General features: G+C 34.0%; 1 protein-coding gene and 1 pseudogene across 3 annotated transcripts; both read right to left on the reverse strand.

The window, feature by feature from the left end:
- Window positions 1-16,164: 16,164 nt before the first annotated feature.
- LOC143541295 (1-deoxy-D-xylulose 5-phosphate reductoisomerase, chloroplastic-like) lies at window positions 16,165-20,046 on the reverse strand (annotated as a pseudogene). The gene is made up of 10 exons (XR_013136737.1): window positions 19,813-20,046; window positions 19,639-19,725; window positions 19,444-19,569; window positions 19,299-19,361; window positions 19,070-19,219; window positions 18,939-19,006; window positions 17,823-18,039; window positions 17,622-17,743; window positions 16,522-16,668; window positions 16,165-16,428 (listed from the first exon to the last, which is right to left on the reverse strand). The product of XR_013136737.1 is annotated as a 1-deoxy-D-xylulose 5-phosphate reductoisomerase, chloroplastic-like (transcript).
- An 8,793-nt stretch (window positions 20,047-28,839) lies between these two features.
- Window positions 28,840-34,538, reverse strand: LOC143541296 (E3 ubiquitin-protein ligase SIS3-like). 2 transcript variants are annotated; one of them, XM_077034157.1, is made up of 10 exons: window positions 34,307-34,538; window positions 34,189-34,223; window positions 33,847-33,915; window positions 33,682-33,753; window positions 32,756-32,894; window positions 31,830-31,922; window positions 31,664-31,729; window positions 31,063-31,182; window positions 29,466-29,579; window positions 28,840-29,378 (listed from the first exon to the last, which is right to left on the reverse strand). In XM_077034157.1, the coding sequence occupies exons 4-10, from the start codon at window positions 33,717-33,719 to the stop codon at window positions 29,022-29,024; spliced, it is 927 nt and encodes a 308-aa protein (XP_076890272.1). In that variant the 5' UTR covers window positions 33,720-33,753; window positions 33,847-33,915; window positions 34,189-34,223; window positions 34,307-34,538; the 3' UTR covers window positions 28,840-29,021. The 2 variants fall into 2 exon arrangements, with proteins under 2 accessions (XP_076890272.1, XP_076890271.1); XM_077034156.1 differs by having other exon boundaries at window positions 34,185-34,223.
- Window positions 34,539-72,089: the final 37,551 nt, after the last annotated feature.

Genomic DNA, 72,089 nt, shown 5'->3' on the forward strand with positions numbered 1-72,089 from the left:
TGATGATATAATCCGGATGATCTTGGTTGAAGGATCGATGATCCTTGCTGAAAAATTGAGGATCCTTGAGCTTGCTGACCCATGGACCCCTAGTGAAGGATAGGTGATCCTTGCTGAAAAACGGAGGACCCCTGAGTTTGCTGACTCACGGATCCCGGTTGGGGGATAGATGATCCTTGCGTATGTTGAGCCAAGGATCCTGGAGTGGTCAAATCCAGCATCCTAGGCATTAGAGGAGTCTGATCCTCTGCCGGCCTCTTAGTCCTCTTGAGGTATTCTATCTCCCAAAGGATCCTCTTGTTAGTCTTGTTCTGCTGCTCCATGTATGCTTTAACCTGTGAAAACATAGCAGAAACATCATTGTTAGAATTAACCACCGAAGTGGCAGCAGTAGTTTTTGAGCTCTAGAAGACTGGTAATTGTGTCTTGTTTCCAGCAGTAGTAGCCCTTGGTGCTCCCGTCAATGGAGGAGGCATCGGTGGCAAAGTTCTTGATGAGTGAGAAACGGGTGAGGGCATGGTTGATAAAGCAGAAGAATGTTGAGAGGCCATTGATGGTGATACGGGTATGGAAGATTGAATATTGATAAGGTATTTTTTGGATTATAGCACCAATTGCCCCAAATTGTTTTTGTTCAAAAATTGGCGCCAAATTGTTTTGTTCAAAAATCGGCTAAGGATCAAATAACCAAATTTTTAATGTGAGCTTTAGTGCTACGATGACAATAATGATTATATGAAAGAAATAAGAATGAACACCGTGATTTGTTGCGAGGAAAAAACCTTGATCTCGTTAAGATCAAGGGAAAAACCCCGGGTGATGACAAATCGTCTATCACCAATTTATTAATAAAAAATCGGGTTACAATTGTGGAGTTTATGATCAACGAATACAATGAAGCTAAGTGTGTGTGATTACAGAGAGTTCTCGGCTATTGTTTACGAATGTGAGCTAGTAAGTGAGTGCTAAACCTAGTTGATCACAACTCGTTATATACAAAGAAATAACAACTAACTACATCTCCTATAATTACGCCACTCTTCCCACTAGCCGTTCCATCTCTTTTGACCACGTGCAGGAGTCGTCCAGTAGCATAAAAATAGGATGACCGAGTCGTCCAGCCGTTATATCTATCAAACACAACACCACTCAAATAAAATCATTAGTAAACAGATAATACCAAGGATCCTTGATCCTTTATAACCTGGAGCATATCCCAAGGATAATTGATCCATAAATTATTCAAGGATAGAGGATCCTCAGCATAAATTTTATGCCCTAACAGTGTGCGTCAAGAAAGAAATGGAGGATATGATGTGGGGGTCGGAATTTCCAATATATGTAGTTATATTTAAAAAAATATTAAAAACATTAATTATTTTAAAATTCAAAAATAAAAAATAAAATTCACGTCGCCACTCAACGTCAACATAAAAAAAAGATAAAAAGATTTCTTATGTGAAACAAAAAAGAAAAACGCTAAAAAAACATGTTAAAACTTTTAATTTAATAAAAGGAATATTGGATTTTAATAATCCCTAATAAATGATATTGGCCGATAATAATCCATATTCATCTTATCGCCACTGGCGGTCCCAAATTCAAAAAAGTTGGCCCCCAATAGTCCCCCGTTAAAAATGACTTAACGGCGTTATAGTTTTTTCAGAATTTCAAACCAATGTTTTAAGGCTTTTGATCGTTAGGAGGATACGAGTCGATTGGTGTAAAACTTAGTTTGATATAGTGCTTCAAACTGACGAAACAATGCTTCGATTCGGGTGTTTGAACTTACAATTAACCAAAATTAAGTCGTTTGGATCATTATTTCGAGCTAAGTTTTACACCAATCGACTCGTATCCTTTTAACGATCAAAAGCCCTACAACATTGGTTTGAAATTCAGAAAAAACTATAACGTCGTTAAGTCATTTTTAACGGGGGGACCATTGGGGACCAACTTTATTGAATTTGGTACCACCAGTAGCGATAAAACGAATAGGGATTATCATCGGCCAACACCATTTATTAGGGATTATTAAAATCCAATATTCCTTTAATAAAATATGAATATTAAGTGACTTCATTGGAACATTTTTTAAAGTTGAGTGACCTAATTGAAACACTTTTAAAACTTGGTTACATTTATTAAACTTTATAATTCATAAACGAAGCATGTTGTTCGATGAATTTAAATAAAATGAAGTGTGTATGCATATATATATAATCCATTAATTTGTATAACAAGTAAATCAAACTCCTTCTATAAAACAAAATTGTAAATATTGTATTCTCATATACAAAACACGGCAATCACTTAGTAAATTTTAAACATAAAAGTTATAAGTGCTATAATTTTATCTCACTCCCCAAACTTTTCATCCGCTTTAGGCCTTCAAAATTGTTGGGCCGGTACTGATATGGTTAACTTGAAGTTTAATAAAAGTTTGGATGACATCTCGATTGTTGAGTAGATTCCACTCATTAATAAACCAAAGTAAAAATCAGTTGTGTTTTATGTGTGGACTCCAGAAGAAGAACCAACAATCCAATGATAAGAAAAACTGTGACTTAAAATCAGTTTCTAGCATTTCTAATAATCTCTTAAGTAATTAGAATCACTTTGGATTCGTTTGGTAAGATACTCAAAATCCAAATTAAGATATTCAATACTTGCCGTGGCATTTGGTAGGTTACGTTCGGAACCTGTGATTATTAATACTTGTTAGAATTCATGCTATTCATGAAGAAATCAAATAATAAGTAAAATGGTGTTCTTTGGTGGGATGTAACCTAAATTTCTTTAATTAATGGAAATCAGTTAGAAATTATAATGATGGATATGTAAGCTAATTAAAGGATTAGACATTAGTGTTTAATGAAAAACTATTAAGTTTTTATTTGTATTTTTCTTTCGTTTTATGTTTATTGTCCTTGATCATAAAAATAATATTTATTATTATCCGTGTTGATAAATTATTTTATTTATAAAACTAGATATGTGTGTGTGAGAGTAATATTAATACTGATACTATTAATATATATATATATATATATATAATATTATGAAGTAATCGATTTGATAAGTTCAGTAGAGTACATTAATAAAAATATTATGAAGTGGTATGTTTAGCAACATCCATATGAAAACAATTAACGTGTGTTAAGTTTGATGTTACTTGTTAATAAGAAAGAGTCGAGATATGTTGTCTCAGAAAACCGAGTATTTGTCTTTGTTATTGGTGTAGGGATCATCATTTCGATCCCATCAGTATTCATATCCTTAAACATACATACTTGAGGACCAATACATTCATTTTCGACATAAGGAAGAAATTGTATTACGACACAAGTTCATTAAAAACTAACATTACTAAGAGCCAAGTATTGTGTTTGAGTTTATTTATCTCGACCTCACAAAACTTTCAAATTGAGTTTGATTAGGTTTTGGATTACATTCCATTAGTGGTAGTAATGTAGAACTCTTTGACTGCCACATGTTTTTTTTATCGAATTTTATCTTCGTATGGAATTCAAAATAACATACATCAACCTATCATAACCATAAATTAAATATGGCTGATATAAATTGTTTTTTTGTGGACATTTCTAGAACGATTTACTTGATAATAACACGTGTTTGAAGATGCGGCTTTTAAATAACTTATCAACTATTGTATTTTAACTTATAATGCACTTACCACTGATAAAAGTACTATAAACAATCGGATAACTTAGATGGTATCTTGCTACTCGGATAACCGTAGTAATTCTAGAGCTAATACGTGCAATAAACCCCGACTTCTGGAAGGGATGCATTTATTAGATAAAAGGTCGACGCGGGCTTTGCCCGTTGCTGCGATGATTCATGATAACTCGACGGATCGCACGGCCCTCATGCCGGCGACGCATCATTCAAATTTCTACCCTATCAACTTTCGATGGTAGGATAGTGGCCTACTAAAGTATATCACAAGACACCCTTTGATTAACTTAACTAGTTGCAATATGCGGTAGGAACTTTGTATGTATCAAGTGGGTTTGTTATGGTATTGACATTTGTTATAGTAACTTATATGAGTAAAAGAAGACAACTTGAATAAAGTTTATATTGAAGCGTATATAAAAGTCTATATGTGTTCGACGATGGCTCAGCTATGCATACCGAAGCCTAACGTTCATTTCACTTCGTGATTAAATAATGTGATATATTTTTTTTGGGTCATATAATGACTTTATTTATCTTGGGTTTTCTTGTTTGGTTGCTATAGCAACGGTATCTTACTGATTATGTAACTAAATAACGTAATGAACCAGACAATGTTCTAAAATTTTTATTTACAATTTATATAATTAAATTACTAATAAAATTACATACTTTAAAAAAAAATAGGAAAAAAAGGAAACGAAAAAAAAAAGAAAGAACAAAGCAAAACAAATGAATAAAAACAAAAAAGAAAATATAAAACAATTCTGGACATATAACCCAAAATATGAAACTAATATTTATAAACTCAAAACACAATAATAAGTTATAGCAATGAAATGTTAGAATTATGATTGAAAACTCACTATGGTACACTTTTATAATTCTTTTTCATTCGATGTTTTAAATTCTTAATATTGATTTCGTTTTATAATTTCATAATTCTCCAGGAAACATATGAGTATTGTTTTTATGGACCCAATTTTAGTAGGTATTAAGGAAAATCTAAACACTTTGAATTGAGAAGGTTTGAGAGGTCTTGGTCTTGGATTTAAAGTTTCACAAATAATAAAAATAGAAAAAAAAAACAAAAATAATTGCCGTTTAAAAAAACTTCTGGTTTGTGACCTTCTACTAGAACTCACGTTTTTTTTTAACGGTAAATTTCATTAAACCAACACCAAACTTCTCCCAACGAGTAGCTAGCAGGGGCGGTAAAAACAACAAATTAACTATCAGAATACAAAATCGATCTATTCCAACTAGCCCAATCAATAACTAAACCTTTCGCTCTGTTTTTAATCCATAAAAACTTAACACCTTTATCTCGCTCAGAATGTTAACGATTTTTATGGTTTTTCTACTAGAACTCACGTGATAAGTAAAAAAATTATAATCGTATAATAAAGGTTTCCGAAAGTATGTTATGCTTGTATATGGTAAGTAAATATATTACACTAATTTGAGTCTCCTGCGTTACGGAGATTTATTTAGGTTTTTATTTTGATCGTTTTGTCATTTTATATTTTATAATAATTAATTTTTTATTTTAACGTAGTTATGTATTGATTTAGTACGTATCTACTAGTTTGTTAGGTTCATTATATTTTGGACTCTTTTAATTAAGATGTGTGGGTTTTTTTAGATTTTAAACGAACAAACATAAATGAATACGAAAATATGATTTTTTTTTTAAACGAACAAAGATGAATACAGATATTTGTCTTATGAAAAAGAGACGGTTGATGTAGGTGATGATGGTGGTTAATGCATGAGAGGGGAAGTTGACGATGGTGGATAGTAACGAAAGTTAGCTGATGATGGGGAGGATAGACCTGCGACGAAGAATATGTAGAGGAAAAATTAAATTAGGGTTTGATGATGAAAGTGTTTCACAAATAAATGAGTTGTTATAACTCGTTTAAGGACTATCCAAGTTTGGTGAGACCCATGACTCGCGAAAATTATTGTTTGATGATTAAGGGGTTATTTTACAAATAAATTAGATGTTATAACTCATTTAAGAGATATATGGATTTGATGAGACCCATGACCCACGAGAATTATTGTTTGATTATGTACGGGTTTCAAAAATCAATGAGATATTAAAACCCGTTTAACTGTTTAGAGACTATCAGGATTTGGTGAGACCAATACCCCAAATTCGGTTCAAATGTATGAGAAGCCTCAAATCACAAATCAGACAATCTTGTAACTTGAGAAAAAGTGAGAAGTAACCAAAGAATGACATATAGAATTTTTTGATAGGCGTAGAGAGAGAGAGATCCCACATTTTTTAAATAATTATTTATTTTAGATAAAGATGTCCATTGTGGGTCGATGTCCATACGTCTCAAAAGTCAAAGAAACTGATTCATAGGGCATGATTCGTAATTTTCTAACTTCATGACTAAAAAAGGAATTGATTGAATTATGAGGGACTAATTATGGTCAACATATAATATTCCCATGGAAATCTATATAAACCTTAAGTTTTGGAGTTCTATCTATCATATTGAAGTCTAATTTTTGGTTTCAAGAGGATAATTAACATTTAAAGTGTTTACAACAAGGGGAAGCTTTTTGGTAAGCATTCAAATCTTTTACTTTTAATAGTATGGGAGTTCTGGTCATTATATGAGTTCGGATTGAAATTACTAAAGATTGTGTGTTTTACATCAAATGAATTAGAATAATCAATCAAATGAATTAGAATAATCAACGGTGATAATGAAAAACCTTTACGAGTTATATGATGAAATCAAGAAAATGGGCATTGGGAAGAAAAAAAAAAGAAGCGGGGGTGGGTTAATGTAATTTGATCTAAAAATCCAAACTTCAGAAACTAAAAGATATGTAAAAGATATGTAAGATGCTTAATGATTGTAGGACATCACAAATGATGTTTATAACTTGCTAAAGTTTAAAAAGATGATTTTTATCATCCCACACGTCATTAATAATGATTTAAAGATTATATAATAGATATAGGTTGGGACTTAAAAAACAAATAAAAATTTGTGAATTTGAGAGAATGGTGTTTATACAATTCTTTTTTTATCCAAAACTATCAAACGATGAATTGCCGTGTTAAATGATTTAAAGTTAGTTCTAAAATATCACTTGCATCTATCTTAATGTATTCAAAGTGTAGAGTGCACATTTTTCAAATGGGTCAAACTAATAACCAAGGTGGTCACATTTTTTTATAACTATTTGATTGTAAAGGGACCCTAACTTCATAGTAAACATAATAGTGTTCAAATCTTTAAATAATGAGAACAACCCATCCTTTAATGATTACCATTATATGTATAACATTAAGCAAAACTTGTGTGCAAAATGTTTTTCATATGTAAATTGTTTATTACATTGTGTTAACTTGTGATAATATATGTAATCTTGTATATATGTAATCACGAAATTACATATGAAAAGTTGTAAATCAACTTAGCTATCCTCAAATAAATAAATAGTATTAAATATAAAAGTTATAGACTAAACAAAATGACTTGTTGAAAGTTCTATAAGTTCTAATAAATTTTAGTATTCTATAGAGAACATACCCAATATATATTCCAAATAATTCAGAGTTTAGATGGTGTCAAACCGAAATGTTTTTTCAGACCCTAAAGTAGAATATAATTTGATGTAAATAAAATTGTAGCCTTAGTTGTTCATGTGATAACTAACAATAAATTAAGAGTAAATTGTTATTTAGGCCACTAGTTTCTCTCTAATAACTCACCCAGCCTAAAATGCAAATTTTTGGTGAATTTGCCTATGATGTTTGATTTTGTTGCGATTTTGGTCATTGTAGCTATAATTTTAAAGTTTTTCTTTTATCGTTTCTTTTCTTCTTTTTTTTATTATTGTTTTTATTTTATAAACTTGGCAAAATAAAAATATTTATTAATTAGCCCACTTATTTATTTTATGAAATTGTATATCTTTTTACTTTGTTATTTAATGTTTTATTATCAACTGTTTGAATAAGTTATATATTGTTCTCACTTTTATTTGATTAAACAACTTATTTATTTTATATAAATGATTTTTTTAAAAGTGAAATCGAGTTTTAATGAGCTTTTCTTACATGAAACTCATGGTTCCCTGTTTTTTGGGTTTCCAATGAAACTCTCTCCATGCACTAGTGTATTCAAACACTTAATTATATATATATATATAGATGATGGTTCAAGAGAGAAATGATATTACTGTAAAAAATGCGATAAATAAATATGTTCCACTAGTTTTGTTTTAAGTTATAAATGCTTAAAGCTAAAGTAAAGAAAGTATTAATTATTCTTTTTCTTCAATTAATATAACTAATAAACCATAATACTTATCTACTTAATTAATATAACTAATTAAATTACTATAATTGGAAAATACTAAGAACTCATTTTTTTTATAACTTATCTTTTGTGTCTTGAATTTTTATCCTACACAAGTATAATTTATTCATACATTAAAATTTCTTTCTATGTAAAAATAATTTTTTCCAACTCAATATATTAATATCCATCAACACATACTTACATTATAATGAATAATACCAAAAAACTATTTTACATGTGTTTGCATTAGATATCAACAAAAAGCACACAACCTACAAAAAAACGTATAATCTACACTTGTTCTAAGAATCAGAAAACATATAACCTACGCACGAAAAACATATAACCTATACACAAAATTCATCATCAATAATATACACATGCACACGAAAACATATAACCTACACATGTAAAAAATATAACCTACACACGAAAATTTTATCTTACACAAATACAATTTATGCATACATTAATTTATTTTTGTTTAAAACCAATTTCTTCAAACTCATCATATCAATATCCATCAACAAGTAGTTACATTGTAATGAATAATACAAAAAACTATCTTAGACATGTTTGCATTAAGTAGCAATAAAAAAATATACAACCTACACAAAAACATATAACTTACACATGTTCTAAGTATAAGAAAACATATAACTAACACGAAAAACATATAACCTACGCATGTGTAGGATATGTGTATATTTGTGTAGTTTATATAATTGTTGATGTCGAATTACATATGTAAGTTGTATGCTTTTTGTATGTTGTACGTTTTTATTGCTCAAAACATGTGTAGGTTATATAACTTTGTGTATTTTGTATATTTATTGTTTACATTTAATAGACACATTTGTATGATATTTTTTTATTATTATTTATGACAATAATTTTTATAGGCATACCAATTGAAAAATAAATATTATGTTTTAATATTCAGTGTTAAAAAACACGTTGATATATGCTAATAAATTGAGTGGTTATGTTGTATAAAATGAAGAATGTGTAAATAAAAAAATAAAACTAAAGTAGTGTTTTTATCATTTTAATTATTATAGTTAAATTAGTTAGATATATTAATTAGAGAGAGATTTATTATGGTTATATTAGTTGTATTGGTTGGAGAGAGGGTGCATTTATTGTTGCATTTACATCATTTTTATTTATTTTTAAATATTTAAAACCTAAAATAAAACTAGTAGCTCATATTCATTTCTCGTACTAATATCATTTCTCTCTTGAACTTAAACCTATATATATATATATATATATAGGGGTGAGTTCATTAGAGAACTCCAAAAAAGTGAAGATCAAGGAAACACATGTCCCAGCCCTTAATCATTTCCTCACATCCTTATGTTACAATCTCAATCACCTACATCACATCGTTTTTGTAAGGAGAAAAAGCCCCTAAGAAATCAAAAAAATAATTAAAAACATTATAAGAAACGAGAAAATAAAAAAATAAAAAAACCAAAAGGTTTATCTAGCATCCCCCGTTAAAAAAAAATCTTTGTTTAGCTTTCAAGTTTAGTTTATCTTTTATGGGTAGGTTTTTAGGTGGGGTTAGGCTTTCTGGTTGGGGGTTAGATTTTTTAGGTGGGGGTGAGGGCATTACTTGTACATGTGACGTTGGAAATACAACATGAAAAGAAAAATGCATAAATATATTATAACCGTCACATTGAAACTAGCATTGTCTTATACATGCGTAAAAACAGTGCTAACGTTCATGAACACTAAATTCCGTGAGATAACCATAGGTTGGTTTTAAAGTGTTTTTAATTTATATATATATATATATATATATATATATATATATATATATATATATAAGGGTTCAAATAAAAATAAGGAGTTTCCTACGAATGGTAAGAACCAATAGATTTTTGACATGTGGCATTACAACATATGGTGAAAGAACAAATCTAGGAAACTATGTTGATTATAATGATGAAAGAGTAATTTCAGGAAACTATAACGGTTTTTGGTGATTTTAAATCTCAATAATTAATTAACATGATTCAATAACTATGATTTATTCCTAGTTTTCATAGGAAACTACTTGTTTTAGGATAACCCTCATATATATATATATATAGGGAGAGGATCAAGAGAGAACTTCATTTTATGGAGAGAACTAGAGAACTAATAATGAAGTATTTTTTATTTAATTAAAAAAATATTTTTAAAATCTTTTTTCTTTCATCCTTCTTATTTGTTGTTATTCTTCACCACAAAAAAATAAAACTAAAAAAAATAAAAAAAATTAACGAGTAATGCATATATGCAATACACCGACTTTTTTTATAATGCATATGTTCAATAGTGTGTATTTTGATATTTGAAATAGTGTTGAATAGCATATATATAGTTGTTTGTGTTGTTTATTTGCAATAGTGTCATATTATATACAAAAATTAAAAAAAATTGATATAGTGCATATGTGCATTAGTGTTGTATTACATATATGCGATAATTTGTTTTGCATACAATTATTAGTGTCGTATTTGCATATATTCAATAGTGTGTATTGGATAATGCAATTGTGTTGTATTATATGCAACAAAACACTATTATATATATGCAATAGGCATTAGTGCACATATGCACTACAGTACTACACCGACAAGTTTTCTTTTTCTTTTTTTTTAGGGTCAATATCATCTTATTAGAATGAGGAAAGAAAAAAATCACAAAATATTTTTTTTTAAAATAATTAAAAATAATTCTTTACTAGTTCTCTAGTTCTCTCTTTAAGAGGAGTTCGCTCTAGATCCCACCCCTACATATATATAGGGTAGGTATCATTACGGAACTGCTAAATTATTTAAGAACTTGAAGGAACCCTTGAAAATTAACGTTTTGTTATAAAATTATTTTATGTTAATGTTACTTAAGTATAGCTTTATCATTTTTTATATCTATATTTACGATTACAATTTTTAAAATTAGTTTTTATACATATATATGTTTAGTTTTACACTTATGTAAATTTGTTAACACATATGTAAACTTGTGATTAATATATGTAATCAACAATTTTTATGTAAAATATGATATGAATACTCTTAAATAATGTTAATATAAAAAAAATTAAAAAAAAGTTTGGTTGTTTAGAGTTCCTAAGAGTTCTTAACTTTTTTAGGGTTCTTAAAAGATACTAACCCTATATATATATATATATATATATATATATATATATTTATTGAATTTGCATTAAAATTATAACGAAACATGTTATTTTGCGTGTAAAATGTTAATGAAAAGTGTTAGTTTACATGTAAAATCTTAACGAACCATTGTTTTACATGTAAAATAATAATGAAATTTGTTATTTTACGTGTTATATGTCAATGAAAAGTGCTATCCCCCCCCCCCTTCCCCGGCTAAAAAAATCCTAAATCCCCTAAAAGCTAAACTAAACTCGAAGGCTAAACCAATATTTTTTTAAAATTTATTTGGAACGGAGGATGCTAGGTAAACATTTTGATGTTTTTATTTTTTTTAGTTACTTTTTTGATTTTTATGGGCTTTTTTTCTCTTACAAAAATGATATGATGTATGTGATTTAGGGCATACCATAAGAATGCGGGGAAATGATCAAAGGTGGGAAATGATGTTCTCCAGTTCCCCACTTTTTTGGAGTTTTCTTTTGAACCTAAGTTTCTCTCTCTCTCTCATATATATATATATATATATATATAGAGAGAGAGAGAGAGAGAGAGAGAGAGAAATATTCAAATAAACAACAATTGTTTTGTGAGAAGTGTGAGAAAACTTTAAAATAAAGTACACCATCTAAATAGGACACTATAACATGTAAATAGGAAACTATACAACTTTTAGAAACTACCAATCTCAACCAATAGATCTTAGATCCAATTGTGTACATCTATTCTTATGTTTCTCACAAAATTATTGTTTTTTACATTAACCCTACCCTATATATAGAGGAGGGTTATACTTAAAAGTAGTTTCCTAGGAAGACTGGGAATAATCATAGCCATTGGATCATGTTAATCAATGGTCAATGGTTGAGATTTAAAATTACCAATAACCGACATAGTTTCCGATAATTACTCTTTCACCACTATAATCGACATAGTTTCTTAGAATTGTTCTTTCACCATATGTTGTAATGTCATTTGTCAAAAATCTATTAGTTCTTACCATTCTTAGGAAACTCTTTCTTTTTATTTGAACCTTTATATATATATATATATATATATATATATATATATATATATATATATGAGAGGGTTAACCTAAAAGCAAGTGGTTTTCTAGGAAGATTAAGAATAAATCATAGCCATTGGATCATATCAATCAATGGTTGAGATTTAAAATTACCAAAAACCGTCATAGTTTCCTAGAATTACTCTTTCATCATTATAACCGACATAGTTTCCTAGAATTATTCTTTCACCATAGGTTTTAATGCCAAATGTCAAAATTTTATTGGTTCTTATCATTCTTAGGAAACTACTTCTTTTTATTTGAACCATTTTCTATATGTGTGTGTGTGTGTGATTATGTATGATGAGGTTATAATAAGAAGTGGAGTGTGTCTAGAAAGTGTAAGAAGTAATCTGGTGCGTTAGATCTGTTGATCTGGAAGTGGATATGAAAATTATGTTTATTGTGCGATGTGTTTTATTAGATCTAACGGTGAAAACACAGTTCCTACATTTTTTAGAAAAAATCAACTTCTTATTATAACATTTCTCTATATATATGTGTGTGTGTGAAATAGATAAGGTGTAAACAAATATATTTTAATAAAAAACATATAAGTTGCTTAATAAAATAAAATTTCGAAAAATATATAACTTAGTCATATGTTTGATAATAGCTAAATTAAATAACAAAGTATACAAAATATACATGTTTATAAAATAAACAAGTTGGTTAATTAATTATTCTTTCTGTCAAATTTATAATAAAAAAAAGTAATAAAAAGAAAAAAGGAAAAACAAAATAAAAGAAACTAAACATTATAGCCACATTGGCCAAAATAGCAACCAAAATTTTGATGTTGGGAAATTTGTATATCGGGATGAATTAATGAACTATATTTTAAAAATCACAGTAGCTAAAATTGCAATTCACTCAAAATTGAAGGACATGATTTGTATATTCTAATTTAGGTGTGTTGGAGCGTGTAGCATATTTACAAGCTTGAAGCTTGAAGATGTGATTGCATTTAGGACTTTATTCACAGGATACGACCTTGAGAACTTACTTCTTACAAAATTTGTGATAAGATAAGTAGATAACCGATAATCACACAACCAAATCTCAGTTACATATTTGTTCAAATTTATCTATTAACTCACTTTCATCAATACATTCATGTTAGGCATAACTCAACTTGATTACATAATTGAGTAATTATGTATATATCCACATACATATAGGATAAAATTATATTTTTACACAAATCTTAATAAAAACTATTTTAACGGTTTTAAGAGCCGAGTTTTTAAAAACTAAATTGATTTTGAGTAGGCCCCAACTAACAAGTGTAGATATGTCCACATGTTTTGTTTATTTATTTATTTATTTTCTTTCATGGAAGTGAAAATAGCTAGCATGCCTATCTTAAATCAACCTATCATAACCATAAATTAAATACGGCTGATATAAGTTGCTTTAACTTTCGGAGAAATTTCTAGATAGATGAAGAATATCATTTGATAACAACATGTGTGGTGCTTGAATCAGCGGATTATAAAACAATAATCACATAATAAGTATAATAAATGATAAGATATTTTATGGTTTATTACAAAACATTACCCTCTGGTAAACATATATCTCTGAAACTTGTTATATATCTTAAACATTAATTAAAAGCCAACTATTATGTCGTTTGTTGGTTTTGATGTATTTGTCACAAACACGTAATCTTAAAACAGAAACCAAAACTTAGATTAACACAATGATCTTACAAAACAAACGTACGCATTAAAAATCACAAAACTAGACCAAAGGTGATTCAGAAACAAGATGAGATTTATGATACAAGATGAACTATTCTGATGTTAGAGACGATTTAAGGTTCTCATCGTACAATTCTTCCTCTTTTTACCCATGACGAGTTTGAAATCAAGTCCACGAGAGCCCATAAGCGCAACTTCCAGCCCATCACCAACTTATGTTTGGTCCAGATTAATCTTGGCAACATCCAACGTACAAAACAAATACAATTATATTAGAACTAATATTATTATTATATTAACAACTAAACTAAAAATAGAACTGATAACCTCATTGATAAAATTCAATCTTTTGTGCTATTGAATTGTAATATCCATGCATTTCAACTGTATTTTTCAATATTTTCTGTTGTGCGGTTGCTCCCTCCGGCCTTTGTGGATGGGGCAGATGTTGTTGTGTGAATTAGACTACATCATTCCTTACTTGTCATACACATACGTCCCCCTGTAAAATCAAATATATTATTTGATTACACTCGAATTCCATCCTTTAGTGTTTTTGTTATTTCTTTTATTATTTATATATATGTTATTTTGTTTGTCACTGGGCTCGAAGGGATTTTTGTGTTTATTGCATGTGGCAACACCATTATCGAACTTAAATGAGGAATTTTACAAGTTAGTCCTTGAGAGCTTGCTAATAAATCAAAATATACGTATTTTTTTCTCAAGATTGCTCTGCTTATATAAAATAATTACCCAGTTAGTATTCAGTTCTTTTAGAAAAAAATTTGTGTTATAAAACTAATCTATTTAATGTATCTGAACATGAGAATTATAAAAAATAATTTATATTGTATTAATATATGTAAGTGATGGAACTAACTGATGTTAGACACGTTAATTTAAAAATAATAATATTAATGATAAAACTATTTTTTAAATAGTAATATAAAATGATAATAAAAAACAAAATAATAAAATTGACATACAAAGGATATATTAAATTAAAAAAAAAAAGTTGGAGGTAATGATAAAAAAAAGTAAAAAAAACAAGAGATCTAATAAGTTGAAGGAGGGTATACCCCAAGTAAAAATAAGGATGAGTATGTTTAATAACACCGTTTTTTATCACTTATAATAACCATTGTCTTACCTTCAACTCATGCTCTTTTTCTGAAACTAAATCCTCTAGCCAACTCAACTCTGGGCTCTTACAATCTTGTCTACAAGAAAATTGAGAACTTCTTTTTTTCAAAGTTGATTATAAATGTTGTCCCGGGACCCACCGAGGTGGCGTTGCCCCTTGGATCCCATACTACTTAAGGGCGTCTCTAAAAACCAATGACGTTCTAATACCGAATTTTATAATAGTCAAACAAGCTTCAACCTCTAACTTGTTTGATAAATATTATGATTAACAAATTAATCGAGTTACATTTTAATATCTAGTTAAATATCTAGTATTAATTGCATAACATGATGTTATCAATGCATACATGTATATTTCATCGTTGTAAGGCCCTTCATGATAAAATATGTTAAAAGTTATTCGAGTCACTTGTATATAAAGATGGGTTTATTAGGAAAGAAAAAAAGAAATTAAAAAGAGCATAACACATTTCAATCATCTATTTAGAATTCATCCATTAATGACTATAACTTAAAAAGACTTTCGAAGCTCGTACTTGATTCACCACAATTTACTCGAACAAATCCCTAACTTGTAAAATTTTGAAAAACGTTATACTTTGTAAAATTAAAAATATCTTGATCATACATCATAAGTCAAACAAATAACACCACTAAAACAATTGTTTATTGTCCAAAAGTAGACATCTCACTTGAAATACTTTTGTTAAATGTTTTCTTACCTTCATATAATTAATAATGCGTAGGTGGGTATACATCAAAAGGCCAAAGCCTCAAAGCCCAACTGTCACGTTACGTTCATACATTTAATGCTTAAATGTTTGAATGCTTCATCAAGTCATGACATCTTCTCTTCCTAATATGACAACAGTGCATCACAAAAAGGAGGCCATTTATTGTCCAGCCCTTACAAAGTGTTGAAAATTTCATGTTATGAAACTACTAAACTTGTAATACGATCACACTTTAATTGTTCTTTTGAGCCCATAATTTTGATTTTTATACTATAGGCACTAAAGACCGGTTGTATAAAATGAACAATTGCGGTTATTGTATCATAGTTTTGCGTCCAGAAATTTCACAAACAGTTGGTGTTACTATATTGTGTATTTCATATTTGCATTTGGTTTACTCATACAACGGCTAACGACGATTTCAAGCGAGCCGCATATTCTCGGGCCCACAGGTCATAATGTACAATTTCTTCGAGTGAAGGTGATGTCACCTATTCGGATTGATGCTTCTCACATGTTAGCTCAACGACTTTAAATATGTCCAAGTACTTAATCCTGGATTAACATAGTTTAAACTTTAAACGTTAGCAGTAATTAAGGATTTGTGAACTTGAAGGAAATGATTTATGTGTTATTGAAAAAACATACTTTTCATCTATGAACATCTCAACTGCTTTCTCGTTAGCAGCACTAAGAACTCCCGTCATCGTGCCGCCAGCTCGCCCCGCAGCATAAGCCAAATCCATTGATGGGTATTTCACGTTATCAGGTTCTTTGAACGTTAACGAACCCAGCCTGCATCACATTTGTTAAGAAGCACATTCAGTTCTTGTGAAGTCTAGTGGTTTATAGGGGTGACAATTTCCAATACGCCATGAATATAATCAAGTTTTAGGATGTCAAACCTAATCTTTTAATAAAAAGGTCATGGTTCAAATTGAAATATTTTAATTAAACAAGTCGTGTTCGTGTTGACCTATTTAAACTTGGGGTGTAAATTTGCAGAACCAAGCCAAACATAAGCTTGGCTCATTTTACTTATGAGGGCCCGAGCTCAAGCTCTAAATCTAAAGCTCAAGCTTGAGCTAGTGCCTAATTTTCAAGCTCGACTCATTTATTATTTATTTAAAAAAATATTAATTTCTTAGTATACATTTACCATTACAAATTTTATCATTGAAAAAATAAATTATTTAGTTGTTTTTATTATAACTCTATATATAATAATAAATATTATATAAATATATATTTAATATAATAAACACAATTATACAAATAATCACGAGCTCCATGAGCTCAGTAAGTGAAGCTCAGACTCTGGCTCGTCTATAAAACAAGCTTATTTTTAGGCTTGAACTCTGGCTCAGGCTCGTTTAGGCTCGGCTCAATCGAGCTTTCAGCAGACCGATCTCAAATAGCTCACGAGAGGCTTGGCTCGTTTACACCCATAGTTTAATTAAGCAGGTTGATTCGCTAACCTATTCATCACCCACTTAACCCATATTTTACAACTCATCAAACTGATTTACACATTTACAACTTGATCACCGCCCGTGAACCCGTGTGACACATTTAGATAAACAAGCTAAACGGGCCGTGTTCAGGTTACATGATTTTAAGTGTGTCCAGATTATGGACTCTGTCTTTCACATGAATAAATAAATGGAGCATGTTTAGCTTAAACAACTCAACCCGACATGATCGACACACGTAATTTCTTTGTTATAAAGCATTCATAAATTACATACTTGCAAAGATCAAGACGAGGCCATGTAAGTTCAGAGCACAGTACCCTATCGGGCCAAGATAAAGTGTATAGAATTGGCAAACGCATATCGGGCCAACCTAACTGGGCCAGAACCGAAGAGTCCTGCCAGAAAACAGAAATGATTTATCTAACGGGCCAACGGTTATGACACGTAAGCAAAAGGGTGAGACGGGAAGCGAACCTGTGTTTCAACCATGGAGTGTACGATCGATTGTGGGTGAATAACAATTTCAATATTATCATAATTTGACCCGTAAAGATAATGGGCTTCAATAACTTCAAGACCCTTGTTGAATAGTGTAGCTGAATCCACAGTGATCTTTTTCCCCATGCTCCAGTTTGGATGTTTTAACGCATCGGCTACTTTAACGTCTTTCAGTTTTTCAACTGGTAAATCTCTTTTGTAACAAAGAAAAACGCAAAATTTATTTAATATATAATTTGCAAATATACATCAATGAGCAGTTAAACTAGTAACTAAATGCCCAACCCCTTGAAGGTTATCTGCCCAATGTATGTTGCAGGTTGTATGTTAGCACAAGAAATAACTGACACCTAACCGAAATAACTGAATTGAAATAACCAAACCCAACCCAAAAGCAATGCGGGTTTAGTTTTATGTTCCTTAAAAATATGATTTTTTTTTTCTGTTATGCATATGTTCAAAACCGAACAAACCATGTCGGACTGTATAAAACTGCATCAAATCCGTAAAAACCAAAAACTACCGACTTTTGTTATTGAATATATGAATTATAATTTTTATTTTTGGAGTGCTGAGTAATTTATAAATAATAAATAAACAGTGCAACCCAAAAACTTTAGGCCAAAAGTGTATTAATTAATTAAAAAAAACTTTAAGCCCAAAGTTCCATACTCAAATTCATTACTTTGGGCCATCTTTTCAGCCAAGAAAATGCAAGCCCAAATGACAAAACCGAAAACCAAAACCGAACACATGTGAAAATTGAAAAAACCAACTTTTGTTATTGAATTTATGGATTATAATTATTATCGTTGAAAGTTGAGCACTTCATAAATATTAAATAAACAGTGTCACCCAAAATTTTTGGCCAAGCGTGTAATAGTTAATTAACAAAACAAACTTTAGGCCCAAAATTTCAGACTAAAAATCATTATTTTTGGTTACTCTTTTCGGCCCAGAAAATATAAATAACGAAACCGAACAATTTTCAAAAATCCGTTTGAGCCCGATACCGACCCAAACAGAATTTCCAGCTATATTTCTTAATGGATTTTCATGATAACAAAACAGGTAACTAAAAGATCAAAATACCTAAAAGCACCTCCAGACGCGGTTAATATTATACACCTTAAAGCCCCTTCGGGAAAGCCTTGAATACACTGTAAAAAAAACACTATTATTATTATTATATCTTATAATTTTGTTTTATATTCTTGTATTACCTGGAATATAGCCGAATGTTCCGAATCAGCCGGAAGAATCTTTACGTTATGTTTATGTGCAAGCGGAAGCACAAACGGGCCACCAGCAATAAGGGTTTCTTTATTAGCTAAGGCTATGTTTTTCCCTGCTTCAATTGCAGCCACTGTAGGCTATAAAAACAATCTTAAACTTCAATAATCATACTTAAAATTTTCAGACTAAATGATCAAGAATGCAACAATAATATACCTTCAAACCAGCACAACCAACTATGCCAGTGACCACAGTGACACAATCCGGGTGGCGGGCAACCTTAAAACACAACAAATTAATCAGTTAATTGCATAACGGTTAAACCTGAACCACAAGGAACTGACGATACCGAATTACTGACCTCGATGACGCGTTGCTCACCGGGAATGATTTCGGGTGTGTAATCAGCATCAGCTAATGCTTCTTTAAGTTCAGTGATTAAAGATTCGTTTCTAATGGAAACTAGTTCCGGTTTGAATGTTTTTACCTGCATATAAAGCAAAGAAACTGTTCAAACATTTCATCGAACACCTGGCGTGCATTATACAAAACTCACCTGTTCAGCTAAAAGATTCACATTTGAACCAGCAGCAAGTGCCACAACTCGAAACTTATCAGGGTTTTCAGCAACAATATCAAGTGTCTGCAACTCAAAAGCTAAAAAGATCAAACTAAACCCAAAAAGATCACTAATTTATTTAATGCACGCCAAGTGTTTGATGAAATGCACCTGAGTCCCAATTGAACCAGTAGAGCCAACAACTTAAATGGGTTTCGGGCCAACCAAATTCTTAGTCCCGGAGTCGACTAACGCCGTCCCGGGCCACGCGGGTGGTGGCGGTATCTCGGAACACTGAATTCTTGAAGGCTGGAGCTTGAAATGGTGGGTTGGGAATTTGCAGGTGTTGGAGAAACTGATGAGCTTGGTTTGTGTTGGAGATGAGAAATTTAATGACAAATTTGTTTAAATTTCAATAGCAAAATATATTGATCTTAATTGATTTTGTTGGACGGTTGAAAGATTGATCAAATGTGTGGGTTGATACATACAAAGAGAAAACAGAGGAAGCACATAATATAAACGCCTTTCTGATGTTGACTTTTCAATTTTATAATAATTAAAATTGAATTTAAATTATTGTTTTCTATGTTTAGACTAATAATATTTGGGGAAAATTACCATAATAGCCCATTTAAAAATTTGTTTTCAAAATTATCCTCAATAATTCAAGTTTTCAACTTTGTTCCTTTGTTATCTCGTCGCTGACGACATGATAGCTGTAACATCAAGAAAATTTCGAGTTCAAATTATAAACTTTCCAAAGTTAAGGGACCAAATTTGCCAAATTTCCAAACCTTAGGGTTTAAAAACGAAAATTCTGTTTTCTTGTCCTATCGTGATACGCGACGGGACAAAGGACAAGCCCATCGCGTATTGCGATGAGGCTTGGTCAAAAGTTCTAGATGGAGTCAACAGCGATACGTGATCACTGTTGAGCTAACGTCATCGCGTATCGCGATGACGTGGCCTGACACCTCTGGCACAAGAGCTGCCAAGTGGCACACCGTCTGCCACGTGTCCGGACACGGGGCCACACGTGGCATGCCGTCCGCCACGTGTCCACACGTGGCACACCGTCTGCCACGTGGCGACGCGTGACAGACCTAAGTTGTGACTGGCCAGGGCTACGTCGCGTACGCGACGGGTGCCCAGGAGGCCGTCGCGTACCGCGATGGGACTCCAGGTTTTGTCTATAAATAGCAGGTCCGGGAGCTCATTCCCAACACACCAAAATCAGCCTTCATTTCTCTCTCTAACATCTCTCTAGAATATCCCAACCATATTAACGATCCACCTCGATAAACGTGCCATAATACCTCGATTTCCTTGTCTCGATTCCTCGATTTGTGTGCCAACGTCTCCTCGAATTTTGTGCCACCCTCCCCATACCAAGAAGTCGTTTGTCATAAGATGGCGAAAGGGCTTAAAAGACGTGACGACAAGTGTTGACGTCGGGTGTTTATTCTTTTGGCGTATCAAAAGAAAGGTGACGCTATCAAGAAGTCAAAAGAGATCAAGTGGCATTGGAGTGCTGCTCAAATCGTTAGAATTTATAATGCCAAACAAAGGTAGGTTTACTAGCCAAATGAATATAATAATGAAATATTATAAGGCTTAAACCTTAAGTCGAGGTTATACTCGATATCTCGATAAAAGAAAAGAAAACATAACAAAGAAAGAATAAAAGATATGTTGTGATAGATAAATATATATGTGTGTGCAAGTATATATATTCTTTGTTATAAAAATATTATTTAAGTAATAATGAGTATTCTTAAATAATAAAAGAAAAGAATACGTTTCTTTGAGAAGAAGAAACGTCGGGTTTTATAAATAAACTAAAGGTTTATAATTACTTTTAAACTAAAGGTTTTCAAGTAAAAGAGATCTATGAACTAAAGGTTCATCGAGGTAGAGTTATAAAATAAGACTAAAGGTCTTAAGTCGGATTATATATCCGACTAACAAATGGTTATACTCGTACTATAGGTGCGAAATAGCAAGGGAAAGACTCTCGGACGGTGTTGAAGCCGATCCCAAAGTGATAAGGTGAATACGCCCCCAAACTTTTAAACTTGTTTTCAAATGAGTCAAACATGTTATATGAAAAAGATTATAAGGAACTACGTGTCCCTAAAACCATTATAAATGAAAGTATAAACCTAGCCCTCAGGCTGTGGTATACGTGTGTCTGGATCCTTACATAAGTGGTAGTACGCGATGGGCACATCGCACCACCCTGATCGTAGGACGCTCTCCCGCGGGAAGTACGATCATAAATCATTATGTATACTTACGGGTACTTAACTAAGTCGAACGTTGCGTTGTTTGCTGAGGTGACCTAGAGTAGAGACTTGAATTCATAAATGTGTTATTTAACTTTGTTATTCCTAAGCCACGATGGGCCGAGGCAGGCGTAGTCTCGAGGGGTAATTAAGTAAAAGAAAATATTTTAGTGTCAGCGTGTTCACCAGCATTCGTTGCTGACGTATTTAATTTACATTTTGCAGGTGACCAAGATTAGCGCTTGGAGTGTCGAAATGCTACTTATATATCCGATGGCTCGGATTTGTTTTGTATAAACTTGAATATATAAATGGTGGTATGTAATGATAAAACAAGTAATCTTTTGAACTTAAACGGGAATCTTTTATAATCACGTCTTTTGTAATTTTACAACTTAAATCAACAAGTTTTACAAGTCTTCCGCTAATATAATGTAACTCTGATTTATTTACACTTGTGGTACTAACTATTGGTCGCACTCCTAGGCCTTAGATGGGGGTGTGACAATAGCGAACACCGACGATGTGTTACTGAAACAAATAGGATAACGACATGTGGCCAGAATCTGGCCGGAATAGGTCGTCGATGATGCGTTAGTGTATAACGCATCGCTGCTACCCTACGTTACGTTAGCAACATAACGCATTGCTGCTACCCTACGTTACGTATAACATAGGGTTGACGATGCGTTATGTTGCTAACGTAGGGTAGCGGCGATGCGTTATGTTGCTGCTACCTTGTTATGACAACACAAGGGTTCCACGATGCGTTAGTGATAACGCATCGCTGCTACCATACGTTAGCAACACAACGCATCGCCGCTACCCTACGTTAGCAACATAACGCATCGTCAACACAGATTCCGGCCACGTGTCGTTATCCTATTTGTTTCAGTAACGCATCGTCGGTGTTCGCTATCATGTCGTCGGCGACGAGATGCCAAAGGGACAAAGTTGGAAACTTGAATTAGTAGGGATAAACTTGGAAACACATTCTATGAATGGGTCATTTTGGGAATTTTCCGGAAAATTCCTAAAATAGCCCATTTATAGTTAGTGTTTCCAAGTTTACCCCCCATAATTCAAGTTTCCAGTTTTAGCTCTTTGTTATCTCGTCGCCGACGACATGATAGCAACATAACGCATCGTCAACCCTATGTTATACCTAACAAGTCGCCGGCGATGTGAGTCGTAGACTTCGTTAACAAGTACACATCGTCTGGGCCGAAGAACACATCGCGACGACGAGATAACAAGAACACATGTGAGTCGTTGAACACGTGTCGTTATCTTATTTGTTTCGGTAACGCATCGTCGGTGTTCGCTATCATGTCGTCGGCAACGAGATAGCAAAGGGCTAAAATTGGAAACTTGAATTATGGGGGATAAACTTGGAAACACTAACTATAAATGAGCTATTTTGGGAATTTTCCCAATAATATTTAGGGGCTGTTTGGCCTAGCTTTTATTTTTAGCCTATGCTTATATTTTAAAGTAGCTTATAGCTTATTTTCTATTATTTGATAAGCTCTTTTTAATTGTTTGGATTAGCTTATATTCTACAAGTTGATTATACTTCTTAATAAGTTGTTAAATTCATCATCTTTAATTTGTTTTAGTAATAAGTTGCTTCAATATAATAATCCATCACCATTTGAAGACAAAAGAGTAATTTATCCCCTTAAACAAATAAGCTTCTTCAAATAAGCTAAAAACCCATTTTCAAATAAGCTTCTTCAAATTAGCTTATATAAGCTTATAAGTATAAGCTAAAAAAGCTAAACCAAACACTAAATTAAATTTATTTTGTAAAAAAAGGTATAAGCTTCACTTAAAAAAGCTAGGCCAAACACCCCCTTAGTTTTATGTCAGTGATACAAGAGGATGTACCAGGGTCGAATTACGATGTCTGCTAAGAATTTTATAGGAACCTCTTCTGAGGGTTTTGGTTCGATTCTAACAAGTGTACGTCACTACTAGGGGGAAATATAAAGTCAGGTAAAATGAGTTACTGAGTTGTATACAGATAATAAGTCTTTCATAATCTTCCGACAACCAAATGTACTGAATAGATTTTGTTCTCTCTTGATTTTCTTTAGAATATAAAATTAAGGTGCTCGGTTAGGAAGTGTTTTGAGTTCTTTTAACATAGATTTCAAGTCCAAATTTGACTTGGTCTCGTTTTTAACGTTTAAAACGTAAACTGTGTTTTATGTGATCGTATAATTTACAATATATTGTCAAGTCATGTGAGTTTTCTGATAACGAAATTATATCAATCAAAAATAGGTAAAATTTTGTTTCTAAAAAGGCTGAGTTGAATTAACTTTAAATTATCTTAACAGTTTATAAATTTTATTATGTGATTTTTAATTTATAATACGTAAAGTTTTAAGTGATTTCTTAAAATCCATATATTCAAACACCCACTCATGTTTTGTTTCATGTTATTGATGGTGATGATAATATATAATTATATATCTTAAACTAAAGTGGTGGATATAATAAATTTTTTAGTAAAGAAGCCCACTATGTTGATTTAAAATAAATGATGGATAATTTCACTTTCATAAATAAACCGACAATTTATATATACACGATAATGGCCCACTAAAATGGATATATCTACACTTGTTAGGTCAGGGTGACGGGTGTAATCTAGTTAGAGCTATGAGCTCTGAAGGGGTATGCACCCGCCTTAATATCGAGCGGGGCGGGTCAACCCACAAGATATAGACAAGAGGTTTGAAATTAGGATGTCATGAAGACACAAAGCCAAAACCTATGCGCGTGGCGCATATCACATATGCTCACGCATCACATATGCTCACGCATATCACATCTGCGCGTGGCGCATATCATATATGCTCACGGATATTACATATGCTTACGCATATCACATAATCACACATATCACATCTGCGCATGAAACATCTGTGCGTGAGAATAAAGAGAAGACCTTGCGCATCCACGGGATAGGCGCATAAAGGACAACACAACAAATGAGACAATAGTCTAATCCAAATCAGGATAAGGACAACCATGATTGTACTCATTAGACAACCTTCCAGAATGTATCTTTTAAGGAATAAAGAATATGCTGATGTTGACTGCTGCCAATGAAGGGTGGACAACTCGGCAAAACCCATGTGCCACCACGTGATGGCACATGGGTCAGGTAAAGTACCTTGGTCAGAGAATAATCAATGAAAAAGCACCAGGTGTCCTAAGTACACGTGGCGCGAAGCAATAGGAGGAGGCCAAAAAGGCCCTAATTGGGTCTGGGCCCAATCATTGGAAACCCTAATACTATAAATACCACACCACCTCCACAGTTGGGAAAAAAGAAGAAATATATTCTGAATCCTTTACTCATTTTCGCATTCTTATCTTCTCCTGCAATATCTTATTCTCACACCGGAGGGTTACCCCAAAGAGGACCCCTCTGTCCCTTTCTGAGGGGTAAGCTCACGGTGCTGTTCGTTTTGTAGGTGGAAGAACTCGTATCTCGGAAAACCATCGGTGACATAGCACACTCATACCCGAGGAACATAGATCGAATACAAATAAGTCGATCCACGCTTCTTCAAGCTCCTCAAAATTAGTTTTAAAAATACTTAAAATTCTTCTTTTTATATCAAGTCAAATAGATTGAGAGGGGTCAATGGCAATAAAAGGTGATGGGATAAGATAACGATTAAGGGCAATGGAGTTTTCAGTCAACAGTTAAAAGGGTTAAGGTGGTGGTGATAGGAGATTGGTGGCTTTTTACTTTTTAGGTAGTAATATATTAAACGTAGTGTGAATATGTAGATTAATTTGTATATACACGCTCTTTAAAAAACATAGTTTAATTTCTTAATTAAAAGACATTTGACGGATAATATATGATAATAGAAGACAGGGATTAAATATTATGAACGTGAGAGGTTTATTGCACGCAATATTTTAAATCCTTTTGGAAAAACAAAGGGTGAGATTATTATTAAGTTGTAGAAAAGAAGAAGAACATGTTTACAAAGCTAGACGGTGAATGAAGTGAAGTCATTGAACCGAAGAATTTGTAAAAGTCACCAATGTGTTGTCAGAGAAAAATACGACATCAAATTTGAAGGTTTGAGGTGGATGTGGTGAATCAAAGTTATTGGAGACGGCAAAACAGAATTGACGTGTAGGTGTGGTGGTGTCATGGTGATGTGTTGTGCCTACAAAGTATAAACATAAGGCTGAGTGTAGTGGGGCGGTAATTTGGGCGAAAAGGGGCGACAAATTGGAGGAACACCGTACCCCGGCGATATTGGGGCGAAAAGGGGCGGGGGCGGTAACTATTTCTCGCCCTGCATGTTTGTTGTGTTGTGTTGTTTTTATTATTATTATTATATATATTTGTGTGTAAGAGATATATATGTATATATATATATTATTATATTACTATTGTAGCCCCTACACCATTACACCCTAAAAACAAATTCTCACCCCTTGCTGACTGGGCACCACATGACGCAAAACGCCCCAATTTATAGCCCCTCCACTACGCATAGATGGACATTTAAAAAAAATACGGTTAAATGGGTAGATGAAATACGGTTTTGGAGTGAGGGAGTGAGATTTAAATTTATTATAATTATAAATTGTTTTTATTATTACCGGTTAAATGGACATTTAAAAAAAATAAAACATTTGATAGAAAAACTTATGTCGGTGTCAACTGTCATGGAACAAAAGTGTCACATTGATTGAATAATGAGTGCTAAACCTGTAATTTTTCTAATAGTTGAGACCAAAATCTATACTTATCATAGAAATTCTCCGTATTTAATTTACTTATTGGTTTAAAAATCTCTCTCTTTCCTGATTATCTTGCACTTGTGAATCACGTGATTTTCACAATTCTATGTTTGAAAAAAAAATGCATTGATACCAATTTTGATTCATAAAGGTTACAAAATGGGTATTATTAAAATTTAAAAAGTGTAACAGGTAACTAAATATTAGGCTGAGAGTAATGGGGTGAACGGGGGCGCGGCCGCTAATGTGGCTCGCGAACACCGCTTCACCTCTCAGGTGAGCCGGGGCGCGGTTGGCCCCCGTGGCTGGGACCGCGGGGCTTATAGCCGTTGATGTGTGGGGAAAATAAAAAAAAGCCGTTGAAAGGCCAAATAAAGTGTGATTTTGAGAGATGGTTGGTCGTCGGAGGAGGAATCACGGAGGCGGTGGTCTGGTGATCGGTAGTAGTGGTGTGATCGGTGGTTGGTCGTCGGGGGAGGAACCACGGCGGAGGACGGTGGTCAGTGGCGGACCCAGGATTTTTTGTCAATGAGGTCCCAATTTTTTCGGTTTACAAAATTTTTCGGGTCGGTCGTTATTCGGGTCGGGTCGAGGCGAGGAACATAATAAAACACGGAACTATGGTGTCATTGGAAACGAGTAAGTAGAAAGAATCTAAATTATAAACTAGATGAAACATACACTTTAATTCATACCCGAAAAACATGAATGTAATCTATATATATGGTCTTACATAATTGACCAAAACATGAAAAAATAACTCTAACACAAATAAATGATTAATTATAATATACATACACAAGGTAAATAATAAAAGAATATGCAAAATCCATGTTAACATTATATATGTTGCATGGTGATAATGACTATATGAGAGAAACTAACAAAAAGCACAAATACCCTAACTGAATAACTAAGACTAGGATATTAAAAAAACAACAAAAAAGGAGCATGATGGGGCTTGAACCTACAACCTCTCACAAGTAAAACAAGGGACTTTCCACTGTACCAGTTCAATCTTAATAGTATGGGTTCCAAGTATTAATTTTTATGAGGTCCTTACAAAATTTAATATACCATCTCTAAGTAATTTTTAAAAAACATCGGTGTCCCGGGACCCCGATCGGACCTATGTGGGTCCGCCCCTGACAGTGGTGGGTTTGTAAGAGGAGGATGGTGGCGGAAGGCGGTGATGGCTACGGTGGCGGAAGGCGGTGATTGTGTTATGTTTTGTGTGTGTTGTATATATGCAGCTATAAAAGAGAAGGATTTAAGATGGTCAAGGTTGAGTAGATTGGGGTGTATTATTTGTTAATAAAAAAACTGGATCAAGCCCCGGATCACCTGGACCATTACACCCTCCGGGGCTTGGTTGAGGGGCTTGATCCAGTGTCAATCAAGCCCCATTACCCTTAGCCTTAACATTATAAATTAAGGATTATCCAAAAACGAAAATTATAGCTAAAACTCTTTGTTAAACAAATTTTCAGTATTTAAACGTCTAAAGAAGAGAAATAGCATATTTGTGAAAGGAGACAGGCCAGATGCTCATCTTGGAGTATTATGGAAAGACAAAACTAACACCAGTTAAAAAAAAGCCGTCTCATAATTTAATAACATTAAAACTTGTTGCTTTTTGATAAACCTTTATAAATAGCATCAAGATGGCTTTTGGGTAATGACCTAGTGGTATTGTGTTTATTACTTTTTGGGTTTAGATCCATGCGAGTGGAAGGTTAGATTGGTTTCAGGCAGTGTTGTATATTTGGCCTGGACGGCCGATTAAATCAGCGCCTAGACGCCAATCTTGACGCTTTGATTTTGACAAAACTAGGGCTCTAGACGCTAGTCGGACAAAAGTGATACTAGTCAGACAAATTCTATTCCAGCCGCCCAACTCTGCCCAATATGTTCAGAAGTTTTATAGTAAAATTTAGCCCAACAAAATCAATCTAAATTCACTATTTAAACACCTAGATGACTAGAATTTTTATTTTTTTCGCTTTTTAATCTTTCTTTCTTGATTAGAGATCATTTGTCAAGCAGTTACCCCTTTAACAAAACATCCATCTTGAAATCAAAATATTAACACCCAGACTAACACAATAACACATTATCCACAACTTACAAACAGCTTCATCACATCCTTAATAACACATCATAACCTTAATTAATAAATCTATTTTACCCCAACAAAACAAGCAAAACACGGTTTAGTTTCCGCAGATTCATACAGTTAGCCGTCACGTTAACCTAAGATCACGCACTCGCGCACCAAAAAATGCACACACGAGCCCAAAAACATCACTGTACAGAGTCTATACTTCTTTCAAAGTTACGGGTTTGCCCCTGCCCTTCGTTTTCTGCAACTTCCAAAACAATGTCGGAATTAGAGCTCAAGGTGGATCCCACATTTACGGTTCGGATTGGACGGAGGAAACCTTGCATCCTCAATAGGTAACTTTGACTAGACGGTTGACTTGTCATGTACCGAGTTGTTGAAACGGTCAATCGGTCAGGGTCAGCAGGAATGGTTTGTAGAGCACTAAGATCAAGATTTGGGAAAACCGAGCATCGGCATCTCGGGCATTTAACGTTTAACCGAAGCCATTCATCGATGCATGCCACGTGAAAGTTATGAGCACATGGAAGACCTCGGACCTGGTTTTTATTTGACCACAAAAACAGTTATAATCCAGGACTCGTTATACCATGACGGTCTTTTTTTTTAATTATAATAAACAGCACCTCATTCCCGACATGAAATTCTTCCAAACAAATTGGGCACTCGCTACAATCGGTTGGAACAGCTTTCAGCATGAATTTTGGAAGTTCTTGAATAAGTGCTTCCACTGCTTCTCTCTAAATGTCAATTAGAATTTCATCACTATATATATATTTACATACACATCATCATCATCATCGTACTCAGTATATCCCACCAATAGCAAAGCTGTGGTAGGGTCTGAGGAAGGTAAGATGTAGGCAGCCTTACCTCTACCCCATAGGGATAGAGAGGCTGCTTCCGGTGAGACCCCCGGCTCGATAGTAGTTTTGCATCAAGCCTTGGACATAAGGCACATAGCACTCAATCATCGGGACACCGGCTGATCGGTGCATGTACCCTTATCTTTCAGCTATCAACGCCACTACATGATGCCTGATTAACCGTCCGTCACTTTTAACGTTATTTTCACGAGATTAGTAAAATAACGTCAAAATTAGTGCAATTTCACTTTTGCCCACCCGAGGGTTCACACATATATACATCATATGTGCGCACCGCAAGCAGGGCTAATATATTTACATACACATGTGCAAATAATATATTGGGAAGGTTTTATGAGAAAATCAATATTGACTATTGATCAATGGTTCTAAACTTCTAATCATTCAATGGCATTTTGTAATAAACAAGAAATTTTGAGGATCGATTAAATCGGGCAAAGGGTAGAATGGGAAATCAATTTGAAAATCAATCCCCTAAGATTTCTTAGGGGTTAACTTATTTTCAAAATGAATTCCCATTCTACCCTTTACCCATTTAAATCAATCCTCAAACTTCCCTTTTTGTTTACAATAATATCATTAAATCATTAGAACCATTTATCAAACATAATCAATAGTTGGTATTGGTTTTCTCAGAAAAGTGAGTTCTCATATATTATGGGAGGGTTTTTAGACAAAACATAGTTTTTTTGCGAGAACACAAGGAACAGAGAAAATCATTAATTTTTCCAATATTATTATTTTTTTTAAATATAAGAAAATGGTTGAAATGCAATGTGTTGTCATCTATTCTGAAATTCATAAAATATATATGAACAAATTTTGTTACTTACAAAAACCCTACACATGTGTAGGTAAACAATTTAAAAAAAAAATTAAAACATATAGACAAATTAGTTTGATGGTTTTTTTTATGTATATAACCTGCACATTTGTAATTAAAACGTACAAAATTGAAAATATAAGAACCATTGATCAAAACATTAAACGATTTAGGTCTGTTCTTTATTCTCACAATAGTTAGCGCTTTGTAATGAACCGCACCCTATACACACACACACACATATATAGGTATTAATATTCACCATTGATCAGTGGTGTATTTAGTAAAAAAAAACACCTATTTGTTAGAGGCAACAACATTGAACGAATCACATGTAAACATGAAAACTGAGTGTGTCTCATGTGTGAAAGTCAAACGAGTCAACCAGATCAAAAGTCAACGAAAGTGAAATTCAAATGCATAAAATCATCACCATATTCAAGAACAAAAAGGTGTTTCAGATCAACCAGATTCGACCCATTTTGCCACCTTTAGCGATGCCATTAGTATTACCTGGGGTTCAGTCAAGTAAAGCCCTGGATGATACGCAGTATCTTGACCCATGCCTCTCATCTCTTGACCCGCAGCCGTTTCAAAAGCCCAATCGGGTACTCGAACCATATCAACCAACACCTAAAACACATAATATTTTAAAAAAGATAAATTAATTAATATACCAGTATTAGAGGCGTGAACTTCTAACAACACAAACCTAACATGAAATTCACTGGGTTGGTATAAAGGGGTTCGGGTCAAATCCACGAACCCATTTAACCAAACGAGTCAAAGGTTGACCTGTATAACCAATTTATTTTTTGTTTTTTTTTTCTTTTTAAATTTATATTTATCAAATTAAATTGGGTATCTTATTACAAAATTAAAATTTGCAAAAATGTAAATTTAAACTATTAGATTGTCAAAACAATAAAAAACAAAATACTTTCGGGTCAAACAGGTCGTGTCCATGTCAACCCGTGAATTGCCGTGTTCAGATTGCCTAACACAATTTTCATGTTCAGGTCCGGGTTAAACCCACCAACACGCAAACAGAGCCCGTTTAGCACCTTATTCATTTTGTGCTTAAAATGAGTAAAAAATCGTTTATGTGACGTACCCCGTATTCGGAAATAGGAATTCCCTGTTGAGCACGTAGTGAATGAGCTTGCCTTCTTGTTAGCCACTGCATAATTAATTAACATATAAACAATAAACATTTAACAAAAAAAAAAACAAGAAACAGGTTTTCAACAAGATTTTGAAATATGGTTAATATTGCGCACCTTTTTCATACATGTGCCCGCAATGCATACAAGCCCGCTATAGCTAAAAAGCAACCATAGAAGAAAACCACATTTTTGGCCTTCTTCGGGCAGCTGAAAAAATATCAAAAAAAGTTAGAAAAAAAACATGATTAATCCCATCTGGATTATGTGTGACTGAAAGAGGCGATTTCAACCTGTTTTCTACAAATGAGTGAATTCGAGGAGTTGTATCTCTAACGGGTCAAAAGCCTTACAATAATAATATTTTTTAACAATCATATTTACCAGTAGTTAGTTAGATATAAAAAAAACATTTTTAGCAAAGAAAGTGTTCGGGTCAACCCAATCCAACCTGACCCGTTTGGCCTGTATAAGTTCCCCTTTTCAAACCGTTACCCAACTCTAGGGATTAAATGAAACCAGAAAAACTGATCCGTAACAGAAAAAAACAAAACAAAATAATCAAACCCAAACAAAAACCAACTAGTTTAATGTTTTCGTAAAAATAAAACCAAAATAACCGAACCCGAACAAAAACCAACGGTTTAGTTTTATGTTTTCAGAAACACCGAACTTTCTGTTCAGTTTCGGTTTTTAATGTAATTAAATCCAAAAAACTGAATCAAATTCATGGATTAACATTTTTTATTTTGAACTTATATATAACAGCTTAATAAATAGTGTTACCCAAAATATTTTAGCCCAATTTCCTAAATGTAAAATAATCAATTAATTACTAACTAACAAAAAGATTTACACCCAAAACTCATTATTTTGGGCCAAATATTTCGACCCAAAAACTTCAACCCCAAATGGTAAAACCGAAACCGAACGGTTTTTAAGATCTCAAAGAACGAATTTTCAGTTTTGGTTCGGTTTAAGCAGAGAACCCAACTTGCCGCATGAACAAATATATAATTAAAGAAAGCAAATAATAAGCTTACACAGTCTTTTGCACTGCTAAACCATAGGGAGCCAATAATAGTCCAAGCCCAAAGAAGCGGGTAGAGAAATACTGAAAGAACGGTTAATACCGCCACTTGACCACAAAAACGAGCTTGTCTCTGTTGCGGGCCAAAATCCCTATTTCATTTTAATACATTTTTAGATATAAAATTGTATCAAAAAAATAAATAAATATAAAAAACCCAGAATCCAACTAAGCATACTTATGGATCGTAAATGTTTCATTTCTAAATTAGGCTTGTAAACGAACAAAGACAGAGCATGTCCGTGTGCGTTCGTCAAACTATAACTGAACAAACAATCAAAGACGACCAATTAAACCGATAAGGTTTTCTTGTTCCATGTTCGTTGTTTAAAAAAATGAACATGTTCGTGTTTGTTTATGTTCCTTCGTTAACAGTATAAACTAACAGTTCATGAACGTAAATGAACAAACATAACCGAACATACAAACTAAAATTAATATGAAGAACAATGTGATGGACCTAAAAAGTTATTAAAACTAGACTAAATTGTAATGAGCCAAAAAAAATTTAATGGATATATTAACGAACATAAATCACCGAACTTAAACATAAACTGACGAACATAAATGGATGTAAAAGAACAAAGATTAACAAAGTTAGAAGAAAAAACAAAAACAATTAAACAAACATTCACGAACATAAATGAACGACAGAGGCATGTGTTCATGTTCATGTTCGTTCGTGTATTAAATAAATGAATATAAACTAACTTACTGCCGAACGGTTTACAAAATGTTCCGTAAACCAACAATAATCTACTAATTCGCTAACTTTTTATTTTTATATTTCAAATCTCCTTGGGTGATAAAAATATTTTAGAATTATGATAGTACAAAATGTATAATCACAATGAAATAATAAGAACATAAATGACTTACAATCGCATTCCAGCAGCAAGCCCATTATCCACAAACATCAACAGCCGAAAAATAAAAACAGTAGTATAATCAAACCTAAAACAGACCAACCCAAAACATAAAAAAGTTACCCAAATCAAAAATTATAATCAAGATCCAAAATTTTCCATAATTTCCTAATTACCCACCACAATCCATATATGCAAAGGGTGTGTGCAGAGATGATAATGCTTCCAATTAATCGCAACTATTATTCTATTATCATAACCAATCGTCAAGAACCAACAAAACTTCACCAAAATTAATAACAAACAAACAAATAATAATAATAGGTTTGGATCAAATACAAATTAAATTAACGTGCTAACTGTAAAAATCAAGTAGTGTAATTATACATAACATAAATTAATTATAGTTAGTGTAATTACACTAGTTGATTCTCACAGTTAGCATAGCATGTTAATTTAACTTGTACATTAAGTTTCCCTATAATAATAAATTTATAATAATCTTCAAAAGGATACATACTAGTCGCAAGCATCGACAAGAAAAACCCATCGTACCTGCAAAACCCAGAATTCAAATCCCATGAAATTGCAAAAAGCAACTGAATTTCATATTAAAACTGTGAATAAAGAACACCCACCACTTGAAATCTACGCCTCTGACAGCCATATGGAAGATATAAGTGTCGTGTAAAACCCTAATTTTCACGAAATTGGGGGAAATGGTTATAACTTAAAATTGGATGAAGAAAGATGAGAATTGGGTGGGTTGGATCTGGAATGTGTTGAGATGTGTATGTGAAAAAGTGAAGAAATTTGGTTGGATTTGATGGGAGACTGGTGAGCTGAAATGGAGTGGTGATTGAGAAGAAAGAAGATGACAGGGGTTTTGATATTGGTTCGAATGTATCAGGCCATCAGTATCACAGATTCACAGCGGCCACCGTCTCTAAACAAGTACCACCGTCTCCCGTCTCACAACATCACATCACCTGTCGCCGTCCATCCAACATCCATTCAGCCACCCGTCCATCATCTTCAACTCATCCACCATCACAGGTCCACCGTCTCCATCCATTTATTGTTAGATTGTTAACTAATTGTTACTTTGTTAACTTATTAATTGTAACTTTGTTAGTTGGATTTAGAAGCTTGTTATTTGATGGTTGTATGTTTGATTTGTTGGTTTGGAAACTTGAAAAGATTATGTATGAATTTTATTTGAAAAGCAATTTTTTTTTAGTTTCCGGATATTTGGATATTCGGTTTCGGATATCCGAAAATTTCGGATTTCGGATATCCGAAATTTCAGATTCGGACAGTGATTTTCACTATCCGAAAGGTTCGGATATTCGGTTTCAGATATCCGAAATTTCGAATATCCGGTTTTGAACAGCCCTACATATATATGTAGTTGTTACTTTATGTATGTACTCTTTTACACTGTCTTTCGAGTTTCATTTAAGGAGAGAAAATAAAAGGAGAAGAATTAAAAGAGAAAAGAAAGAGGGGAGGAAAATGTGTCACTTTATTTCGTGTTCCCGAGTTTAACGAAAATGGAAGGAAAGGGAAAGAAAATGTAGGAGTTAATAGACAATTAATGATACAAACACATTTTCCCTCTTAATCTCTCCAATTTGGAAAGATGATTACACTTAAATTTTCTAGTCTTTTCTCTCCCTTCTCCTCCCATCCCACCCTTAAAAAATCTCTGGAACATGATTTATTCACATTTTCTTCTTCTTTCCTTCCCCTCCCCTCTTTAAATAAGACTCGAAAATACAGCGTTAATGTGTCGCACACAAATTTTATTTTATTTTTTTATATTCAATATATGTTGTTGTGAATATAAAGTTTTTTTTTTCTTTTACTTTGATAAATCATGTGAACTTTTTGTGGCATGACAAGAAAATTTTGTATACTAGAAAATGAAGGGAAAAAGAATAGAAGAGGGTTTTGTTGGTTATAAAAGCGATCTTAGCTCGTGTCTATAATTATATGAGTAAGTTTTGTAAATTATTTGGTATCATTATAAATATATGAGAAAAAAAATGTTATACGAAAAAGTTAAATTTGGGGTTTCACTGGTCACATTGTATATTTTTTTAATATTTTTTAAAAGTAGTTGTGATTAGAGGAGAGAAAAAATATAATGATAAAGGTATAAAAATGTTATATTTAATTGAAACTGAAAGAAAAAATAGTGATTTTTAAAGTAATTTGTAGATATGGATAGGAAATAGATTGGGATGCTATAATGTTATTACAAATGTGGGCCAAGGCTTTAATTTAAGGGCTTCGTCTAAAGATTTGATGTAGATGTTGGGTGGTTGGTCGGATTGGAGATAGTAGATATGGTCGGAGATAACCTGGTTAATAATTCAAGCTTTGTACGTGGGGGGGATATGGTTAAACTAATGGTGAAGCTGATTAAAAATATAAATTTGTTTATCATGTTTGACAACAGCGATTTAAACAATCATCGATTTAGTATTGAAATTTTATGATAACGAGTTACTAAATCTCAAATCCACTCAATAGCAATAAAAACGTGACCAACTTTTTAAATATCAGTTGATACAACTTATGTTGTGTTTGTTTTTGTTTATAAGGTCTACAAGGAGTCTATTTCTGTGGGCGCTCAGACATAAACTCTTGAATACTGTTTGTTAAAAAAAAAGATCTGAAAACTGTTTTTATGGTCTTAAAAAATAAGCTAATATCACCATCTTCACACTTCTTAACATCATACGAACACCCAATGTCCAACACCACCATCACCCACCGTCCGCCACCACCACCACCATCCACTGTCCGCCGCCCCACCACCGTCCACCATCACCACCACCCGTCGTCCGTCGCCACATCACTCACCACCACCACCACCCACCGTCCGCCACCACCACCGTCAACCACTCACCACCACCACCGTCAACCACCCACCACCACCATCGTCCATCACCACCACCACCCCCGTCGGCCACAACCACCGTCCACTACCACCACTGCCCACCGTTGTAAGGCCCCATTACCGGTGCCTCACATCTAACGTTGGATGTACTCATATACACAGTTCTAAATATCATAGTTAATTAAAACTTTCAGGGAATAATAAACTTCAAACCAATATATTACATACCCATCATTTCTTGTCTTTAACGAACATTCAAATCATTTAAACTTAAAACATTGTCTTTTAAAAACATCATAACATAACACTTCATTGAGATGCCAGTGTCTTTAAATCCATGCCATGTTCCTCCCCTCAAGCAAGTTGCCTCATTCTACTCACCTGCGTGCATACTAAAAGTCAGATACGCTGAGTGAGTTCTAGTTAATCATACAACATTCAATACATTCATAACTACGTATTTTCCATACGTACTTCATACTGTCGTAATTCGTTCATAATATACGTATTTGCCTTCGTACTTTATTCTAAACTCTACTTTACATTATCCTACGCTGCCTCGGATATTATTAGGGTCCGGTCCCTTTTTCTGCCTCGGATATTATTAGGGTCCGGTCCCTTTTCTGCCTTGAGTATTATTAGGGCTCAGTCCCTTTCTGCCTCGAGATTTATAAAGGGCTCGGTCCCTTTTCTGCCTCGGATATTATTAGGGTCCGGTCCCTGTCTACCTTGAGTATTATTAGGGCTCAGTCCCTTTCCTCTGTACCTGACTATCTCTTACATTCATTCATAATATGCATACATATCATTCGTACATTATACATAACATTATACCTTGACAGTACGTGCGTTCACCGTTAATTGTTATTCCTTTCCTTAGCTGTGCACGACTAACTGTATAACAATTACACGTATCAATTAACAATTACTACCCATATCGCGTTTCTAGTCTAATTATAACCCTCAACGAACGGGGGTCCGGGGGCAGCGCCCCTGGCAACGGGGTTCTAGGGGCGGCAGCCCATAGCGGGGTCCAAGGGGCAGAGCCCTTGGCTGGGGTTAAGCTGCCAAGTCAGCTTGGAAAAATTTTATTTCTATTAACTGTCTTAACACATTTTCCATTAGAATTTTGAATCATTATTAAATTTGCTAACTTAAAAAGTCCAAGGGCTTCTTTGTAATTAAACCATTCTTTTATAAGTCTAGGGACTGTTCTGTCATTTCATAAAACTTCTAGTTCGTTACTTGGTTCTTTAACGAATTGGTTCGTTATAATGAACTAGTCCCTGTAACGAATTGAACCCTCTAAAGAACTGGTCCTTTGACGAATCAGTCCATATAACGAACCAGTCCATATAATGAATCAGTCCATGTAACGAATTGGACCTTCTAATTTGTTATCTTTGTTAATGAATGACTATAACGAATCAAGGGTAATTCGTTATCTTTGTTAACGAATGATTATAAAGAATCAAGGGTAATTCGTTATCTTTTTCCCTTAACGAATTGGATACGAACTAAAGCTAGTTCGTTAATCTTTCCTTAGCGAATCAGCTGACGAATTGCCTCTAGTTCGTTAATCCTCCGTTAACGAACTAGGGTTAGGTCAGAGAATGTCAGAACATTTTTGATATTCCCTTAACCTCGTATCTTTTCCGGCGCCGTCGCCGGAAAAACGCGGGTTTCGCCGGAAAAACGAGTTTTGACTCGTTTTTCATCATTTTTCGCCCCGTTCGATCCAGATATGAGCTAGGGTGATCCCTAAGCCCATCTTAGGTTCGGTTTATACCCGATTCCATCCGGATCTCGTGACTTAAACTGTTTAACGGTGTCGGCTCGTCGTTTCATGACCATATCTAACGGGTTTGGGTTTATACAATATCATACTATCATTACCTCGGTTTCCTTCTTGGTTTCGGCTTAGGTAAGGAGAGGACTAGAGAGAAAGCTTAAGTGTGTGTTTTGGGTGGTGTAAGGGATATGTGTAAATGAGGGATTAAATGGTGATTATGGTTTATATATTTAGGGATCATCGGCTTAAGCCCTTGGTCTTTGCTTATTTCTTTCATAACCCAAGTCCATAACCCATATCCATTTAACCCAACACTAGCCCAACTCATATTCTATTTATCTAAACCGATAACGACCCACTATAAAATAGACGAAATTTATTTTATTATTATAACTAAAAGTCGGATGTTACAACCGTCCGTCGCCACCACCATCAACCACCACCCGCTACTGCCACCACCCATCATCTGCCGCCACCACCATCCACCACCACCCACCGTCCGCCGCCACCACCACCCGCCACAACCATCCACCACAACCATAGTCCACCACCCACCACCACCGTTCATCACCACCACCACCCATTGTCGGACACCATCACCGTCCACCACCCACCGTTCATCGCCTACCACAATCGTCTACCACCACCCACCTCCATAGTTCGTACACCACTACCAATTATTTTAGCAGTCTACAAACGTTAAATGACTTTTATATACTGTAATATATATGATATGTAACTAATTTTCAGTTTATGCAGACGATATCCAGTTTATAAAACAAACAATATTATATTTCAGATTGCAGACCTTCAGACCACATCTTCAGTTGCTGACATTAAATCAGATGAAATCAGATTACTTGCAATTTTTGTCTTAAAAAACAAACATCACCTTAGCAATTTGAGTTGTATTGCATGTGTTATGGTTCACATTGGTCATGGTCATGCAATTGCATGTTGTGTTCCTATAAGCATATTTATTATATTCTGTTTATCAATAGTTAATGGTGGTGAATTGGATGGGAACAAGTGTGTTGGAACCTTAATTGTGTCACCAGTGGACATGCAGAGTTTTTCGGTTGAGATATAGTAAACATGTATGCGTTTTTAGGATACTTGTATCTGTTTGTCCAATTACCTAAAATTATGTTGTCTGACTATTTGGTTCTTATTATTGTGGTTAAGTTAACCGTGACTACTATGTGCTAAAGAGTTTTTGGTAGTATATATGATAAAGACTATCTAATAGCTAGTTACAACTAAAAGTAGCAAGTGTGATAACTTTGAGAATTAGATGAATAGATTCTCACTATAAAGTGTATATGAGGACTTGATTTACACAATTGGTGCCATGATTTTTATAAAGTGTGGTAATCAGTACTTGATTATTGCATGTGGTTGTCACACCCCAAACTATGGCCTAGGCGTGTGACTCATATGTTGGTACCACATTTGTAAATAAATCAGAGTTACGTTTGAAAGCGGAAGTCTTTATAAACATGTGGATTTATAATATAATATTTACATACAAAAGACGGGATTTAAAAGTTTCCCGTTTAATGTTAAAAGATTACTTGTTTTATGTTTACAAAACCACCATTCGTTTTATAATAAGTTTGAACAAAAAGATCTAAGTCCATCGGATATCTTGAGCACTTCGCTACTCCAAGCCCTAGCCTTGTTCACCTGAAAAATGTTAACGGGCCATCGTGGCTTAGGAATAATCAAGTTAAAACAACACAATTCATAAACTCAAGTCTCTACACTCGGATCCCACAGCAAACACCGCAGCGTTCGACTAGTTGAGTGCCTATACGTATACACAAGGTCATACTCCCCGCAGGCAGCGTAATTGTGACCAGGTGTGATGTGCCCATCACATATGTAAGGATCTAGACAAACGTACACGATAGCCTGAGGCTATGTTTATACCCTTTTTTATAAATATTTTAGAGACACTTAGTCTCATGTAAACCTTTTTCATTTAACACGTTGACTTGTTTGAAAACAAGTTTGTAAAGTTGGGGCGTATTCACCTTTTCAATTTGGATCGGTTTCAAACACCGTCCGAGGGTCTTTCCCGTTGTTATATCGCACCTATAGTACGAGTATAACCTTTTGTTAGTTGGATATACAATCCGGCTTAAGACTTTTAGTCTTATTTTATTAACTTTACCTCGATGAACTTTTAGTTCAAAATTGTGGCAACCGCCAAAAATTAGACTAATCTGGTAATTATCTTAACCGTAATCGCGTATTAATTAGTAAGGTAAATATATAAGAATAATATTTTTACCTAAAGTCTTTGATTTTAGTTGAGTTTTAAATTATAGAACCCGAAAAAGTTAAATTTTGTCGTGTAGCAAGCATGGTACAGATTGACACCGGGTAACGACTCAAAACAAATAAATTCATAAACGTGTCAAGATGATCTCAAAAAATTAAATTTTATATTAGGATATTAGAGATAGTATATAAACTTAATTTTAGAAGGTCCGAATCGCAAAAATTAGAAAATAAGTAACCGAAAGCCAGTAGAGGACACCGTAAGGACCCGACATCAAGTTTCTCAGAAAATTATGTTTTTAGGCAGACATTGACTGTAATTTAATTTCGCTCGAAGTCTGATAAAAATTAATTAGAAACGGATGTCGTTTGGCTAGATAAATTACGAGATACGTTAAACCTTAGCACCTAGATAATACCACATGTTATTATTTTAAAACCAACTTTCCCACTCCCTTACCCCTCTCTCGGCCGCCAACTTACACACAAACCCACCCACTTGCAATATAATATTAATAATATACATACATGTAATGATTAGAAGGTTACTTGTAAATATGAAACCTTGCGAACACAACCTATACCATCCTAATCATCAACCCTATACACTCTCTTTCTCTCAATAAGATCCAGTCACCACCACCACTTCACCATCTCACCATTTCAAAATCACCATACCCACCATTATTGAAGATTAAGAGTTCTTGATGGAAGCTTAAGCAAAATAGGAGCTTAGGAAGGTAAAGAAGGAACCATAAGCTAACTTAAGACCACATTATCGCCTCCTTAGACACCAAATCCGAAAATCCAAGGTAACCCACTTCAAGATTTGTGTATATTAGTTGTTATTTGATGTTTAAAGCTTGATTTTGGTATGTTTGATAATGTGCATGCAAGTATAATATGGATGTATGCATGCATGTATGTGACCCATGAGTTTGCATGTGAATGTATAAGATGGGTTTTGTTGATTATAGGACTTATATTGGATGCATATTAGCTTGTATAGATTGTCCATATTGATGTTACTTGAGCTTGTTTAACAAATGGGTTAAGTATTGTTATAATAATGAAAATGGTCAAAAGATTGGAAATGCATTATGGGTGAAAACACCCCTTAGAGCCGTGGGTTTTGGTTTGGGTGTTGGATTAAAGTTGTAAGCTTGTTAAATGGTAAAATGGTTAAAGAAAGAATGATAATTTTGAAAACCCACATAGTTGATTTCTTGAAAAAGGTTGTAAGTAACAATAATAATGGTTTTGAAAAGGTAAATAAGATCTTGGAAAAGGGTTGACAAAAGTGTAGAGATTTGATTATTTTGAAAAGTTACTTACACATGCAAGTAATACAAAAATTTGATTTTGATAATCAAGTTCATACTTGTCTTATATTGATTTTGATATGGATTGAAAATGACAAATTAAGTGATGGAATAAGACATGTGAAAAGGAATAAAATCTACTAGAAGAACTAGGATGCATGAAACATGGTGACTTAGATAAACAAGAACTTGGTTAGACATACTAATAAAAGAAACTTTGTAAATTGTACAAAATGTTTTGTAAGTTGGTTTGATGAGTGAACATAATTTTGTATAAGTAATTAAAGACTTGTTAATAGGATTACTTTGGTAAACTCTATTATGAAAATTGTTGAATAGTGAAAAGATTGTTAAAAATACTAATTACTACTAATAGTAACTTTATTAATGGGTAAATGGGAAAATCTAGAAACAAGTGTTTAATAAATTGTTAAGAGCCTTCTATCAAACTAGTTGAATGAGCTAGAAATAAGTTATACCTAATCATACTTGAAAGCTTGAACTGAATGAAAGTTGTTAAAATGACCGATTTGCTAAATATATAAACTTTGTTGTTAAAGAACCAAGAATGTTTTTGTTTAAAGGATGATGATGGGATGGATTAAGACTATATTATGGGTTGTTAAGATCTGGAAATTTTGATACATAAACACCTTGTAGAGATTATAGAAATAACATGTTCATTGTGTAGTTGAAAGCTTAAGCTAAGGCTTGAGCATGTGTGGTAAAAATTAGTTCTTTTGTGCATACTTGGTGCTAGATGACTAAATATGAATATGATAATATACTACTTGTTATTAGATGTATATTTGTTGTACAAGATGGTTTGGTTTTGACATTATGACTTAATTAGCTTGTCGGTAACATTAACGGTCGGAAAGTTCGACTTTTAACGTGAACCGACATGAGTTTTTGGAACTAAATTAAAATAGCTCCTAAAGTCATAATATTCTTATATTTAACATAAGTTATTAAAGTATAAGAAAATTCAAAAAAGCAAAACTTGAACCAACCTGGTTCGTGTAGCGAAAACCGACACGAAAACGATAAAATTGACATTTTTAAGAAATTGCTAACAAAATGAAAACCATATCATTTTTATTGAAAAACTAATGAAACTTGATTAAAAACTATATAAAAAGTGTTTTTGATAATTTAAAACTAAAAGTCTTCACAAAATGACAACCGGTTCATTTTTAAGTTCAAAACCGATGAAATCGGCAAAACTGACAAAACCGACTAAAATGGAGTCAAAATTCTAAATGAAATAAAAACTTATATTTTCCAAAATACTCCAGCAACTAAAGGTAATAATTTTTATAAATTTTAATATTTAATTCAAACTATAAAATAGAACAATTATTGGTTGGTGATTACTTGTTTATGTTTTAAGTGTATATATTTATAGAATTATAAGTTAGTAATTTTATGTGTTGTGTGCTTGTGTGAATTTTAGACTAAGGTTGTATATATATATGTGTGTATATATATATGTATATAGTTAACCAATTATTGGTCAAACACGAACTTAAAATTAACGAACGTGTGCTAATATAGGACACGAGCATTATACAAACACTGGATTCAAAGGTGAGTTCTTCCTCCGAAAAGCATATTGTATATCTATATTCGTATTTATATATATGTTTTGAAAGCGCATTATACTTTACAAATTTTCGTTATTGTGGGATGAATCAATTTGGTTAAATAACTGTTAATCGAATTGAGGGCACAGAAATGTTGGTAGATCTATCGGGGTGACGCCCCCCATTCCATTCGCGTTGGGTTAAAAGTGGGAATATTTCGAGTATGGTACGTTCAGAGTTATCAAATTGGTAGTCATACACGCGTTGTACTCTTAGCTAGTTTACAACTAACGCTTTTTGTGCTCAAAGGTAAAATGCGGGTTTCGTTATGGTGTTGTATCGTGTATAGATCAGTACTATTGGGAGTATAATAGTCATACACTATTATATTCATGTGTTGTTTATATATTAATTGTCTATATTTATATAATAAGTTTTTCTCAGGAATAACTCACCAACATTCGTGTTGACCCAAATATTATTTAAAAATGTTTTACAGGTAAATGATGGTTTTGCATGGAGGCGTGGAGCGAGGCATCGGTGTTTGAATAAGAGAATTGTATGGGACCATTATGTTAGTTTTTAATAATAAAAAATATGTAAACTCTGACGTTTATTAAATATGTTTTAATGGCCATTTTCGTCCCTGTGGTTTGCTACTTTCGCCACTTCAGTCCAAAATTTGTATTTTTGTCAATTTAGTCCTCATAGTTTTAAATATTAGCCAATTACGTCCTATCCGTCTAACGGCATCCAGCTATGCCGTTAGTTTAAGGGTATTTTTGTCTTTCTCCTTTTTATTTTGAGTTATTGGTCATTTTCGTCCCTGTGGTTTGATACTTTTGCCAATTCAGTCCAAAGTTTGAATTTTTTTCAATTTAAGTCAGTTTTTTTTCTATAACCCTAGAGAGCATTATCCATGTCCAAAACAAGTCTGCATTTACTCTGTCGACAACAGTAATCATACCCCCTCCTCTCGTATTTAGTTTCTAGACGGTTCCTAAACTCTCCCCCATGGTGGAATTCAATGGTAAAGTGGTCAAAGCAATTCCGTGAAACCGAATTGTACGCAAAAACTAAAAATCCTTTCTTTGAAGAATGCATAATATTTAGGGTTTAGATATTAACATATCATAACGAAAATCTGGGTCGTAATCAACTATTATACATTAATCAACAAAACAATTTTTAGTTTTTTCCGTATAATTCGGTTTCAGGGAATTACCTTGACCACTTTACCATTGAATTCCACCATGGAGAAGATTTTAGGAAATGTCTAGAAACTAAATATAAGGGGGGGGGGTATGATTACTGTTGTCAAAAGAGTAAATGCATACCAGTATTTGAGGTTGCTCGATGGTTTTGGGCTTGAATTATGCTCTTCAGGGTTATAAACAGAAAAACATAAAAAATAAAAAAAACTGAATTAAACTGAACATTAAATTGACAAATTTTTAAAACTTTGGACTGAATTGGCAAAGATATCAAACCACAGGGACTAAAATGACCATTAACTCAAAATTAAAAGGAGAAAGACAAAAATACCCTTAAACTAACGGCATAGTTGGATGCCGTTAGACGGATGAGGACTAAATTGACAAAATTAAAAATTTTGGACTGAAGTGGCGAAAGTAGCAAATCACAGGGACGAAAATGGCCATTAACTCTATTATATATTAAACGTTGTGTTATTATGTTTGGCTATCGGTTAACAACAACTGTCACCACCCGAAAATATGTTTAGTTGTAAAGACTTCCGCTGAAATTATTATTATGAGGTTTTCGGGGTGTGACAAAAATCTCTTTTACTTTAAAACCTTTAGTTAAAAAATAATATTATAAACCTTTAGTTTATTTTCATAAAACCCTACATTTCTCTTCTCTAAGAAACGTATTATTTTCTTTTCTTTATTATTTAAGAATAGTTATTATTACTTAAATAATATTTACGTAACAAAGAATTACACACACACACACCAAGGTTGCAAAAGTCGCTAGGCGGACCCTAGGCGGCCGACTAGAGAGTTTGGAGTACTCAGCCTTAGTCGGAGAGTACTCGGGGATGGCTCACCGAGAATTCGGCCTAGGCGAGGATTACTCGGGGACTACTCGTTGAGTACTCGGTGCCTAGGCGCGAGTTTTACAACCATGACTGATATGGTTTAAAATATACATTTTATTATATAAATATTCCCTACAATTTTTTAGTATTTTGAGCAGTTTTTTATTAAATATATTTCTATTTGGCTCATAATTGGATTTTAAAGATTAAATTTTTAAATGAGCTAAAATAAAGTATTTATGCTAAAGTTGAGACCACAATGGCATCAAAGTAATAATTGGTGGAATAAATGGCCACATATTTTATGGAGTTTCATGTTCACATGCTTAATAAAAGATAAAATTTCACGTTAACCATGCTCCAATTACTTATGATTTCTATTTTTTTTACAAAGTGCAGGAGAGCTCGTTGAATTATTTTAAATGAACTCCAAGGCTAAGAAAGTAAACAAAAAGAGAAAAAAAATTGGGCCTATGAAATTAAACTTGTTGGTGGAGTTTGGAGTGGGGCTCAAGTTTTGTTAATTATAGAGAATTATTAAAAACCCTAATATATTAATATAAAGGGTCTTACGCCTAAAGTCAAGAGAGAGCCGGCTAGGGGGATCGAAGAAGAAAGGATAATATATATATTTTGGTGAGGTGGGCTGTTGTGGAATTTTTGTGGTGTACAGCGCACGAAGGGTGAAGAGATTTTTCTTAAACATCAATATTTTTGTCTAACAAGAATCATAGCAAAAGGGAAAGCTAAGGAAGACATAGTATTTGTGTTAGTGGCTATTGTGTGCGCAGAGAGGTCAGACGGAAAACAAAATATAATATATAGTATAATTTGGATGTTGGCTAGTGGGAGACAGAAGGTAAAAAAAAAGAAAATATATTATAACTTGGAAGCAAGAAAACGTGAAGTCAAGAAGAGGTTCGAAATTATTATTCTTGTTAGTTATATATTTTCTTTATTTTATATTCTTGTTGTCATGAACTCTTTTACTTTTGTTTCATAATTGATTATGAGTAGCTAAATCTTTATGCTACATAGGTTTTGGTTGAGTATTAGTTTAAATTAATGGTTTGACGAACTATTATTTGATGTTGGTTGATTTAGTATTATAGTAAAGTTTTTAATTGGTTTGGTCATGATATGGTTGCGTAATAGAATCTAGTTTATTGCTTTAATATTTATTCCACTTGTGTTTAATAATTTTTGGTGATTTTTAGACGCATGATTAAGTTGTTTACTTTGTGTTTTCAACTTGTTTGCAGTTTATGGTCGAAATAACCGTAGGAATTATTTATAAAAGTTTACTAGATTTTTATTATTCTTTCACTAGAGATGCCGGGAGGTAATTTAGTGTTGTGTCATCTTTGTCTTTTGCGGGTTTGGGTAATAATTGCACGGGAGTGGGTTAGCCTAGGTCCCTAAGATTATTGTGATACAAGTTGTGTTCAAGTTAATTAAAAATACCCTCTTTATATTAATATATATTGTATCCGAAGAGACCGGGAGGTGATTTGGATTTTGGGGTACCATAGTATTATTAGGTAAGGTGAGACTGGGAGGTGATCCAACCCTTTAACAATTAAGCTTCACATGTCATTAGAGTTCTAGGGTGTCGTTGGTGAGGCCGGGAGGCGATCTAGCGTATTTTAGTGGTCTTTAATGTCATATTTTTTAGATATTGTTTTTCAACCAAGTCAAGTTTGTTAGCTATTAATTTAACTAGTAGGATTCAATTACCTAGGTAGTCGTTTCTCATATTTATTTTAAAACCAAATTTTTATAAACTTTTATTTTTAGTTAATTTTTAATTAGTTAAGTTTTATTAGTTTAATTAATATAAAAAAATTCTACAAAATCAAAAGAAAGTCTAGGTTAGTAATCTTTTAGGTTTAATAATTAGAGTTTACCCATAGTGTCCTAGGTTCGATATCCGTTCTTACTTGCAAACTACATTGCGACCGGTACGCTTGCCGATTGTGTTTTTTTTAGGTGAATTCGGTAAAACTTGGTTTTTAATATTATATACGTTTTTACACATCAATGACACACACACACACACATATATATATATTCACACATATATAATGTTCATAATTTCTATCTTTAACTTTTGTTTGTTATATTTTATTTTTACTTTATCGAGGTATCGAGTATAACATCGACTTAAGGTTTAAGCCTTTTATAATATTTTATTATTATTTTATTCGGGCATTATGTCTACCTTTGCTTGGCTTACACAACCCTAAACACTTGAGCAGCACCTCAACACCGTTTCACCTTCTTTATCTTCTTGCTCAAACTTCTCTTCTCGTCACTTGTCCTTGGCACGCAAAACGATTAACACCAATATTTCACCACTCATCGGCACACTTTATGAGACCAATCATCATGACGTCGGGAATGGAAAACTCCTTCTTGGTTGATACGTTGGTGGAAAGTGGCACAAACTACGAGGGAACGTTGGCACGAGAAACGAGGTAACGATCGAGAGTTGGCACGAACTTCGAGGTTTGATATATATAAAGCTAGAGGGATGTTTTAGTGAGAGAGAGCAGCTGATTTGGGATGGATTGGAATGAGGGCTCATGCCCGATATATATAGGCAAAATTCAGGGTCCCATCGCGATACGTGATGGCTCTTTGGCTAAGCCCATCGCGTATCGCGATGTAGGCTCGACCAGCCACCCCGTAGACCTGCCACGTGGCGACACGTGGCAGGCGTTTCTCCACGTGGCGGACGTGCGGCCACGGCGGAGGTTGTGCCACATGTTGACACGTGGCACGACACGTGCCTCAGTGTCAGACAACCCATCGCGATACGCGATGGGTCTCTTATTCTGATCCATCGCGTATCGCGATAGGTCAGGAAAACAGAATTTTCATTTTAAACCCTAAGGTTTGGAATTTGACGTTTTTGGTCCCTTGAATTAGGAACCTTGACATTTTGAACTGAAACTTTCACGATGTTACATCCTCCCCACCTTGAAATAAATCCCGTCCTCGAGATTGCTTCTTTATAATAGATGGGGGTATTTCTTTCTCCTTTCGGATTCAAGTTCCCATGTATACTCGGGTCCTCTTCGTGAGTCCCATTTGACCTTTACGATTTTCAACGTTCGTCTTTTTAATTTCTTTTTTTTCGAATCTTCTATTTGAATTGGTTTTTCAACAAATTTTAAGTTTTCATTTATTTCAACATCTTTTAGTGGCATAGATATTCGCCAGTTAAACATTTTCGCATATTTGAGACATGGAATACATCATGTATCCCTTGCATTTCCTCAGGTAGTCGCAAGCGGTATGCAACAATACTAATTCGTTAGAGTACCTCAAAGGGTCCAACGAGTCAAGGACTTAGCTTTCCTTTATTTCCGAAGCAAACGACGCCTCTCCATGGCGATACTTTCAAAAGAACTTTGTCACCAACTTAAATTCCAACGGCTTACGACGGACATCGGTGTAACTCTTTTGGCGATCACGTGCCGTCTTAAGTTGTTCTCGGATTTGGAGAATCTTGTTGGTGGGTTGTTGGACTATTTCGGGTCCAGATAATTGATTATCTCCGGTTTCAGACCAACACACAGGCGTTCTACATTTACGATCATATAATGCCTCGAATTGTGCAGCTTGAATTCTTGTGTGATAGCTATTGTTATACGAGAATTCCATTAGGGGTAATTGGTCATCCCAACTTCCACCTATGTCAAAACGTTTGAATTGTCCTTTCGCTTTGCCCATCAGTTTGTGGATGATAGGCGGTGCTAAGGTTTAGCCTTGTGCCTAACGCTTGTTGGAAGCTTTTCCAAAAATGAGATGTAAAACGACTATCTCGATCAGATATTATAGACAACAGTACTCCATGCAAAGCAACGATGTTTTTCACATAGATACGCGCTAATCTATCCATTGAATACGATTCATTGATGGGTATGAAACGTGCATATTTTGTTAACCTATCCACGATAACCCAAATAGCATTATGTTGTCGAGTCGTTTTCAGGAGTTTAATGATGAAATCCATTGTTATTAACTCCTACTTCCATACGGGAAGTTCGGGTTGCTGAAGCAATCCCGAAGGCTTTTGGTGTTCAGCCTTGACCTTCAAACAAGTTAAACATTTCGCCACATGCGAAGCGATGTCCTTTTCATCCCATTCCACCAGTAGTTTGGTTTGAGATTTTGGTACATTTTGTCACTACCGGGGTGCATCATGTACTTGGACTTTTGGGCTTCATTCATTATTTTCTCACGCAAGTCCCCAACGATTGGTACCCAAATCCTATTACCGAGTCTAAGGATACCATCGTCACCCTTGACTAGCGAGTCAATGGTGACGTTACGTTTTTCATCAGAGATTTGGTTTTCATTGATCGCTTGGAGTTGAGCAGATTTGATTTGTTCGAAAAGATCGACTTTAAGTTCTAACCTTAATGCTCAGACTCTTTTTGGCTTTTCATGTTCTTCACGACTCAAGGCATCAACCACAATGTTGGCTTTGCCTTCGTGATAGACGATTTCGCAGTCATAGTCGTTTAGAGTTTCCATCCATCGTCGTTGATGCATGTTAAGCTCTTTTTGGTCGAAGATATGCTTTAAGCTTTTATGATCAGTGTACACGATAAATCTTACTCCATAGAGATAGTGCCTCCATATCTTTAATGCAAATATTATGACGCCTAACTCTAGATCGTGAGTTGTGTAGTTCTTTTCGTGCACCTTGAGTTGACGAGAGGCGTAAGCGATCACTTTCTTACGTAGCATTAGTACACATCCCAAGCCGGAATGAGATGCGTCACTAAAGAAAACAAAATCTTCGGTACCTTCTGGCAAGGCCAGTATAGGTGCTTTGGTAAGCTTTTGTTTGAGTATATCGAACGCCTCTTGTTGTTTTGTTTCACATTCGTGCTTGATGTTTTTGCGAGTTAGAGAAGTTAGGGGAACGACTATACGAGAAAAGTTTTCAATGAACCTTCGATAATAGCCAGCCAAACCCAAGAAACTTCGAATCTCGGTTGGCGACTTTGGAATTTCCCACTTTGAGATGGCTTCGATTTTAGCGGGATCCACTTGAATACCATTGACATTTATAACATGCCCAAGAAATTGCACTTCGTGCAACCAGAACATGCATTTTGAGAACTTGGCGTACAACTTCTCGATTCTAAGTATTTCAAGTAAGGTTAGAAGGTAATTTTCATGATCATCCTTAGACTTAGAATAAATAAGTATGTCGTCGATGAATACGATAACAAATTTATCCAAGTAAGGTTTGCAGATTCGATTCATCATATCCATAAACGCGGCTGGCGCATTAGTAAGTCCAACTGACATAACAGTGAACTCATAGTGGCCAAACCTTGTTCGGAATGCGGTTTTCGGAATATCCACAGATTGGACTTTGAGTTGATGATAACGAGAACGAAGATCAATTTTAGAAAAGAAACTTGCACCTTGGAGTTGGTCAAAAAGATCATCGATTCGAGGGAGTGGATAACGGTTTTTGATTGTGACTTTATTGAGAGCTCGGTAGTCGATACACATACGCATAGATCCATCCTTCTTTTTGACGAAAAGTATCGGCGCTACCCATGGTGATGAACTCGGTCGAATGAAGTCTTTCTCAAGAAGTTCGTCGAGTTGTTTCTTTAGTTCCTTCATCCCAGTCGGAGCAAGACGATATGGTGCCTTTGCGATCGAAGCAGTACCGGGGATAAGATCGATCCTAAACTCTACTTCACGATTAGGAGGGATTCCAGGAAGTTTATCAGGAAAGACATCAGAAAAGACGGAGACTATAGGTACGTCCTTTATCTCATTCGGTTTGGATTCTTTAGTGATGTAGGACATGAATGCTAAGCATCCTTGATTCAAACACTTGTTAGCCCTAATCATGGAAATTATGCTAACTTGGCCAGCGTATTTGTCCCCTTCAATTCGAATGGTTCATTTATCAGGGGCTTGAAGTTCGACGGTTTTGCTATTGCAAATGATATGAGCATTGTTGTTGGATAGCCAATCCACACCAAGTACAATATCAAAACCAGCAAGAGTCATTGGTAAAAGTTGAATAGGTAGAATATAACCAACTAAGAGAATTTTTCCGTTTTCAAGGGCTTCGGAGATTTTGATTATTTCGCCGCTAGCAGTCTCGACGCTAAGAATTTTATTTAGTTTTGATAAAGGTTCGTTTAATAGACTACAAAAGCTATAATCTATAAAACTTAAATTGGCACCCGAATCAAACAAAATTCTAGCATAGGTGTCGTTGACTAGAAACGTACCGGTGATGGTTTCCTGCATGTCAGCGGCCTTTTTCGTGTCGAGTACGAAGACTCTTGCGTTTCCTTTGACCACTTCCACCCGCACCACCAGTCGCGGGTTTGTTCTGGGGACACTCGAAACTTAGATGCCCCATCTCCTTGCAATTATAACATGTCATTTTCTTCTTCCAGCAATCAGCAGTTGCGTGGCCAGGTCTTTGACAGGATTCACAGACGGTTGTTGAAGAAGATGAAACGTCACTTGTCACTTGGCACGCAAATCGATTAACACCAATATTTCACCACTCGTTGGCACACTTTATGAGTCCAATCACCATGACGTCGGGAATGGCAAACTCCTTCTTGGTTGATACGTCGGTGGAAAGTGGCACAAACTACGAGGAAACGTTGGCATGGGAAACAATGATCGAGAGTTGGAACGAACTTCGAGGTATGATATATATAAAGCTAGAGAGATGTTTTAGTGAGAGAGAGAGTAGCTGATTTGGGATGGATTGGAATGAGGGCTCATGCCCGATATTTATAGGCAAAATTCAGGGTCCCATCGCGATACGCGATGACCCTTTGGCTAAGCCCATCGCGTATCGCGATGTAGGCTCGGCCAGTCACCCCGTAGACCTGCCACGTGGCGACACGTGGCAGGCGTTGCGCCACGTGGCGGAGGTTGTGCCACGTGTTGACACGTGCCTCAGTGTCAGACAACCCATCGCGATATGCAATGGGTCTCTTATTCTGATCCATCGCGTATCGTGATGGGTCAGGAAAACAAAATTTTCATTTTAAACCCTAAGGTTTGGAATTTGACGTTTTTGGTCCCTTGAATTAGGAAACTTGACATTTTGTACCCGAAACTTTCACGATGTTACAGTGGTTGTTTTAAATCTTAGGTAGTGTTTGATATGAAGTAATGATAAGCGAAATGAAATGGATTATTCCAAATGAATGAAATAAAGTATGTTTGGTTGTCATTCTTTAATGGAATGAATCATTCCTAGGGAATGCAATTCCTTCCATATGTATCATTTTTAATTTCTTAGTAAAATGTGGTTTTTCTTTCATTCATTCTAGGAATGAAACGGAAAATGATCAATAATAATAATAATAATAATAATAATAATTACTACCACGATCATGACCACCACCACCACCACCACCACCACCACCACCACCACGATCACGACGACGACCACCACCACCACGACCACGACCACGACCATGACCACGACCACTACTGTTATTATTGTTATTTTATCATCATCATCATTATTTATTATAGTATAGATATTATTAAATTATAATTGTTATTATATTTTTATTACTATATCGCATTATCTTATTACCGTTATATTAATTGGCAAAAAAAATATCTTGATTGAATAGTTTACTATTTAATAAAAAAATAAAGTAAAGTGATGATTCATTTCATTCATATATGGTAACCAAACAAGACAATGGAATAGTAATGATTCATTTCATTCATTTATTCATTTCATTTCTTTGCTCATTTCATTCACTCGTTCATTCTATTACTTCATACCAAACAGACACTTAGTGTGTCCGTGAGAACTAGATTATCACAAATGGGTGATTTGAACAAGATTAAAAGTGACGGTGATAACAATTAGGATTCTTGCATAATTGTGCGTGAACATAATTTACACATATAAGTTAATTGTGACTAATATGTAGTAAGTAGCTAGCTTCCTAGTTCACTTTACATACATATGATAAAGACTATGCGATAGATTACGACTAAAACTTTCAAGTGTGTGGTAGCTTTAAGAATTGGATTCTCACTAGAAAGTGTATTTGTGGACTTGATTACACAATTTTTGTAATGATCTTTATAAAGTGTGGCCATGAGATCTTGATTATCACATATGGGGTGTGAGAATTAGGATTCTTGCATATTTGGTGTGTGGACATTGATTCACACATAATAATGTTTAAAGTAGTGAATTATCAAGATTTGTATTAGTGGTAACCACACGTTCATAAAGTAGGTTATGCAAGTAAACTTCTTTCACGATGCAAAATTTTATGATTTTATTGGTCCTTATGGATGATTATATAATCTCACATATGTAATTGGCCGTGAAGTAATTATTATTTTTTATTTAAATACCTAAAAATCACTCAAATACTAAGAAATTCCCCCTTGACATAGGTTTGCGGAAATAATAATTTCAAGATATGTTCTATGGTTGCGTGTGGCATCAACGCTAGAAATATAAGCTTACAATGGCAAGACCATAACCTTTGGCAACTTTATTGTGCTTTAATGGAAAAATTAGTTTTTCAGGTACCGTAGCCTTGTGTTAAGGGACATGATTATATTTTCTAGCTTTGTTTTATTGTGTTATGAAAATTGTTTTTTTTTTATTACAAATGATCTATATTTATTCAACTTTGCTATTAAGTGTTTTATGTACCTACACATATAGCCAAATAGGCTAGGCAATTCATACAAGTAACCTGAAGTTGAAAAAATAGGACCTTGTGTGTGATTAAACATGAGATCACTATACTTCGAATAAGATTGAGCTACTTCAAAACAATGTTTGGTTTGAAACATGTGTAAAGTTCGTGATATAAAGTTATAAACTCCTTAAATTTAAACTTCGCTACATGACATTTTGTTTTAAAATGTGACCATTCCACAAGAAGATGTTTAAATAACATATAAAAAGGTTCATAGAATAAGAGTGTTAAGACGATTTTTGTTTTGGTTTGTGGGTTCAAAATTTATGGTATTTGGTTTTTCTTTAGGGACGATAACTAGTTTAATTTCAAAAAATTTTTGAGCGCATTTTAAGCCTTTAAGGTTTGTTTTCGTAACTTTCTTGATTATTATTTTGCATATTAGGTTCTTATGCTTCTAACGCGAAAACCACCCCACATTTTTGTGAACAAAGGGGTTGCAATGTTGTTTGCTCAAGGTTACCACAAAACATTGTAAGACCGTAGTATTTGGCTTTTGATAGTCAAACTAACAACTATGCAACTTAAATAAAATATAAATATTCTACTTTTGTTCTTAGTTTGGACATAAAAGGCATGCAAATGGCAGGCATATATTTGTGACAGTGTTGTACTGTTTGGTTTGGTTTGGTTTGGTTTGGTTTGGTTTGATTCACTGTGTGGTTGTGGGGTGAATTTTGGATTGCATGAATTGGAGGGTTTAAATTTAAAACTTGGATAGAGTTTTGGCGGTTGTAGATATAGATAGGGCCATGGCAAGTGAGGAACTCATTGATGAATTTTTTTTTAGAAACTATAAATTTATGGCAAACGTGTTTGTACATCAAACCGGGTTGAAAGGTGCACCTATTTTGTGAACAATTTAACAGTCAGTATTAGAGCTCGAGCTTGTGTTTGGATTTGGGTTTGAGCTCGGATCCATAGTTATGGAAATTTGGAAATATTATAGTATAATTTGAAAGTTGTTTAAGTAAAAATTAAAAATATGGTTTGAATTTATATAGAAAATAATTAAATTTAAATTTTTTATTATAACGATAATATATATACCCGTTGAGAGAGAGGGACCCACCTCCTTTGCAGCCCATCCGCGCCCATCCCCCGGAAGCCCCACTCCCCGTCGCAAAAGCAACCTCATCCGCACCCATAATGGCCGGTCTAACTTAAGTTTAATGTATGAGGAACCATGTGTTAACTAAACAATTTAATAGAAGATCAAGTTCATAATATTCGTAATTTATGAAAAAAAGTATATATTTATTTTATTTAGTACCTTTTCCACATATTAACTACTTTATATATCTATCTATAATATATATAAACGAAGACATAAAAATCCTACGTGTCGCGATGTGGTCGCTCCCCCTTTTTTTGGAGTCACCAGATTTGCTTGATTTTTAAATGAAGGCTTCTCATGCATTTGACCCGAATTCATGAGTATGAGTCTTACCAAACACATATATTCCTTAAACGGGTTATAACATCTCATTAAATTAAAAATTATTCTCACCAAATTATTGATTTAAAAATCCTATAAAATAGGATATAATAAAAATTAATATCTTATTTATTTTAAAAAAGATATATATATATTATTTAAATTAGAAAATCAAGTTGATAGTAAAAAAAGTAAACGAGTCTTGGGTCTCATCAAACCATAAGTATATTATTAACTTTCATAAATATTATTTATAATTAAAAAACCAATTTTATAGTAAAAAAAATAAACGGGTCTTGGGTCTCATTAAAACCATATAGCTTTTTAACCGGGTTATAATATCTCATTTATTTGTGAAAAAATTTATTATCAAACCATAAGTACATTATTAACTTTTATACAATAAAAATATAAATTTAAAAAATAAATAAATATTAGAACAAACAATATAAAACAACCCCCGTAGTACGGAGGATAAAAACTAATTTGTTATATATTACTACATGATAATCAAATTTATACAACATATAACTTAGTTGAAATACATTATTAACTTAACTGATTTCTAAATACTTTAAGTAGTATTTGATTTATAAAAATAAATACAACATCTAACAAAAAGAGTTTGATATTAGAAATTTAGGTATGCTACTTATATTAAAACTTAAAAAGACAGTACAGATAATTAAATAATATTGACATGCTATTTAGTTTTGATGTTAACTGATTCAGGTCGGTACGCGTTACATAATCAGTCTAATTTAAAATTCTTGAATTGTTTTACACTAACAGCTGGTTACTTGCCCGATAAGTTGAATAAGGAAACAGGAACGATCGATTGACCGGATACTTTAAATATTTATATATAGTTTTTATTCAAAATCTCATTTGTTAATTTATGTTTACTTCAACATTCATGTTTTTCTTTATATTTTAAACTTACAATAACAGATAAATTATTTATAACCCTATCCAATTTTCTAAATAAGCTCTACACATAGTTAAGTAAGATGATTGATTCAACAACAATCGATCCATTTATGAAAACATAAGCATAAGTTTTAAATAACCTACATATTAATATATAAAATAATTCGTAATAAGAGTTGGTAATAAAGAACAAATTCTTTTATTTTATATTTTATCCCGTTAGAGAATTCACTAGTTTTGGCATTTTAAAAATTTTAGTTTTGAATATAGAGGAAGTAGAATTTGTCATCCAAAGTATATTAAAAGGGAAAGAGGCCACTATGGCACTATTGCTATAAGATATACGTAAGCTCAGTGTCTTTGCCTCGCTGGAACGCAGCAGGCACGAGCAGTATACCTAACATAATTACACGATACGCCAATACTTTCTTTCACTCCATTACATTACACTTACATTTATGTTTGATATCTTTGTCATACTCGAATTGGACTCCCTTATTTTATTTTTGATTTTGATTGGGTATTATATTTAGTGGTGGTTATTTAACAAAATTCAGTACATTCGAAAAATAAATTTACTTATTATTTACTTATGTTTCCGTGGCTAGATGTCAAGACACAAAATTTCAACCACAATTCTTTCACTCAAGAACGATACAAGAACAAGGTAATATATACCTGTACGAAAGAACAATACAAATCAGTCCTTTAATTCAATGAATTGACAATCAAACAAATACACACGAATACGAGACTTGAGACGAAAACTAAAAAAGGTTCGGAGACAAATATGAGCATCTATAGACGAAATATCTGATGTAGATTCAATAATTGTTGTTAAGGATTTGTGAGCCGACGATGACTAGTCATGACGGTAATCGTGATGAAAATTGATCGAGGTGGTGAAGACTTATTTAGATATTTAACTTTTTTTTTTCCTTCTCTCGTATATATGAGACAGGATCTAGAAGCCCAACAGGAAATTTTTAGGGGGTGTAATCGTGTTGGGTTGGTGGATTGGCGTGGTGAGATTCTTCAACCATAACCCAACCCATATATATATTAGTGTCGGGCCGTGTCGACCCATTTAAATTCATGTCGTGTTCAGGTTTTGTATCAGGTCAACCTGTTTTACATTTATTTACTAATATGAGTAATACCTAGGGACTTAGTATGTAAGGCCCCGGTCCCGATGCCCTACTTTGGACGTTGTATTTACTCATAAACACAGTTCTAAATATCAGAGTGAATTAAAGCTTTTCGCGAATATAAAACCTCATCTTATATTACATAATCATTCCATCTTTTCGTAACAATAAAACCTTTGTCTTTAAACATAATATAAAAAGTCATATTAAAACATCACAACATTCTTCTAAAGATGCCAGCCTCCAGTCCAATGTCGAGGTGGTGAAGACTTATTTAGATATTTAACTTTTTTTTTTCCTTCTCTCGTATATATGAGACAGGATCTAGAAGCCCAACAGGAAATTTTTAGGGGGTGTAATCGTGTTGGGTTGGTGGATTGGCGTGGTGAGATTCTTCAACCATAACCCAACCCATATATATATTAGTGTCGGGCCGTGTCGACCCATTTAAATTCATGTCGTGTTCAGGTTTTGTATCAGGTCAACCTGTTTTACATTTATTTACTAATATGAGTAATACCTAGGGACTTAGTATGTAAGGCCCCGGTCCCGATGCCCTACTTTGGACGTTGTATTTACTCATAAACACAGTTCTAAATATCAGAGTGAATTAAAGCTTTTCGCGAATATAAAACCTCATCTTATATTACATAATCATTCCATCTTTTCGTAACAATAAAACCTTTGTCTTTAAACATAATATAAAAAGTCATATTAAAACATCACAACATTCTTCTAAAGATGCCAGCCTCCAGTCCAATGTCATGTGACTTCGCTCAAGCAAGTTGCCTTAGCCTATTTACCCGCGTACATGCTAAAAGTTAGTTACGCTGAATGAGTTCTAGTTAATCCGATAACGTACTTTACATTCACATATATGTGCCCGAAGGTACGTATTACATACTTAACATGTTTATCATTCTTCCATATATACATACTTTCATTCTTTCATACTTTCTTTCTTTAACATACACAATACATTCATAACTATTCTTACATTATAAAGAGCATTTCGCTCTACATACCTCGGATATTATTAGGGTCTGGTGCACTTTATCTGTAACACCCCGCAACCGCAGCGGAAACGTGAACGGGGTGCGACAGACTCGTCTGATATCAACCACATTGTTTATAAAGAAAACTGAATATATTAATATACTTCAAATTACATTATTTGTATTTCATTACCGTCTAGGTGATACACACTTCATACAATACGATACACAATTCTATTTGTTATAATGTATCCTAACATCCTGCACGCAAATCTTACACACATCAAGCACTTAGCACGTAAGCAATCACTTCATCTTAGTTGTACCTGAAAAGCATGTGAGAAAACGGGTCAACTACGAATAGTTGGTGAGTTTCACAATTTGAGTAAACCATGATAAATCCATATCAAAATATAATTATCTGGGGACACTGTTAACCCAGTACCGTACTCATTCCGGGGGCAATGTTAACCCAGAAACACTTCCAAAGATATATGGGGACACAGTTAACCCAGTAACACTTCCAAAGACATCTGGGGACACAGTTAACCCAGTAACACTTCCAAAGACATCTGGGGACACAGTTAACCCGGGTAACACTTCCAAAGACATCTGGGGACACAGTTAACCCGGGTAACACTTCCAAAGACATCTGGGGACACAGTTAACCCAGTAATGTACCCATTCCATACGATTCCCGTACAATCAAATATTTATAAATACACGCAAATCCATGCGTTCAGTATGTATTTAATCATTTCATTAGTAACATGCTTTACGCCCCGGGAAAATATTTGAAAACTATTCAGAAAAAGGGGCTCGTGAAACTCACCTTAGCACATGCAAGCAGGTAACAACAATCATTATCAGTTAACACGTCCAATCTGTAATATGATCCCTACGATCGTTACTATACACTCATTATTAATATCACTTTAACCAAGTTAACCGGTACATTTGGGGACACTGTTAACCCAGCACTGTACCCGTTCTGGGGGCAAGGTTAACCCAGAAACACTTCTCCGGACTCAGATTGTGATGTCGTTTAGAGTTCTATGGTCACAACTACTATTAGTCGTTTCTCTCGTTTTGCGTGCCTAGCACGGTTATCCGTTTTTATGTTTCAAAAATGAGTTTGGTCACACACGACCCGAAAATAGTGGTTGACTGATAATTTAATTAAAGATGTGAAATTATAGCTCGGCTTAGACGTCCCGATTGGCCGCGGGACCCGTTTCCGTCTTTAGCGTACCGGAAACTGTTAAATCGGACAAAAATTACTCAAATCATCCGAATTATTTTCGGATGATTCATTTTTACTTGTTTAACTCATTTATATGAAAATAGTCCTTTTTTCTTAGGGTTTTTATACACCAGTCAGCTCGCTTAAGCGAACTTTACCGGTTCACTCGTTTTAAGCTTTAAAAGTTTGTTTTTGCACAAATAATTATCCGTTTAATCTCGGATCTTGAAATTTTGGACAAAAGACTTTTTGACAGTGGAGAATTTTATAAAAATATTTCCAGAATTAATTTTTATATTTAAAATTTATTTCTCTATTTTTAAACACCATTTAAACACTAAATATGTCGTAAATACCAAACGATCTTAGAAAAATCCCAAATTTCTCCTGGATGTCCCCTGCCATTCAAATAGTCCCCTGTAATTGTTTCAGAACCAAAATCTCTTTTTACATGCCACTTTCACCAAAACCGAGCTAGAAAACCCTAGAACTCGTTTAACCGAAAAGCCTACTTAGACCTCTCCAACTGACCTCAAATTTTGTGTGTGACTTATACATGATATAAAAAGTTTATCTGAAATTTTCCAGAATTTTTCATAATATTTAACTATTTTTCACCATTTTTGGCCAAAACCGAGCATTAAATTCACCAAATATTCATCCTTTATCCAAAAATTACCAAAAATTCACAGAACTCTTATTTTCATGTGTAGAACATCCATATAAAATTTCATGACCTAACTCTAAACGACCAACAATCTGTCCAAAAACTTCAAAACCGAACATAACCGAATATACCTTTCGTTTTACGCCACTACAAGCTACAAACTCGTCTTTCCGCCTTATCTACCACTAAATACAGAACCTAAAACCAACATACCACAATACCAAGCAAGTTACACTCACGATCAAGCCTCTTACACTATAGTTTCGGTTATGATTCAAAAACAAAGATTTAAACCGTAAAAATTCGTTTTTGGTTCGTTTAACTCCTTTCTTGGACCAAGATCCCTTGTATAACCCGTATACATCACTCGATCACACAAGAATCGGTTTTCATCTTTGAAACCTCATTTTCTTGCAAATAAACTCAAGAAACGAAGATGAAAACGTAAATAACTCGACTTTTACCTCGGTTTTCTTGCTAAAAACTCGGGTTTTTAGATGATGAAGTAGAGAGAATTGATGAATATGGATGAGTTTGATTCAAAAAAAGAAATAAGGAATGGGTATAACCCCATAGTTCCGATCGGTCTATGATGGGGGGTGGGGTGGGACCCACCTCTTCATTCTAGGCCACATGTTTGGATTTCGGATATCCGGATAATGTTTTGGATAATCTGGTTCAGTTCGTTTTTTCGGTTAAATGTTTAATTTGGCTTAAAACGAGGCTAAAACGGTCGTTTTTCGGCTTAAAAATAAAATTTATATAAAACCGATTTAAAAACTTTAAAAACCTAACCATGACATTTATTAACTTAAAACGTCATATCATTAATTATTGCGCATCTTTTTCGGCTTGATCGATCATCTCTTGCTCGGTTTGGTATTAAAGGTTTCGTTTAATGTACCGACGTACCATTAAATCAAAGTTCTTTTTCTGTGCTTAATTCACTTATCCCGAGGCTTTAATACTTCGTAAACATCACTAAATATCATAGATATCGTCTATAATTGAACCCTCGATTCGTTCGGGTTTCAATAACTATCGATCGATTAATCGCGTATTCAATACGATGAATTATATATTCATGTACAATCAATACAGTGAACCATGTATTCTCGTATAATTACTATGGTCACTCATGTATCCGACATTAAATATGACGTAACTATTGTCTTCCGGTTAGGGTATACCGGGTTTCGTCGGAATCGTTACATTATCCTCGGATATTATTAGGGTCCGGTGCCCTCCATCCTTTGATATTATAATGGTCCGGTGTAATAACTCGAGTTTTCAAACTTTTAATCTTACCCGACTCGGTTCTATGTTCGGGTTATTTTTAAATACAATTGGCGTTTATCAAGCAAAATTGATTATTTTATTAACATATAATTATTTATAATTAAACCTTAAAGTTTGTACACTTTTAGCCCTTAATGCTTCCATATCCAAACTAGAAGGGCCTCTTTGCAAATCTGGTCAATTGAAGTGATATAACCCGTTTACCTGCAAACCCAAACCCATAATCAGCACCAAACCCGTATATGATTGGGTTTTCTTGGACCCAAATCCAAATCAGTTAACTTGGACCTCAATAATCGCATTAAACTTGGGAATTGATCTCGTAGTTAGTTTGTTTATCTTATTTTCGTCTTGACCGACAATCTTAATATCTTAATTGATTCAATTGTGATTCGTCTTTCCTTTTAAACTAGCTGACCCTATAACAAACTGATTATACATGAAATCGTTGATATAAATTCAATTAAACTTTCATATAGAACCTATAAGCCGTCGCAAACATAAACCCCATAACTAATTTCATCATCGGAGCCTGCTGATACGGGTCTTGAATCGCGTGTTGGCCGTCGGGTTCCGCTGCCTCGTTCACCATCATCTGATCAACGTTTACGGTAATATTTATATACTTAATGTTCATTTTTGATCTGTAAACAAAAGCCCCAAATCAATTTATTCAATCATTTAACGGCTTAAATCGATTAGTCAATCTAGGGTTATAAGCTAATTGGGTACAACTGGTCTTCTTTATATATTTGTTTGTCTGCGTCTGCTTACCAAAAAAAAAACACTGCAACCCAGCTGGTGGTGTGAGTGTTGTTGAGATCAGAGAACCGGCCAGGGGTGCGGGTTCGAGCCCTCCTGGACGCGGTTTGTTTTCCTTTTGTTTTCTTTATGGTTTTAAATGGTTAAACATATATTAAATGATTATAACTAATTTTAAATACCAAAATAAATATTATTTTACCAAACCGACATAATTAAGTCGTCGTTTCTTGTCGTTCAACGTTTTCATGAATTTCTTATTTTTAAATATTATATATAATAGTTGTTAAAAATTGTTAAATGATTTATGACCGCAATAAGGTTTTAATTTAAAATGCATAATATAATCTCGTAAATTAACATAATAAAAATATATATTATCAAGTAATTTGTATGGGGTGTTATTTTATAAATTGTCTAGTATCTATTAATCAGTTATTTACAATATTTACTTAACAAGAAATCTTTATTAATAACAATGCAAATGTATTTTTAAATATTATACAACTTTAAATAAAACTTATATTCTTAAAGAAAAGGATTTATTTTATCTAAATAATCTTTATAAAATAAAACGGTTAAATAAATTAGTTAAACTCTCGTTTCCTCGTCTTAAATATTCTTTATTAGACCATTTGTTAACTCGTAGCATCTCTCGACTATTATTACTTAGGACATTCAGTTGATTCATCTCGACGAGCGTGACGTCTATTATACCATCATTCTTATCGCCTACTTTTAGTCTTGCTTATTTGCTAAGGTGAGTACCACATTCCCCTATTTTACCGCTTTCAATGTTTTGGGGACATATGCGTAAATACTATTTCTTATATATACTCATACTCAAACTGCAACTTTGTCTTATGTGTTAACAACTTATACCTTACTTGTTTATGTGCTTATTTGCTTTGTATGCTTCCGCATTCGGAGAGGTCCAACATAATCTCAGTCTAGTATGATCATACGCCAGTCGTTATAGCCTTGTGCTTCTCGACATCTCAGTTATACTTGCTCATTTGGTTATTTTGTTATTCTCATATGACTTATTGCAGCTACATATTTTTGTTATATATACTATATGTACACTTAAACTGGTGTGTTGCTCACTCAACATGTGTTGTTGACAAAATTTTATTTTATACGCATATGCAGGTTGGTGAAGACTTAGTGAAGAATTTAGCTAGAAGAATATTTTAATCAAGAATATAAAAAATTTGTATTCTTGTATGAATTATATACTTGTTTGTATTTGATTTATTTAATAATTGAATTCAATTAATAGATATTGTCATTTAAATATTGTGCATGATAGTAACCTTGAGAGCTGTGACAATCAGTTCGCACACCGGCATTTCCGCCGTAGGTTGGGGTGTGACATCCGGTGCCCTCCATCCTTAGATATTATTAGAGTTGTGTGTCTTTCTATCCATGCAACCATACCATTATACATTCATTTCATTACTTTCATATTTATGTAATTTCATACATACTCTTAGCATTTCCTAAATCATTCATAGATCATTCATACCACATTCATACATCATTCATAAATCATTCATAACACATTCATATATCATACACTTACCACTTCAGGTAAATGTATTAATTAATCACATTGAATATGCACACAGCCCCGGAAATATAACAAGAAATTGGGGCTACAGACTCACCTGGGTCCGATTCTTTTCAGAGTTAACAGTAATCCATTTCCTTAATTGTGCACGGCTAACTGTTAAACACACACACACACACACACATATATATATTAGTTAAGTAATCATGTAATTAATTAAGTTGGTATTTTAGTTAACCAAAGTACTTGCTAAGTTAGGCTCGTTCGTTTAGTTTGTACTGATGGGCTACCTTTGTTTTAATTAGGATATAGGCTTAGTAAGCTCGTGGGCCTAGTTAGATCAGGCCCAACTAGGGGTGTTAAAAATATCCGAATCCAAAACCGAATCTGAATTATCCAATAATCCGTATCCTAACTATCCAAAATTTCGGATATCCGAACGCCGGGTATCCGAAAATTCGGATTAAGATTCGGATATCGATTTAGGAATTTTTGGATAGTTCGGATATCCGAACTATCCGAAGTTATAATTTTAATATTTTTTTAATTTTAATATATATACACCATATACACCAAACTCCTAATCTAACCCAAAATTTTCTAAGCGCCGCTATCAATCGGCATTCAGGCAGTCACCACCCCACCACGACACTGTCACATCTGTAACCGTCCGCCACTGCACAATTTGTTATTACTGTTACCGTCCACCGGTGTCCGCTGGGTAACCGTCGGCCCTTCAGTCGTTTGAACAGTTCTCATATCATGCTTGTGTTCGATTCGATATGGTTTTTTTATATTTCTATTATTGTTCATTTGATGATAATGGATAGGGCTGTGCAAAGTGAAAAACCCGACCCGACCCATTAGAGGACCGACCCGACCCAGTAACCGATATATAAGGAATTCAGGGACCGAGGTTGAACCGACATGCATAATCGGTTATCGGTCTTTCTTACATCCGGTCTCTCGGTGCTTTCTGAACTGGACCGATGATTAGCTTCCCAATTTCTACTGAATCAAGGAAAGAAGATCAGGATACAATTCAATTGCAAATTCATATGATTTATACATGCAAATGGGTGTTCCAGGTACATTTTCTTCATTTATTTCAAGCTATATTTTCAATTTTTCAAAACTTTGAAGTGTATGTTGAATTATATGAACGATTCTTCCTTAGTACTTGTTTAATACTACATGATTTCACAATTTTGGTGCTTAATAGATCATCACAGGCTTGATTTAATGTTTGATTTAGTACGCACGTCAACTGTTTGATGAAATGTCTTAATGAACTTATAATTCATTAATCCAATCAATGAAAACGCAGATTAACTAATGAAATTATTTCATCAATGAAACATAAAAAGTAATTAAAATTGAACATAAAGAAATCAGAAAACAATTCAACTGCAAGTAATAAGTAATCCAATAAAAAGTAAGCAATCAAAGGTGTTCTTTAAAACGTCCGCAACCGTCGACTAATTGATTTTCGGATTACCCGGGCGTATTGGACATCTTTTATGATGTCTTATCAACAAACGTATTCAATTCTTCCTCACATCTGCATTGAAAGCTGAAGAACAATGCTTGCATCTTGCTTTTAGCATCCCATCCTCATTAACAAACTTCTCAAAGTCGGTCCAAACATTATAACTTGATCTTCTGTTAACATTCAATGGATCCATCTATGTATAACATCAAAAAAAAAAAAAAAAAACAACGGATTAATTAAAAGAAATAATTGTTTATAATGTAATACAAACATACCCTTGTAATCTCTGCAAAATTATCTGTGTGATACTGTGACTTTAGAATGAATGATAATACTTGGGGTAGGCAAATTGTAATTTATGCTGGAGGCAGGGTGTGAATTTGTTAGGGTTATTTATGTGTGTGCATTTTTTTAGGGATATACAGGAGGCAGTATAATGTTTTAGGGATTTATCATATACTATTAAGGATATTATTTAGATTTTTTTTAGAAATTTTTGAATTTGATATATCATATATTTATAGATAATTTTAAAGGGTTATTTCATATTTTAAGTTGGTATATTCTAATAACATTAGGATATTTGTTTTCTCAGAAAAAAACGTTTTTTGCTATTTGGTCAAATGGTCAAATAATCTGTTTTATTAAACAGGAAGCATTTTTATATGTATGATTGTATGTCCGTAAATTATTTTGTTTATTGTTGGATCATTTGTATTAACCATTAGTGCATGTATTTCTATCCTAATAAAAGGCTTGTTGACTTGTAGAATGAGATGTGAATAAAAATTCTAGTAAAGTTGACTTGAACGACCTGGAAAATAATAACACTATTTGACAACGAACGACCTGAAAAATAATAACAATATTTGACAACGAACGACCTGCAAAATAAATATAGAATTCATTCACGAAAATGACAAAAACATTAGAGTAATTCACCGAAAAACCCAAATTATGTGACAACGTAGTCCAAAAACATTAACATTTACCAAATAATAGTAACTTGACTTGATAATCAGAAAAAATCCAAAATAAAAAAAAAAAATAAAAAAAAGCCTTCATGACATTCATGTTTTCCATACGCATCCGCATCCACTGTTTATTCGACCTCAGCATTAACGGTACTCGGTTCTGATTTCTCACAAATTTCTACAAAAGAAAAAAATATACATTAATAAATATAAATACATCAACACAACGGAGTACATACGAACATGTCTTGTGAATGTACAACTTACCTTTTCCAATATCATCAAAGTCTGTCGCGTTTTTAGTAGCGTTTATCTTCTTGCTTGACGAACCAATCCAATCCTCGGTGCATATTAATGCCTCAACAAGAGGAGGGGCCAAAGAACTTCTATACGGTTCCACAACTCTTCCGCCCGTACTAAAAGCGGACTCCGAAGCAACACTAGATACCGGGATAGCTAGTATATCTAGAAATATTATAATGCATGATAAGTTAATTTAATAGGCAAAGAATAATTATCTGTAAATATTACTTGTAAGGCCTCGTACCGGTAGCCCTACTTTGGATGTTGGATTTAGTCATAAACGCAGTTCTAATATCAGAGTTAATTAAAAACATTCGCGGAATATAAAAAATTTAATAAAACATTTCATAGCAATTCAAAACTTGTCTTTAACAACCAACTTGTCTTTCGAAAACTAAGTAATTAAAACATAACACACCCTGAGCCTTCCGATGCCAGTCTCTTATTCAACGCCACGTGTCCCCTCAAGCGAGCTGCCTCATCCTACTCACCTGCGTGCATACTAAAAGTCAGCTACGCTGAGTGAGTTCTAGTTAATCATACATTATACAATACACACAAACTTATATTCTTTCATTCATACTTTCATACTTTCTTTTGTACTAACTTGCTTTCATATCTTACGTTATAAAGAGCATTACGCCCTACATTCCTCGAGTATTATTAGGGCTCGGTACCCTCCTTCCTCGAGTATTATTAGGGCTCGGTACCCTCCTTCCTCGAGTATTATTAGGGCTCGGTACCCTCTTTCCTCGAATATTAGTAGGGTTCGGTTCCCTAGTTCTCGAATATTAGTAGGGTTAGATTCCCTCTTCGTTACCATACAACCATACATCATACCTCGAGTATTATTAGGGCTCGGTACCCTTTTCGTAACCATACAACCATACAACCATCCTTTCATTCTTTTATTAACTTTATCATGTTCATACACATAAGCATACATATCATACTTACCTTATACATAACGTTACAACCTGACAGTACGTGCAATATCCGAAGATCGTTCACGTACCATCAAGCAATCATTCAGACATTTCACATTATTCACGTAAGGCATACACTTATCTCTTAGGATAAGCGTATTAACAAACATATTGAGTATGCACACAGCCCCGAAAACATAACACATAAATGGGACTAGAAACTCACCTGAACACGGTTACGTTCACCGTTAATTGTTATTCCCTTCTTGAGCTGTGCACGGCTAACTGTATAACAATACACGTATCAATCATCTATCGCTATCTATATTGTGTTTCTAGTTCAATTATAACCCACAACGAACGGGGGTCCGGGGGCAGCGCCTCTGGCAGCAGGGTTCTAGGGGCGGCAGCCCCTAGCAGGGTACAAGGGGCAGAGCCCCTGGCTGGGGTCGAGCTGCCAGGTCAGCTTGGAAAAATTTTATTTACATTAACTGTCTTAACACATTTTCAATTAGGTTTTTAATTTATTTTCTAAGCGAACTTAACTTTAGGCGAAGTTAACTTGGCGAAGTTAAACCTTAAGCGAACTTAGCTTTGGGCGAAGTTATATAGCAGCGTACTTATATAACCAGCGAACTTATGTATCCAGCGAAGTTAACTAGGAAGCGAACATATAGGGCGAACTTAGCTGATGGCGAACTTTAAGCCAGGCGAAGTTAGGCTTGGCGAACTTGGCCTTAGGCGAAGTTAACCTTGACAACGAACTTGGCCTTAGGTGAAGTTATCCAGCTGCGGCCTACTGTTCGTCCCCAAACCCCATAATCATCATCGTTTCATCACGAAAGCCTTGAATGCGAGTTTAACCAAACCCGTAAACATTCTTATGTTCATTTTCGGATAAAACTTAACACGTAACAGCATAAAGCATGAATCTTTAAGGCTTAAACGTTTACTACTAGATCTAGGGTTCATTTTACACGAGCCGCACATGTTTGCAGGCCTAACGAGTTCGTTTTAGCATCAAGTTCACAACTTTACGTTTCATTTGTATCCGATCTATACCCGTTCTAAGTTTCAAGGTTAAACGTTACTAAAAACGTAAACCTTAAAGTAAAACGGCTTACCTTTCGGTCTCGGTTAGCTTGCTTATGGACTCTAGATCTTCGTGTATGGCTCGTATAGCAAAGATCTACCACAAACGGATGTTCGCTCGATCTCGTTTTCCCTCTTCCCTCTCGGCCGTAAGGTTTATGGTGGTGTAGGGTGTGTGTGTGTTTTGAGTGTGTAGAGAATAAGATGGAAATGAATGAGGGTTTAGGGTTTTAGGTTGGTTTAGGGGATATTTATATCCCTTAAAGCCCATGGACCTAAGGCCCATTCCCATTTAACCCACCTTAATTAATCTAAGTCCATGATCTGTTCTTTACTCGATATTAATTAATTAATAACGCGAAATCACTAAACGTAACATTCTTTATTTAACATTATAATATTCAGGATGTTACAAGTCTTCCCTCCTTAAAGAGGTTTCGTCCCCGAAACCTAACTATTACTTAAACAAACTAGGGTAGAACTTGCGCATCTCATCCTCAGCTTCCCAAGTAGCATCCGATCCCTTGCGATGTTTCCATATCACTTTTACCAAAGGTATAACCTTGTGACGAAGCTGCTTCTCCTTGCGATCAACGATCTCTATCGGTTGCTCGATGTAGTTCAATTGTTCATTAACCTCAATGTCCATCAACGGCACGTGAGACGTGTCATCAGCTAGACACTTCCTCAGATGAGAAACTGTTGGGTCAAGAAATTGACCTAAGGGGAGATTGTTGAGTCAAAGATTTGACCTAAATGAAGTACATGGAAGATTGGAATCTTCTCAACCTCCTCTAAATTCGCTAAGTAATGGATCCGAGCACACCTTAGACATCCGAGCAAGGTTTTACTTAGCCGAGTACGATATTTTGCCTACCGGGCAAGGTTTACTTCGTTTAGTCTTCTTAAGTAGATATCCGAGCAGGGTTTGCAAATTAGTGCATTGCCGTGTAAGATACACTAGTTTATGTAAATCCGGGTAAGGTTCACTTTATCAAGCAAGTCTGTTCTTCAGAACCAAGTATTTTACTCTTCCGAGTAAGGTTTGGTTATCCAAGTCCAAGAAGCCAAGAAATTGGAAGACCGGGCAAGGTATTCATTAATAAGTATGATCCAAGTATGCTTGATAATTTAAAGAAATATCTCTAAGTAATATCGGGCAAGGTTCAGCTCAAGCAGGGAACAGTATTCTCGAGTATACTTTGCTAATAAGTTATTTTATAGCAAAGAGCTGAAATGGATCATTGAAGAACAAGGTTGCTCGTAAGGAGTTGTCGGGCAAAGTCTGATAAATTCAAGAAGACTGAAGTCTACTCGGTGAGTATTTTACTTACTGAAATACTCTTTAAGTAAAGTCTACCTGGAAAATGATCCCGAGCATACTTATATGTTACCAAGTTATGAAGGATGGCCGAGCATACTCGGAAAGACAAGATTGGTGCAAAGCCTACCCGGAAGACTTGTTTTACACTTAGTTTATTTTGAATATGTAATTTAAATATGTATGATTGTATTTAGGGTTTCTAGAAGGAATGACAGCTGTCCTAGGTTGGAAGGCCTATAAATAGAATATTTAGGGCACGCCGCAGAGACGGGAGAGCACAACACGGATAAGACCGACACATTAATTGAGAGAATATTGTGTGACGGCTGTCTTAGGATTCCTAGAAAACCCTAAATCGATTATCCTTTTGTATGATTAACATTATATAAATGGAAATCTTGTGAGTGAATCTTAAGTGAGCTTTCTACCTTTGATTATTCATTGCAACCGTATGTTTGTTATTGATTCCGCCTTTAACAAACGGATATCTTTCTAAATATAGAAACCCGTCATTAACTCTCTTGTCAACACGATTAATCTGTATGAGTTATGACATGATTGATTAAGATCCAGCTGAAATCGAGGGGACAGACAAGTGGTATCAGAGCTGAGTTACTGCTATTTTAGAAAGATTGTTGCTGATTGAAGATTTGAAGAAGAATGACGTAAGCAGACAACTGTTCGATTGATTTGTGACGTCAGCAGCCCTGTTTTTCATTTTTCTTCCAGATCTACAATCTACCGGTGTTTTCTCTTCCTTATTTCAATTAAAGTTCTAATCTTTATATCTAAATCTTGTTCTAATCACTTCAGACACATCAGATCTGAGCATTCTGTTTTCAGATCTGATTATTTTGAATATGTTTTGAATATGTTTCAACTGAATGTTGATTGAATATGTTTTGAATATGTTTCAACTGAATGTTGATTGAATATGTTTTGAATATGTTTCAACTGAATGTTGATTGAATATGTTTTGAATATGTTTCAACCGAATGTTGATTGAATATGTTTTGAATATGTTTCAACTGAATGTTGATTGAATATGTTTTGAATATGTTTCGACTGAATGTTGATTGAATATGTTTGAAGTTAACTGATAGGTGCTTAAGTAAATATCTGTGCAATTTGTTTGAAATTGATGATAATTCTTGACTATTAAGTTAACTGAACCGATGTTATGATAAGTAGTTTGATCTGTTTGGGTGAAATTGAATGCTTATCTGATGTCATGAGTAATCACATATTTATTGTTACTTGAATATGTTCTTTATTTGATCTTCTGATGTTGTTAAGATAGGATAGACTTTGAATGTTAGTATAGTCTGTTTTTCTTAATGATGTTAAGAATGATTAAGATTTGATTATGTGATGCAACTGTTTATGTCAAAATGTGTTTTATGTCAAAATTAAGTGATTCAATGAATTTTATAATGAATTTTGCACAAATACTTTATTTTAGTCAAAACATGAGCAAGTTGATTAATGGTGTTGAGATATGATAAGATTATTCAGTTCAAGCTTTTAAGAAGCTTAA

This window comes from Bidens hawaiensis, unplaced genomic scaffold (genome assembly GCF_021521415.1).
Source record: "Bidens hawaiensis isolate Kalapana, Puna unplaced genomic scaffold, B.hawaiensis_p1.1 tig00012487_1, whole genome shotgun sequence".
Lineage (NCBI taxonomy): Eukaryota > Viridiplantae > Streptophyta > Magnoliopsida > Asterales > Asteraceae > Bidens > Bidens hawaiensis.

Coding starts and splice junctions, on each gene's coding strand:
- LOC143541296 (XM_077034156.1), bottom strand. CDS start 34,335: ATGGCTGTCAGAGGCGTAGATTTCAAGTG. Junction 33,754..33,846: donor TTGCATATATGGATTGTGGT/GGGTAATTAGGA, acceptor CTGTTTTAGGTT/TGATTATACTACTGTTTTTA. Junction 31,730..31,829: donor CGGGCACATGTATGAAAAAG/GTGCGCAATATT, acceptor TTAATTATGCAG/TGGCTAACAAGAAGGCAAGC.